Raw genomic sequence first — 72089 nt, forward strand, 5'->3', positions numbered from 1 at the left:
CTTGTTAGATCGCGACCGCTCTCGCTGTCCGTGTAGAGTTCGCATGTTCTCGCTTTGTGACCGCCTGGGGTTTCCCTCACAGCCCAAAGGCGCGCAGGTTGCTGGGTTAATGTTTGGTGGTTGGTCGAATAGGGAATGGGAAATGGGAAAGTGGCGATTAGTATGAATGATGTGTCTCGGCCCGAAACGTCGACTGTTTATTCCTCTCCATAGAGGCTGCCTGACCTGTTGAGTTCCTCCAGCATTGTGCGTGTGTTACGGTTAATGGTCAGGGCAGACTCTGAGCGAGAGAGACAGTTTCTGTGCCGAGCACCGTAACTAATGACAAAGACCGCTGCTAAACTTCGATTCTCTGTTTAATCTTGTTAAACATACAAACATATCAAACTCCTGACGTGACTGAACAGTTAGTACGAAGAGAATAAAACTTGTGGTATTTACATTTATTTACAACACGGGATGGACGGGACGGTGCCTAAAGCTGAGGTAAAGAAGGCTACCTTGGCTTAACTCCCGTATATTTCCGACCCCCTACACTCCCTCAAGGCAGTATGTGAGGACAATGCTCCAAGACACTGGAAGCAGGGACCCTCAGACCCCCGTGAACGGGCATCCCTGTGGGACTGCGTGGTGTTCGATAGCCAGACGCACTGGTTTGGTAGTTCGAAGCAGGGCACTTTCTGTACAATACACTAAGAGATAATTAAGACTCATAAAACAAAACCAGAAGCTGACCCCACCCACCACCCCCGCTTGGATTCTTAATGATACAAAACTCGTTTCCAAAACCCACCCACACCTCCCCTCAAGTTCCATGAATATATACAGCTACATCAAACATCCTGGTAGAGATATTTTTATGGATTTGATCCTTCGCTTCCACCCCCGGTGCCTCTGGATCCTTTCGCGCGTTTAATGCTTCTTCTGCGGGTGTCTCCGGGATGGAGACCCGCTGGCTCCCCACTCCCTCCGCGGCTCCAGAATGGACCGACCCTTTTGAGCAACTTAATGCCAACTTTGAATGTGTACACTGAACACTGTGAGACTCTTGCTCATTTTAAATCGACTCCCTACCGAGAGCTGGGGGCTAGGTGCTCGCTGCCCCTCCGAGATGTCACTTGCCCTCTAAATCTGCCCTGTGTTGACCAGGGAGGCCCCCATCGACCATGGACCCATATGATTAGGGCTGCCCTCAAATGGCTCCGCCCCTTTAACGATTCAAGATGCCCAATTGGACATATGGAAGGCTGATTGATGGGGCGTTGACCAAAGGGAATTTGGGGATCTGTTTTGCGTGATGGATGAACAGGGCATGAGACCAATCGAATCAATCCGAGGCGGTGCTCAAATACTCTCTGTGACCGGCTTTAAGAAATCCAAATTTTAAAATTAAAATTTGAATTAAAATTAAAATTAAAAATTTTTAAACTGGCTTTTAAAATTAAAATCCGCTGACTTATTCAAAGTAGTCGCCCCGCACTTTGATGGGTTACAAGGATTTTTTTTGCCTTCTATGCGGACAGCAGTGGTATGGTGGGCATCAAAGATTACGGGGAGAAGGTAGAGGGAAATATCAGCCAATATGGAATGGCGGAACAGACTCGATGGGCCGAATGGCACAATTCTACTCCTATGTCTTCCAAGTCGTACCTGGTGGGTGCTGATAAATTTCTAGATTTCCGGCATATGCAGAATTTATGGTAACCCTCTAGTCCTGGAGCGATCCGGATTCAGGTCGGGCCAGGATCAGAGAGAGAGGACGTCAGGAGAGGAAGGGGTCAGAGTATGGCGAGCCGCGGCTGATCGGAGCCCCAGTTCCAACACCTGCGCCCCCCACCCCACCGGTCTACCTCTGACAAAGCCCTGGCGAGTGGGGATTCAGACTCTAATGACTGGAAATCGCCAGACTGAGTTAACAACTTCTACTTTTGGTTTGCTGGGGGAGGGGGGGCAGAAGCGTCACAATTTCACCTTCCTTCGCTGAAGAAAGTGCTTCCAAACTTCGCTCATTGCTTCAAGAGTACGCCCAGTTTCTCCCCCCTCGCTGAACTTCCAATCACTATTCCCCCTCCCTCCCCCACCCACTTAAACCCCCTACCCTATACAAATATGAAAAAAAAACAGAAAATGCTGCAAATAGCAGGCGAGGCAGCCTCTGGAGAGAAAGAGCTAACAATTTTAAGTTGATCACTTCTCATTGTATCTCGCATCTCAAGCACCCCAAAAGTTATTTCTATCTACCCCGGGGGGGGGGGGGTGGAGCTTCCCAATTTATTAAACAACCGCCTTTAACCTTCTGAGCAACGTGGCAGAACAAGGTCACTATAGCTTTACTCGGAGCGCTGCCCATGAACGCGGCCCATGAGCCTGGGAAAACAAGATGCCAATAATTTCAACAGCGCTCTCTTAAGACAAACTAACACATCGCAAAAGGGAACAAGGAAGTAAATGCTTTGTTAAAACCGGCGTTCTTGTCTCAATGAAATTTAGACTCTGTTCCAGCTCTCTCCAGGGACTCTAGGGCATGTAGCTGGCTTTACAGTCCACCTTTTTCTGGCCGAGCAACGTGCCGTCGAACTGGTAGGTTAACTTCTTCTTGATCTTGCGAATCTCGCCCGTCTTGCCGTAGTTCCTCAGTGCTCGGGCCATCTTCTGGTAGGTCATCTTCTTGCGATTGCCCTTCTGCATGCCCCAGCGGTGGGCCAGCATCTCCTTGTGCTTGGAGGAGAACTGGAAGGTGCCCTTCTCTCGGTCCACCCACCACACGCAGTCCCGCATGTCTCCGCTCTTCAGTAGCTCCAGCAGGAACTGGTAGAGACGGACTTTCTTCCGGGCACCTGAAAAGGGTAAGGCACAAGACCATAAGGCACAGAAGCGGTATTAGGCCATTCAGCCCATTGTATTCTGGCTGTCTCATCCCCCTCAAACCCCATTCTCACGCCTTCTCCCCACAATCTCTGACGCCCTTTCTAATCAAGAACCCATCAACTTTAAATATACCAAATGACTTGGCCTCCACGTCTGTGGCAATGAATGCCACAGATTCATCACACGCTGGCTAAATAAATTCCCCCTCATCTCTATTCTAAAGGGACATCCTTCTATTCTGAGGCTGGGCCCTCTTTAGACTTTCCCACTATTGGAAACATCGTCTCCACAGCCACTCTGTGGAGGCCTTTCAATAATCGATAGGTTTCAATGAGATCCCTCCTCATTCTAAATTCCAGGGCGTACAAGCCCAGAGCTATCGAGCGCTCTTCATACATTAACCCTTTCATAACTGGGATCGTTCTCGTGAACATCTCCAAGGACAGCACGCCCTTTCTTAGAAAATAGTTCGAGGGAGAGATAGAGGGCAGAGGCTGAGGGTCATTTGGACTCAAAGAGACAAAGAGGTGGAATAGACACAAGAGAAAGCCCTTGGTGGAACCTGGAGCAACATGCAAAATGCTGGCGGACTCAGAGTCCCTCCCCACCGTCAGTAGTATCAACAGGAGACACTGCCCCAAGCAGGCAACGTCCATCATCAAAGATGCCCACCACCCAGGCCATGCCATCTACAGAAGTCTGAATGAAGTCCCACACCTCAATTACCCCTCAACCACCAGACCCTTGAACCAAAGGGCATAACTTCACCCAACTTCACTCACCCCATCACTGAACTGTTCTCACAACCTATGGACTCACTTTCAAGGACCCTTTGTCTCATGTTCTCAATAATTTTTGCTTATTTATTTATTATTATTTCTTTATTTTTGTATTTGCACAGGTTTTTGTCTTGTGCACAATGGTTGAACGCTCAGGTTGGCGCGTTCCTTCATGGATTCTATTATGGTTATTCTCTACTATGAATTTATTGAGTATATAAACAAGGAAATGAATCTCAAGGTTGAATATGCTGACTTAGATGTACTTTGATAATAAATTTACTTTGAACTTTGAATCTCCAGGTTCAGGAACAGCGACTTCCCTTCAACCATTCATTTCTTGAACCAACAGACAAAAGCCTATCCACTACTTCAGAATATCAACATTATGACCAATTTAGCTTTTTTTGTTCTAATTGTGTTTTTTTGTGTAAATTTTGTATATTCTTCTTGTCAAATTTGTACATGATGTGTTGCTACTTATGTGCCTGTAATACTGCTCCAGTAGGCTTCTCGTTGTCCCTGTGCGTGCGTGTACTAAGGGAAATGGAGAGTTGACATTTCGGGCCAAGACCCTTGATACAGACTGAAAGGTAGAGGGGAGACAGTCAGTGTAAAGAGGTGATGGTGATAGGGAAGGGAGGAGCAAGAGTGAGCAGGTGATGGGTAGATCCAGCTGAGGAGGGGTAATGGGCAGACAGAGGAGAGGATGGTGGGAATAGCAACAGAGGCTCAAAGGTGAGAGGAGAGGCGACAAAGGGCTGAAGGTGATGGTACTTGAAAGGGGAGGGAGGTAGGGAGGGCAGATGGTAACTGTGGGGGGGGGCGAAGGAGAAGGTGGGGGGGAAGAAACGGTGATGAGGGCTGGGGTGGGTGCAGGACAGGGGCTCCCAACGTGGGGTCCATGGACAACTTGCGTAATAAAAAATTTTGGGAACCCCTGGTGCAGGGGGAACTGGATAGGTGGGAGATAAGTGCTCTAGTGAGGAACAGCAAACGAGAACTTTACAACAAAGGGATGAGCTGGCAGGAGTCTGGGCCAAGGTCAGCTCTCTACAGGTGAACAGACCCGTGGGAGTGAAACAGCAGTTAGTACTGCTAAGCAATAACCTCTAGCCTGAGTTCAATCCCGACCTCAGTCGCTCTCTGTGGGCAGAGTTTGCACGTTCCTCCTGAGTTTCATAGAACACAAAACTAAACAAGATGCAAGGCCAGAACAAGGTAGATTGTGAGGTCAGGAGTTCACCTTATCATCTGAGGGAGCCAGTCTTATAACAGGAGGGTAGAAGCTGCCCTTAAGTCTGGTGGCTTGTGCTTTTTTGTACCTTCTATCTGATGGAAGAGTGGAGAAGGGAGAATGCCCAGGGCAATTCTATACCTAAGAGGGCTGTGGAGGCCCGATGGCTGCATATAGTCAAGCCAGAGATTGAAAAAACGAAGAACATAGAACACTACTGCCCAGCACAGGCTATTTGGCCCATAATGTTATGCTTACCTTTTAGCCTACTCCAAGATCAATCTAACCTTTCCCTCCCACATAGCCCTCCATTCCTCTTTCATCAATAGTTCCCCTGAGACCAACCAGTTTCCAATCACTTCCCAATGACATGCGGGAGGAGGGGAGGAGAACAAGCTGGCAGGGGATAGGTGAGACCAGGTGAGGAAGGCAGGTGGGGGGATAGGGGAGAGGGTGATGATGGGAGAAACTGGCAGGGGATAGGTGAGACCAGGTGAGGAAGGCAGGTGGGGGGATAGGGGAGAGGGTGATGATGGGAGAAGCTGGCAGGGGATAGGTGAGACCAGGTGAGGAAGGCAGGTGGGGGGATAGGGGAGAGGGTGATAATGGGAGAAGCTGGCATGGGATAGGTGAGACCAGGTGAGGAAGGCAGGTGGGGGGATAGGGGAGAGGGTGATGATGGGAGAAGCTGGCAGGGGATAGGTGGAAGAGGTAAAGACCTGAAGAAAAAGGAATGTGATAGGAGAAGAGAGTGGACCATTGGAAAATGGGAGGGAGGGAGGGCACCAGAGGGAGGTGATAAGCAGATGAGGAGAAGAGAAGGGGTGAGAAGGGAGCCAGAACGGGGAATAGAAAGAGAAGGGGGTGAGGGGAAAAATTATTGTAGGTTGGAGAACTCAAAGTTTATGCCATCAGTTTGGAGGCTACCCAGATGTGATATGACATGTTGCTCCTCCAACCTTGGGGTGGTCTCATTGCAGCAGAAGAGGAGGCCTTGGATTGACATGATGGGATGGGAATGGGAAGTAGAATTAAGATGGTCAGGCACTGGGAAACCATGGTAGAGGGAGCAAAGGTAGTTTGAGATTGCAGAGAAGGTAATTGGTTTTGTTATCATCACATGAGATCCAGCGAAAAGCTTTGCTTGCATGCCATCAAGACAAATTATAAGTAGGATGGGGTAGTCGAAGGGAAAAATAGAGTTGCAATCAAGTAAAGTATAAGGGTCATAACAAGGTAGACTGAGACATCAAGTCATTATCTTTATCATACAAGGAACAGCAGATTGAGCGGTGGAGCAGTAAATCAAGGGAGCAATCTTCAAAAGGGTGAGACCAAATGAATTTAGAAACATAGAAAACATAGAAAATAGGTGCAGGAGTAGGCCATTCGGCCCTTTGAGCCTGCACCGCCATTCAGTATGATCATGGCTGATCATCCAACTCAGAACCCTGTACCAGCCTTCCCTCCATACCCCCTGATCCCCTCAGCCACAAGGGCCATATCTAACTCCCTGTTAAATATAGCCAATGAACTGGCCTCAACTGTTTCCTGTGGCAGAGAATTCCACAGATTCACCACTCTCTGTGTGAAGAAGTTTTTCCTCATCTCAGTCCTAAAAGGCTTCCCCTTTATCCTCAAACTGTGACCCCTCGTTCTGGACTTACCCAACATCGGGAACAATCTTCCTGCATCTAGCCTGTCCAATCCCTTTAGGATTTTATACGTTTCAATCAGATCCCCCCTCAATCTTCTAAATTCCAATGAGTATAAGCCTAGTTCATCCAGTCTTTCATCATATGAAAGTCCTGCCATCCCAGGAATCAATCTGGTGAACCTTCTTTGTACTCCCTCTATGGCAAGGATGTCTTTCCTCATATTAGGGGACCAAAACTGCACACAATACTCCAGGTGTGGTCTCACCAAGGCCTCGTACAACTGCAGTAGTACCTCCCTGCTCCTGTCCTCGAATCCTCTTGCTATAAATGCCAGCATACCATTCGCCTTTTTCACTGCCTGCTGTACCTGCATGCCCACTTTCAATGACTGGTGTATAATGACACCCAGGTCTCGTTGCACCTCCCCTTTTCCTAATCGGCCACCATTCAGATAATAATCTGTTTTCCTGTTTTATTATGAGCCGGGGGTGGGGGGTTCGTGAGACATACTTATTAAGTAAAAGAATATTAAAAATGTGTTGGTAGGGGGGGAATGAGTCAAAAATATGGCGGACGGAACTGTCTGGCTCCGTTGCAGATAAAAAAGAGTGAGTTGCCCAAAATCAGAAAATTTGATATTTTGTTAGATGAAGCAGCCATGTGTGACTAAACTACACACATGTGGTGAACAAGTGCAAGGTTTGGGTTCTTTTAATAACACCCCCCCCCCTCCCCTAGAGTCTGACACACTCACACCCGAAGCCCTAGGGAGCTTCTATGTATGCGGTGGAAACTTGTGCCTGTTTGAGTCACCCGCAAAGGAAAGGAGCAAAAAAAACATCAAATCATGTTTACGATTAGCAACGTTGTGAAGCCAAATAAGGAGACTGATCAGATGTGTGACACCGTCCGGTAGCATGATCTGTAATGGGTCTGACATCAGCCCCACATCTTTAACCAAAGAAAAATTTCTCACCAGTTCCTTTTTCTTGCCTATGTTCTTTGGGAACTAACCCAGCGGGCAGTCAAACACTAGGGTCCAGAATAAACCTTCACACCAAGCTGCAGTCAACAGAACGCACAGCACAGCATCAGCTTAGAACCAGGCCTTCCAGCCCAGCTCGCCCATGCCAACCAAAATTGCCACCTATGCCAGTTCCATTTGCCCACGATTGGACCGCATCCCTCTAAACCAGGGGTTCCCAACCTTTTTTTATACCAATGCCATTAAACAAAGGGTCCATGGGCCCTAAGTTGAGAATACCTACTCTAAACCTTTCCTATCCATGTACCTATCCAAGTGACTTTTAAATGTTGTTATTTGCACCTGTCTCAACCAATTCCCATGGCAGCTCATTCCATATACGGACCACCCCCTAGGAGAAGAGGTTTCTCCTCAGCTCTCTCTTCTCACCTTAATCCTATGCCCTCTAGTTCTTGATTCACTAATCCTGGGGAAAAGACTGAGTGCATTCACCTTACTGATACCCCCTCGTGATTTTATATACTTCTGTATGGCCACCCCTCATTTTCCTATGTTCCAATGGGAAAAAAATCCTAACCTATTCAACCTTTCTCCATACCTCAGTCCCTCGAGTCCCAGCAAGATCCTTGTCAATCTTTTCTGTGTTGATGCTTTTCTTCCTATAGCAGGGTGACCAGAACTAAACAATATTCCAAATGCAGCCTTGCACATCTGCAACATAACATCCCAACTTCTATATTCAGTAATGAAGGCCAACAGGCCAAATGGCTTCTTCGCCACTGTCTACCTGTAACTCCACTTTAAAGGAGGCAAATAAATGGACTCCCAGGTCCCTCCATTCTAACACACTCCCTCTGGCTAACTCCTGGCTCTACCACTCACTATGGAAATTCCTACGCTGATTTATCTTCCCGAAATGCAACCGCTCACGCTTATCCAAGTTAAACTCCATTTGGCATCCCTTGACCCATTTACCCAGCCGATTGAGATCATTCTGTAATTTCTGATAGCCATCTTCACAGCCTACGACACCACTTTTACGTGTGGCGAACACTTCTCTCCACCTCCCTCCCCACAGTAGCACTATCTATCTACCAGTAGCGCAGGAAAGGACATGGTGAGTGTTCCAAGTTAGTGGGTGTTGGCATGTGGTATGGAAGGAACAGTTAGAGACAGAGAGATAATTATAGAGAGATGGCGATAGATAGAGACAGAGGTAAAGAGATAGGGAGACAGATAGGTAGAGATGGAGAAATGGAGATAGATATGGGGGTGAATAATGTCAACGTTCCTCCACAAACATGTTTCCTCTCACGGTTGTCTCATTCAAGGAGAAGCTGCCCAGCTTTTCCACTTTCCCTGCACAACAACTCCCCCATCTCGCACATGATCCGAGGAAATCCCATCCACAGCCACTCTCGGATCTGGTGCCTTCCCCAGATGCAGACCCGAAATGCCAGCCCCATCACCACATGCTCCAGCAGCCACTGGGAGGCTGGAATTGGTGTGGCTTCCACTGGTTGACACTGACCTCCATCGTGTGTTGAGGATTCCCTGGGAGGGATGTTCTCGTCAAATTCGCTGTCGGAAACCTCCAGCACGGGGCTGCCCACGTTGTAGTCATCATCCTCCGATACAGAGGGGCTGGAGGTGTCGGCGGACGTCTGGTATGAAGGGTACAGCATCGGGAACACCTGCAGGATACAGGAAAGGACATGGTGACATGGTGAGGTTGAGATAGAGAAAGACAGGTAGCTAGATAGGGGCAGAGATAAAGAAACAGATAGGTGAAGATATAGATAAAGATACACAGCTCCATTGCCACGTCAAGTTTGCTGATGACATCACTGCCATTGGCCAAATCAAATCAGCATACAGGAGGGCGATTGAAAATCTGACTGAGTGATGCCACAACAACAACCTCTCACTCAATGTCAGCAAGACCAAGGAGCTGATTATTGACTTCAGGAGGAGGAATCCAGAGGTCCAAGAGCCAGTCCTCATCAGATGATCAGAGGCGGAAAGGGTCAGCAACTTCAAATTCCTCGCCGTTACAATTTCAGAGGACCTGTCCTGGGCTCAATATGTAAATGTAATTATGAAGAAAGCACAACAGTGCCTCTGCTTCTTTAGAAGTTGGCAAAGATTCAGCATGACATCTAAAACTTTGACAAACTTCTATAGATGTGTGGTAGAGAGTATATTGACTGGCTGCATCACAGCCTGGTATGGAAACACCAAAGCCCTTGAACAGGAAACCCTACAGAAAGTAGTGGATATAGCCCAGTCCATTATGGGTAAAGCCCTCCCCTCCTTTGAGCATCTCTACACGAAGCATTGTCACAGGAAAGTAGCACCCATCACCAAGGTCATGCTCTCTTCTCGCTGCTGCCATCAGGAAGGTGGTACAGGAGCCTCAGCATTCACACCATCAGGTTCAGGAACATCCCTTCCATCCCAATGAGCCTGTGCAGCCCGATTACACCCATATGACCAGTTAATCTACCAACCCACACACCTTTGCGATGTAGGAGGAAACCAGAGCACCCAGAGAATCAGAATCTGAATCAGGTTTATTATCACTGGCATGTGATGTGAAATTTATTAACTTAGCAGCAGCAGTTCAATGCAATACATAATCTAGCAGAGAAAAATATAAATAAAATAAGACATAATAATAAATAAACAAGTAAATCAATTATGTGTATTGAATGGATTTTTTAAAAAACGTGCATAAACAGAAATACTGTATATTTTAAAAAGTGAAGTAGTGTCCAAAGATTCAATGTCCCTTTAGGAATCAGATGGCAGAGGGGAAGAAGCTGTTCCTGAGTCATTGAGTGTGTGACTTCAGGCTTCTGTATCTCCTACCTGATGGTAACAGTGAGAGAAGGACATGCCCTGGGTGCTGGAGGTCCTTAATAATGGACACTGCTTTTCTGAGACACCACTCCCTGAAGATGCCCTGGGTACTTCGTAGGCAAGTACTCAAGATGGAGCTGACTAGATTTACAACCTTCTGCAGCTTCTTTCGGTCCTGAGCAGTAGCCCCTCCACACCAGACAGTGATGCTCTCCACGGTACAAATATAGAAGTTTTTGAGTGTATTGGTTAACGTACCAAATCTCTTCAAACTTCTAATAAAGTATAGCCGCTGTCTTGCCTTCTTTATAACTACATCGATATGTTGTGACCAGGTTAGATTCTCAGAGATCTTGACACCCAGGAACTTGAAACTGCTCACCCTCATCACTTCTAATCCGTTTATGAGGATTGGCGTGTGTTCCTTTGTCTTACCCTTCCTGAAGTCCACAATCAGCTCTTTTGTCTTACTGACGTTGAGAGCCAGGTTGTTGCTGCGGCACCATTCCACTAGTTGGCATATCTCACTCCTGTACGTCCTCTTGTCACCATCTGAGATTCTACCAACAACGGATGTATTGTCAGCAGATTTATAGATGGTATTTGAGCTATGCCTAGCCACACAGTCATGTGTATATAGAGAGTAGAGCATTGGGCTAAGCACACACCCCTGAGGTGCGCCAGTGTTGATCGTCAGCGAGGAGGAGATGTTATCACCAATCCACACAGACTGTGGTCCTCTGGTTAGGAAGTCGAGGATCCAATTGCAGATGGAGGTACAGAGGCCCAGGTTCTGCAGCTTCTCAATCAGGATTGTGGGAATGATGGTACTAAATGCTGAGATATAGTCGATGAACAGCATCCTGACATAGGTGTTTGTGTTGTCCAGGGGTGGTCTAAAGCCGTGTGGAGAGTCATTGAGATTATGTCCGCTGTTGACCTATTGTGGCAATAGGCAAATTGCAGCGGGTCCAGGTCCTTGCTGTGGCAGGAGTTCAGTCTTGTCATGACCAACCTCTCAAAGCATTTCATCACTGTTGATGTGGGTGCTACTGGGCAATAGTCATTAAAGCAGCCCACATTATTCTTCTTAGGCACTGGTATAATTGTTGCCTTTTTGAAGCAAGTGGGAACTTCCGTCCGTAGCAGTGAGAGGTTGAAAACCCACACAGAGGAAACCCCCACCTTCGTGGGGATATCATACAAACTCCTATCAGACAGCAGCAGGGATTGAACCTAGATTGGCAGTGCTGTATTAATGTATTAGCTAATCTCTACACCACCACACTGCCTTTTCTTTTATAAACTCAAATAACAAATCCCCTTTATTTCTGTTTCAATGTTTCTCTAGAGAGAGAGAGAGAGATCATCACTTGCCCTTTGACCTTTCACTTTTCTGTCCCTACCTGCCAGCTATTGGTCACACAACAATCCAATTCCCAATGGGCATATCCCCATTAGCCCATTAGAGAGCCTTTTTCTCCTCTACTTCCCCCACTATTAATGAACCAAAGTGACACAACTGCCCTGCAATTCCCTTTCTTCACCTCTCAAACTGCAGGAGATTAACACCAACTTGGGGAGACGGGGGAAATCCCAGAGGGTTGTCCACTAAACCCAATGAAAATGGTTGTCATTCCCACCCCATTTATGGATGGCCATCCAGGAAGGACAGATGAGGATGTCCTAGTAAGTTTTCCCCTGGGGTTGGCAAAGATACTGTAGCTATCCATAGGGCAGTGGAGCATCCCATCCAGGCGAACTGCCTGGCCAAGTTCCAGGGGTATGTCCATGCCCAGAGTAACAGCAGAGAGGGAATACATGGTGTCGGAGGTTACCATGGAGGTGTTCCAGGGGATAAATGCCATCCTGACTGAAATGAGAACATGTTAATTTAATTTGGCTTGTGTAGTAATAGTGTTACTCACTGTTAGAGTCCACGTGCTTGTAATATTTTGTAGTATTGTAACGTTAAAAGTAAACTTATCAAACCTGTCACTATATAAACCCTGAGATTAATTTCCTTGTGGGCATTCACAGTAAATACAAAGAACCACAATAGAATCGACGAAGAATTGCACACACAGACAACCAATATACAAAGGACAATGAAGTGTGCAAAAAGACCAGAAGATATAGGAGCCATTTGGCCCCTCGAGTCTGCTCCACCATTTCATCATGGCTGATCCAATTTCCCTCTCAGCCCCAATATCCTGCCTTCTCCCCATATCCCTTCATGCCCTGACCAATCAGGAATCTGTCAACCTCTGCCTTAAACGTACGTAAACAGTTAGCCTCCACAGCTGCCTGTGGCAAAGAATTCCACAGATTCACCACTCTCTGGCTAATGAAATACCTCCTCATCTGCCTTCTAAAAAGACGACCCTCTATTCTGAGGCTGTGTCCTCTGGTCTTAGACACTTCCCATCATTGGAAACATCCTCTCCACATTCCACCCTATCAAGGCCTTCCACCATTCTATAGGTTTCAATGAGGTCACCCCTCACCCTATCAGTTAAAAAAATGAATCGCTGATGTCCAATACCCAAAATAATAATAGTGGTGGCATGGTAGTGTAGAGGTTAGCACAACGCTTTACAGTACCAGCGACCTGGGTTCAATTCCCACCACGGCCTGTAAAGAGTTTGTACATTCTCCCTGTGACCGCGTGGGTTTCCTCCGGGTGCTCCAGTTTCCTCCCACAGTCCAAAGACGTACAGGTTAGTAGCTTAACTGGTCATTGTAAATTGTTCAGTGATTAGGCTAGGATCAAATCAGGGGATTGCTGAATGGCACAGCTTGTAAGGACCTATTCCACGCCGTATCTCAATAAATAAATAAAAATAAGTATTGGGAGTGTTGGCGCGTGGCCAAGTGGTTAAGGCATTCATCCAGTGATCTGAAAGTCGCTAGTTCAAGCCTTGGCTGAGGCAGCGTGTTGTGTCCTCGAGCAAGGCACTTAACCACACATTGCTCTGTGACAACACCTGTGCCAAGCTGTATGGGTCCTAATTCCCTTCCCTTGGACAACATAGGTGTTGTGGAGAGGGGAGACTTGCAGCATGGGCAACTGCTGGTCTTCCATACAACCTTGCCCAGGCCTGCGCCCTGGAAACCTTCCAAGGCGCAAATCCATGGTCTCATGAGACTAACAGATATATATACATAAAGTATTGGGAACATGAGGTGTAGAATCCTTGAAAGTGAGCCCATAGTTTGTGGAATGTGCTCAGGGCTGAGGTGAGTGAAGCTATCCCCTCTGGCTCAGGAGCCTGATGTAATAACTGGTGGGGTGGGACCCACGGCTCCTGTACCTTCTTCCTGATGGCAGCAGTGAGAAGAGAGCCTGGGCTGGACGGTAGTGGTCCATGATGATTTGCAATAAAGGTATTTTCCTGTAAAAAGAGAGACGTACCTGGTTGTACTCCTCGTCCAAGGGGCAGGCGTTGTGGTTCGGCAGTGGAGGGTCCGGGTTGCTCACCACCTCCAGAGGGAACTGCGGGTACAGGCTCTGAAGGTGGGAGACGGCCACGTTCTGAAGCTGTGTGAACTGCCCGCCATCAAAGTGGTCGTAGCCAATGGCGTGGTGCTCCGTCCCAGTCCAGTAATGATCTGCGTGCAGACAGAGGCAGCCCGTTAGATGGTGGTGGGCGGCCCGGACAGTAGAGTGGTGTGACGCTTTACAGCGCCAGCGATCGTGACTCAATTCCCGCTGCTGTCCGTGGGAAGAGTGCACGTTCCCCTCCACGACCGCGCGGCCTCCCTCCGGGGTGTTCCAGTTTCCTCCCACGCTCCCAGAACGTTACGGGAGAGCGAGGGGCAGATGAGGGAACGAGCACAAGCCTCCGCCAGTGCGGGAGAGAGGCAGGGACGCCGTGGTCAAGCGCAACAGCTCCCGCTGCGTTTCAACAGCGGCACTGTTCTTTTGGGAGGGGCGGGGAAAGAGTGGACGTTGACTGGATCAGGGACTTAAACCCGTGGGGAGACGCGGGCAGGGTTGCAAACGCTTCACCCCGAGGGGTTTGACACCCACCTGTAGGCTGTTCGGGATCGGCCACATAATACGAGTAGAGTGTGGCTGGGTGCTTGCAGTATGCGTCCGTTTCGTATGACACCGTGTCAGGGTACTGTAGAGAAGAAACACAATTCCTAGCTTTACTCAATCACTCTTCATTGCCCGATGAACACAGAGCATAACCCCGTAACCCATAGGAGTGGCTATTCGGCCCATCAGGTCTGCTGTTCCACTCCATCACAGCTGATGTATCATCCCCCTCAACCCGATTCTCCTGCCTTCGTCCTGTAACCTTTGATGCCCTGATCTATCAATCTTTGCTTGAAATAACTTGCCATCTGTGGCAATGATTTCAGAGATTACCTGCCCCCTGATTAGGGTAATTCCTCCCCATCTCTGTTCTTATGGGACGTCCCTCCTTTCCAGGTCTTCCCAACCTTCTTGATGCCATGGACCAATACCATTAAGCTAGGGTTCTGTGGTCCCCAGGGTGGGCACCCCTGCTGTATTCTGAGGCTGTACCCTCTGCTCCGAGGCTCCCCCACTGCTGGAAACATCCTCTCCACGTCCACTCTAGCTTGGCTTTCCAGTATTCGGTGCGTTTAAGTTGAGATTCCCCTCCCCAGCCATTCTTCCAAACTCCGGAAAGTACAGACCCAGGGCCATTTAAATGCTCCTCACACTTTAACCCTTTCATTCCCAGGCTCATATTCATAAACCTCCTCTGGATCCTCCCCAGTGCCAGCGCCTACTTTCTCAGATACAGGGCCTAAAGCTGCTTATTTTGTCCCAGATGTGATCTGCCCAATGCCTAATTAAGCCTCAGCATTACATCCTTGCTTTGACAGTACAGCTCACATCCAGGCCCTTCAGCCCACAATGTCTGTACTGAGCATGACGCTAAATTGAACTAAATATCTTCTGATCCGTATCTCTATTCCCTGTGTCTGTCTAAACTCCTCTTAATGCCACTTTACAGTATCCCCTTCCACCCGTACCTCGGACGAAAACTTGCCCGCAACAGCATCACAGGCCCATCGGTACATACGGCACAGAGAAGGAACATAAATTATATGAGCTCAACGTAGATTGGGAGACCGCTTTGCCGAGCATCTGTGCTCTGTCCGTCAGAAGAAGCAGGATCTCCCAGTGGCCACCCATTTTAATACCACTTCCCATTCCCATTCCGATATGTCCATCCATGGCCTCCTCCACTGTCGTGATGAGGCCACACTCAGGTTGGAGGAACAGCACCTTATATTCCATTTGGGTAGCCTCCAACCTGATGGCATGAACATCGATTTCTCAAACTCCCAGTAATGCCTCCCCAAACTTTCCCCTTTCTCCATTTCCCGTCCCCCTTTCCCTCTCTCACCTTATCTCCTTGCCCACCCATTGCTTCACTGTAGTGCTCCTTCCCTCTTTTTCTTTCTTCCATGGCCTTCTGTCTCTTTCCCTATCAACATCCCAGCTCTTTACTTCATCCCTCCCCCTCCCGGTTTCACCTGTCACCTTGTGCTTCTCTCTCCTCCCCCTCACCTTTTCAAATCTACTCCTCAGCTTTTTTTCTCCAGTCCTGCTGAAGGGTTTCGGCCCAAAATGGCGATTGTACTTTTTTTCCATAGATGCTGCCTGGCCTGCTGAGATCCTCCAGCATTTTGTGTGTGTTACTTAGTGGAGAATCTGATATTTACTGTGGTTTAGCAACTGGCTTGGCACAGACAGGAACCCTTCTTGTGGATTTAATTTTTGTGCCAACGGAAGGTGGGGGGGAAGTGTTTCTATTTAATCCCTACCTTCAGAACTGGAGTATTCTGTCCACACTGCACGCGAGTGTTGGCCAAGCAGCAAGGCAAGAACACCACGAGGAATTAAAGCATTCTCCGATAAAACCACCACTCAGTTCAAGCTCCTGTACGCAAGGCTGGCAGCCGGCCATTGGATTTGAATGTTTCCCCAACAGACGTTGGTGTGCTGTTTCGCTCTGAGCTCGAGCACACCAGACATCTTGGCTGCCAATTTCTGCATCAGGTTCAGGTGGACAGTAAACCCACGCTCCCATCTGTTTCCTCTTCGCATCTCTGTGACACTCTTATCTATGTTGCCAGTGCTCTCAGTGGGGACAGGAGCTGGGTGAGATTGCCTAATGGAGTGTGCAAGTAATTTGAATGGGCGGATGCCCCTGCCCTCGCTGACCGCGATCTGCCTCCCTCAGTCTCTGTGGTGCCGAGTGTTAGCTCGTAACCAAGTGGTCTGGCTCCTGCCTACCTAGGCCTCAACTGTTTGGCCCTTCTGCCAATGGCTGGAGGGACCGCATTCAATGTCAGCGTGTCAACGATGGGTTTGGGGAATGGAGTTCTGTACGGGCAGGAGGCACGAGGGCCAGTGAACCCCCACCACCCCCGTGCCCCCCGCCAGCAAGGTACACAGATCAGTGAGACTGGAGTTTGAGGCCTAATGTTCAGGGTCCCGTCACTGGAGTTCACGGTCTGGAGTTTGGGTTCTCATCCAGGCCCCGAATCCATCGTCATCGGCAGATTCAGGGGTCCATACCGAAGGTTGATCAGAAGTCTGGAAGTCGAGGCCTCGATGGCCACGTTCCCGAGTCTGTCAATCTCAGCGAGTCCTCAGGGGAGGTCCAAGGCCCAATGCCCGCCAATGCCCAATCTGCTGGAGGCCGGAGGCTGGAGGCTGAAGACGGCGGGTCCTAGGGTTGGATTTCTGTGTCTGTGAGCACGTGGAGGGAAGAAGGCGGCTTGTTTTGCTGTTGTTGTTTTGTCTCTGTTGTGGACACGCTACGTTGCTGACGTAATGTGAGGTGACACTTGCAGACTGCCCCGGCACACACTGGGTGTGGTGGTTGTTAATGCAAACGATGCATTTCACTTTTTGTTTCAACATACATGCGATAAGTAAATCTGATACAATCGTGGAGAGGCAGGTCATAAAAATGGCAGGGTTTGGGCTCTCCAATAAATCTCAAGCATGCCCTGTCCCTGGATATTTTAACGCAGGTCTGTGCTGGCAGCATCTCCCTTGGAGGCAGAGGATTGAGCAATGGGCTTCAGCCTATTACATACCTCCTGACGGAAAGTCACATGCTCCGCTGCCCACCGGAAAACTGATCGACAAGATCATTGAGAAAGAGTCAGAAGGGGAAATGAGAGGCTTTTTCTTTCAGTTTTGTTACGGACACATTCCTTGAAACAGGGCGCGGTAAAGCTAAGCAGTTCACTGAAAAACACAGGATATTGGATAAGCAGATGGATGGGAAGAGTTTAGAGCTGGGGGGGGTCCCCAATCTTCTTTTATGCCTTGGACCCCACCATTAACCGAAGCCACTGTGTGAGAGAAGCCCGCTGTCAGTGCTGATGTGACCCCTGCCCTCTCCCCCGCCCCGCCCGAATATCAGCTGTGGCTTGGCTCTGCTCTGCACTGGAGTTGTGCTGGGGCTGGACTGGTTGTGCTGGGAGTGCTGGTGATATGTTGGATGTGCTGGGGCTGGGCTGGGCTCTGTGCTGGAGCCGTGCTGGGGCTGGGTTGTGTGCTGGGGCTGGACTGGTTGTGCTGGGAGTGCTGGTGATATGTTGGATGTGCTGGAGCCATGCTGGGGCTGGGTTGTGTGCTGGGGCTGGACTGGTTGTGCTGGGAGTGCTGGTGATATGTTGGATGTGCTGGAGCCGTGCTGGGGCTGGGCTGTATGTGCTGGAACAGCGCTGGCCCTTGCTTCTGCTCTGTGCTGACGCTGTGCTGGAGCTGGACTGGTTGTGCTGGAGCTGTGCTTGGAGTTCTGGAATCTGATGGGTCTGCTGGACATAGGCTGGGCTCTGTGCTGGGTGCATTGGGGCTGTGCTGGAGTACACCACATGACCCAAGAATAGGCAGGCTTTGGCCTCCAGGACACAAGTTCAATATTAACTTCCCCAATTTTAACTCTCTAAGGAAATCAGACAAATACTCAGAAAGCAAAAACTTTGAAAGACAAGATTGTAAGATGAATGTACCAATGAGATGTTCCTGGTTTCCTTTAATAATCTTCAGTACAGTTTCTGGAACCTTTGAAATATAGTGGGCTCCTGTCTGCACCTGACAGTACAAACCACAGCACTGAAGCACCAATATACAGGGAACAAGACTGACTGCAGTAAACTCCTGCAGACATCTGCAACACCCGCCTGCTCTTGGGTCCATCGGTCTATCAGTAGCCCAAGCTGACAGTCATGACAGAGGGATGCCCACCGCAAGCAATCTCCATTCGGGTCTGATACCACCTCTGACTCTCTCATGGGCTTTAGGGTGTCCAGTGCAAAAGCTACCAGGTTTGCCCGCTCCTGTGGAGTGGGTATGGGTACTGAAGGCACAGTAACGCAGCAGTTCATTGAACGTTTTACAGTGCCAGCGATCGAAGTTCGGTTCTCAGCTCTGTCTGTGAGGACCTGGTACGTTCTCCACACCCGCTTCGGTTTCCTTCTCCAACCCAAAGACATACAGGTTAGGGGTTTTGTGAGTTGTGGGCACGCTACGTTGGAGCCAGAAAGGTGGCAACACTTGCGGGCTGCCCCCAGGACGTCCTCAGACTGTGTCGATTGTTAACGCAAAGCGACGCATTTCACTGTACGTTTCGAGGTGCATCTGACAAATCAGGCTAATGAAGAAAAGCTGCCCTGGGTCCCTCCTGATTCTTTTACTCATCGAGTACGTTGTTAGTTTCATACGCAATCTTTCAGCCAATATCTTCAAGGCAATGATACTGGGACAACACTCTAAAGGGCCTGGAGATGCAAGTACATAAATTCTGTAGTGGTTGTGAACCGTGGTTCATGGTGTAGGACTGGGCCCGGTCTTTTAACCACATAAGATACAGGAGCAGAATTAGGCCATTTGGCCAATTTGTTCAGCCTTCTCCCTATAACCCCTCACTAATCAAGAACATATCAACCTCCGCTTTCTATATACAATGATTTGACCCCCACAGCCGTCTGTGACAATGAATTCCACTGATCCACCACACTCTAGCTAAAGAAATTTCTCCTCATTTCTGTTCTAAAGGGACATCCCTCTTTTCTGAGGCTGTGCCCTCTGATCCTAGACTCTCCCACCAGTGGAAACATCCTCTCCGCGTCCACCCTATCTAGGCCTTTCGATCTTCTGTAGCATTCAATGAGATCCCCCTCATTCTTCTAAACTCCAGTGAGTACAGGCCCAGAGCCTACAAATGCTCAAACCATCGCCGTGACAGTCAAAAAAATCAGGTAATGTGGGGAAAAGAAGGAATGAAGTAACAGAATGCTGGAGGAACTCGGCAGGTCAGGCAGCATCCATGGAGAGGAATAAACAATCATTGTTTTGGGCCGAGACCCTTTATCAGGACTGGAAAGAAGGCAGAATGAGGAGGTGAGGGGTTTAGAGAGCAAAGGACTCCATGTGGATGCCATTCAGATGTGTACCAGAGTCACAGATTCTGGGTTCCAGAACACAGAACATCACAACACAGACAAGAGAAAACCTGCAGATTCTTAGAATATTACAGTTCAGTACAGGCTCTTTGGCCCACAACATTGTGCTGACCCTTTAACCCACTCTCAATCAATCTACCCTTCCCTCCTGTAGAACACACAGCATCGTATTATGAAGCAAATCTTACTGCAGCATTAGAATGAGACAGAAGGACATTCAGCCCATCGAGGCCATGCCAGTGTCTGGCAGAGCAATCCCAGCAGTCTTGCTCCCGTGACCCTCAGGTGACTCCCACTAGTTCCTTAAGAGGAGTATGGATAGGTTCATGGATGAGAGGGGTATGGAAGGCTATGGTCCAGTCGCAGGTGGATGGAGCTAGCAGGAAAATGTACAGTACAGACCCTTCAGCCCCACAATGTTGTGCTGACCTTTTAACCTACTCCAAGATCAATCTAACCCTTCCCTCCCGCATAGCCCTCCATTTCCCATCATCCGCGTGCCTATCTCTTAAACGCCCCTAATGTATCTGCCTCTACCACCACTCCAGCATGACGTTCCACACACCCACCTCTCTGTGTTTAAAAAACAAGATCAAACCCATCATAAGGCAAAACTGTACACTCATTTGCAAACTGTATTTAGTAAGTTTGATAAAGTGTTTCATACTTACTATAGAAATCTGTGACGGTTCAATCCTAGAAAAAAAGCAAAAATAAAAGAATATTAGGAATGTTAACACATCACCAAGCATCACCATATGTACATTCAGCCAGTCTGTGTATATAACAGTTACTTTTACATTCTGTTTTATATGACTGCTTTTATATTTTTAATTATTGTGTTTTTTTTTGTAATCTTTATGCTTATTGTGTTTTTTTTTTGCTGCATCAGATCGGAGTAACAGTAATTCCCGTTCTCCTTTACACTTCTGTACTGAAGAACAACAGTAAACAATCTTGAATCTTGAACTAGCCACCAGCAGAAAAGTACGAGACCCCTCCCACTCCCCACTGTTCCAGTGCTGACATAATCCTCAGGGGTACAGATGCCAACAAGTGTGGAACGGTTCCGTTCTGGGAGTACCCTGTTCCAAAACCAGATCAACTCCCCCGATGGGGCAGTGGGAGGTGTCAGTGAGAGGAGTCTCCACAGTGGCGGGTGCGTTCTCCTTAGTTAAAGCTTTAAACTGCATTGCAGCCACAAAACAAACAAATTTCATGCCACATATCAGTGCTAGTAAATCTGACAAAAGTCAAAGTAAATTTATTACCCAAGCTACCGTATCCTAACGTGATTCATTTTCTTGCAGATACTTACAGAGAAATAAAAAATACAATAGAATTTATGAAACTACGCATAAACAAAGACTGACAAACAACCAATGGTCGAAAGAAGACAGATCGTGCAGATAAGAAATAAATAAATAAGACTGAGAATTTAAGTTGTAGATCATGAGTTGTAGAGTCCTTGAAAGTGAGTCTGTAGGTTGTGGAACTAGCTCAGAGTTGTGGTGAGTAAAGTTATCCACGCCAGTTCAGGAGCCTGAAGGTTGTAGGGTAATAACGGTACCTGAACCTGGTGGTGTGAGACCAAAGGCTCTCGACACTACCAGCCTGTTGGTTATAGCCTGAAGAGAGCTTGGCCTGGATGGTGGGGGTCCTTGATGGGATGCTGCTTTCTTGTGACAGCACTCCTAGTAGATGTGCTTATTGGTGGGGAGGGCTTTGCCTGTGATGGACTGAGTCTTATCCACCTCTTTCTATAGACTTTTCCATTTCTAGGCATTGGTGTTTCCACACCAGGCCATGATGTAACCAGTCAGGATACTCTCCACCAAAGTTCCCTCCAAGGTGTGCACGCACACATCTTTTGCTACCAGCACGCAGAGGAATTTAAACTGCGCACAAAAGGTTGTCACCTTCTACCCCATTGGCACGTTAAGTATATTTCACGATCATACACAATCACATTTTCCGGTTTCTGATGAAGACTGTGTTGACAACATGTGTTTGCGATGATTTGTTTGCAGATTTTAGAACTGGGCTTATTTATACTGTTTTCATTCAGAAATTACTGATTCACTATGTCGAATTCCAAAGAAACAAAGGGTATGAAGTGCTAAAGAACTGCTAGTTCAATTAAAGTGGAATGGCTTAATGAAACAGTAGAAACTGCTACACCGACAGCTCATGAGATCAAGAACGTGCAGCTAAGAGAAATATTTATGTACAGTACAGAAACTGGTGTTACCAATACAGAAAGTGGAGTGATACTTGGAAACTTGACTTTTTAAAGTGTCATTTGGCAAGCAAATCACATATGGACTAAGCAGTATTGCATCCGTATTGTACTGTCTCAGTACTTTTATATTTGTGTGCTGTAGCACTTTTTTTATTCGCAGTTATTTTGTAAATAACACTATTCTTTGCATTTCTGGTCGGATGCTAAATGTATTTCATTGGCTTTGTATCTGTACTCGGCACAATGACAATAAAGTTGAATCTAATCTAATCTAATATGGACGGTGTGCAAAAGCTGTGGCGAGAAAATCCTTCATTACCTGCTACAGGCCTGCTAGGTATGTTTTATGAGAGTGCAGATGAACGAGAGCAAAAACAATAAACCCAGAGGAGATCAAAGATCTTATTGACAGTTTTTTGCTGGCTGGTAAGATGAATACCTCTATATATAAAATTCACTGAGCAAAAAATTTGCACAGCACAAGATTTTTGTGCACTCTGGCCGTTACAAATTACAGGGAACACTGCTCTCCACTGTGCATCTATAGAAGTTCGCTAAAGTTTTAGGTGACATGCCAACTCTTTGCAAACTTCTAAGGAAGTAGTGGAAAATTCTGATTCCTTCTTTAACTGGGCACATTCAGGCACTGCCTTACACTTTTGACCAGACTACCAAGATCTCAGGTTTCTAGTCACTCCAGCCTCAATTCCAAATAAGCAAATACAACATGGAACAGCACAGGAACAGGCCCTTCAGCCCACAATCTCTGTGCTGTCCACGATGCCAAACTAAACTGCACACCTCCCTGCACATGGACTACACCCCTCTATTCCCTGCCTGAATAAGGGTCTGTCCAAACGCCTTTAAACAGCTTCTACATTTAAATAGAAAATAAAAACAAGCAGACTCTAGAACTGAAACAAAAACAGTTTCTCTTTTCACAGATGCTGAACCATAGAGAGTTTCCAGCACTTTCTGCATTTAAGCAGTATCTCCCACTGCAGGTCATCTCAAAATACACTCACTGGCCTCTTTATTAGGTACAACTGTACACCTGCTCGTTAATGCAAATAGTTAATCAGCCAATCACGTGGCAGCAACTCAATGTACAAACGCATGCAGACTTGGTCAAGTTGTTGTCTAGACCAAACATCAGAATGTGACCTAAGTGACTTTGACCATGGAATTATTGTTGGCGCCAGGCAAGGTGGGTGGTTTGAGTATCTCACAAACTGCTGATCTCCTGGGATTTTCGAGAATTTACAGAGAATGGTGCGATAGACAAAAAAAAAACATCCGGTGAGTGGCAGTTCTGTGGGTGAAAACACTTTGTTTATGAAAGAGGTCAGAGGAGAATGGCCAGAAAGTTTCATGCTGACAGGAAGGCAACAGTAACTCACACAACCATAGGTTCTACACTAGGTCATGACGAAACCAGTCAAGATACTCTATATCTACAGAAGTTTTTAGAAACTATAGAAGTTTGTCAGTTTTAGATGAGATTTCGAATCTATGCAAACTTCTAAGAAAGTAAAGTTGCTGCCATGCCATATTTGTGAAATGACTACAGTCACTACAACATATGACAAGGTGCTCTGTTCAGTTCCCCTCTGATTCTACAAGCACTGACCGCCAGCCAGAGGAATCCCATTCACCCTGCAGCCTCAATCCAAATGCTTCCCGTACTTAAACGCTGCTACTCAAGCTGGCTGACCGCTCTGATGTCTTCAAGGGATCTGGTGTGTTACACACTCACCGTGCAAGATCATCACTAAATGCCATCCCCAGGTTACAAGTTTACAGACGTCCAGAAGTCAGTTTTACATTGAACATGGAAACTATAGCACAGTACAAGCACTATGTTCTGTCAAACCTTTAATAGACTCCAAGATTCATGTAACCCGCCCCCCCCCCTGTATCGTCCTCCATTTTTCTATCATCCATGTGCCTTTCTAAGAGTCTCTTAAAGGCTCCTAATGTATTTGCCTCTAGCGCCACCCCTGACCAGGTGTTTCCTGCCCCCACCACTCTCCGTGTAAAAAAAAATCACACAATCATAAAGCAAAAATATGCAGTATATATATTTGCAAAATTTATCTAGTAAGTTTGATAAAGTGTTTCATACTTACTATAGAAATCTGTGATTGTTCTGACCTCACCCCTGTGCTTTCCCCCAAACACTCTAAAATTATCCCAAAACGTCTCAGCCCAAAACGTCGACTGTTTATTCATTTCCATAGATGCTGCCTGGCCTGCTGAGTTCCTCCAGCATTTTGTGTGCGTTGCTTTGGATTTCCAGCGTCTGCAGACTTCCTCACGTCCACCTTAAAATTATGCCCCCTCATATTAGCCAATTCCACCTTGGGAAAAAGTCTCTGGCTGTCCACTCGATCTATGCTTCTTATCATCTTGTAAACCTCTAACAAGTCGCCTCTCAACCTCCTTCGCTCCAAGGAGAAAAGCCCGAGCTCGCTCAACCTATCCTCATTAGACATGCTAAAAAAAAAAGGGATGCTGCCTGTGTGATCTTCCAGCATGGTAGCACAGCAGTTGACGTAATGCTTTACAACGGCAGCTGAAAGATCGTGATTTGATTCCAGCCACAGTCTATAAGGAGTTTGACCGTTCTCACCAAGACCGTGTGGGTTTCCTCCGGGTGCTTCAGTTTCCTCCCAAACTCCAAAGACGTACAGGTTAGGATGAGTAAGTTGGGGGCATGCTGTAGTGCAGGAAACTTTGCGGGCTGTCCCCAGCACATACTCTGACTGTGAATGACGTATCTCACCGTATGTTTCAATGTTTTGATGTACATGTGACAAATAAAGCTAATCTTTAATCATTAATATTTCCCTGACAAGTGTACATGGTCATTGCAAACTGAGTGGGTAGTTGGAGATACCAGGCACAGCGCCTTTGACGGTTGCTGTGGGAACTAGCCTGAAGGACTGAATGGTCTCCATGTTCCTACAATCAGTACAGGCTGTCCTGAAATGAGTCGGGAGTCATTCTAGGTGGTGCAGCCTAGTCCTGTTCATTTTCTTGCTTGTTCTCATAGAGCTGTAGCACAGAAACAGGCCCTTCAGCCCATCTAGTCCCTGCCAAACTGTTGTTCTGCCTAGTCCCATCTGGACTGTAGCCCTCCATGCCACTCCCATCCAAGTATTCATCCAAATTTCTCTTAAATGTTGAAATCAAACCCACATCCACCACTTCTCCTGGCAAAATCTAAATATTCTCCTATTTTAAAAGTAGTTATAAAGAAGCCACTCGTTCCATCAAGTCTAGGCCATCTCTCAGAGCAATGCCATTCCGTCTCCATTTCCCTGTAACCTGCTCTCTCAATGATCATCGACTCCCCTGACTTTCCTGCCAACTGCTTAAACCAGCAGTGATTTAACTAGTAACCTGTCTCTACTTGGGATGGGGGAGGAAACCAGAGAGCCAGGGGGAGACGCACAGGGAGAACAAATAATCTCCCCACAGTCCCGGAGGTCAGGATTAAACCTGGGTCTCTGGAGCCAAGAGGCAGCAGCACTATCCATTGCGTCCCCCAGTACAAAGTGTCCTTCATTGGACTCTGGGTGAGGTAGGACGCAGGCTCAAAACAGGTACGACAAGCAAGAGGAGGATTTATTGAAATATTTTGTGTATGCAAATATGCTCCCTCCAGAATATCCTGTTTCCACATTCCTTCATTCAAGAGGATGGTATTAGGAGTCTTTCAGATTCTTCCTCTGAAGCTTTTAACAGCAGCCCAAACTTGCGAGGTAATCGAAGTTGAAAGTTGAAAGTTCAAAGTAACTTTATTATCAAAGTACATATATGTATTGCTGGTGTACTCAATAAATCCAAAATAGAATAATAACCATAATAGTGAAAGACCGCACCTCTGGGGTATTCAACCAGTGTGCAAAAACAACAAACTGTGCAAACACAAAAAGGAAGATATAATAATAAACAGCTAAGCAATAAATATCGAGAACATGAGACGAAGAGTCCTTGAAAGTGAGTTAATAGGTTGTGGGAACATTTCAGTGATGGGGCAAGTGATGTTATCCCCTCTGGTTCAAGAGCCTGATGGTTGAGGGGTAATAACTGTCCCTGAACCTGGTGGTGTGAGTCCTGAGGCTCCTGTACCACCTTCCTGATGGCAGGAGTAAGAAGAGAGCACGACCTGGGTGGTGGGGATGCCTGATGTTGGATGCTGCTTTCCTACGACACTGTTTCATGTAGATGTGCTCTGTGGTGGGGAGGGCTTTACCCGTGATGGGCTGGGCTGCATCAGCTACTTTTTGCAGGATTTTCTGTTCAAGGGCATTGGTGTTTCCATACCAGACCATGAGGCACTTCGTCAATATACTCTCCACCACACACCTGAAGAAGATTGTCAAAGTTTTAGATGTCTTTTGTCTTGCTCACTAATGCATTGGCGAGAGAGTGAGAGAGTGAGAGAGAGAGAGAAGAAGGATGTGGAGAGACCAGATCATCTGTGACTGTTCTCCTCAGCGCAAGGAGATCAGATTGAGCTCTACGAAATCTTGAAGGGTATTAGTTGGATAATTAATGAGAATCTGCTCCCATTGTTAAGGACGTTGAGTAGCACAAATAAACAGACTTCCAAAAAACTGGCAAAAGAAGTTGACTGGAGATGAACCTTCTCGTTCACCCTGCTTCTATTGACAAGTCTATCGGCCAGTGGGTTGGATAGGAGGGGTGGGAAATATGAGTGGGTTTGTTTGTCAAATGTACGTCAAAACAAACAGTGAAATGCTTTGCTTTGCGTCAATGATTATGGTCCAAAGATTATGCTGGACAGGCCACAAGTGTCGCCACGCTTCGGGTACCGACACCGCACGCCCACATTTACCGACACCGACCTGTATGTCTTTGGAACGGGTGAGGACACTGGGGAGCCCGGAGGAAACCCGCGCGGCCATGGGAAGGATGTAGGAACTCCTTACAGATAGTGGCGGGAACTGAACCCCCGATCGCTCATCACTGGCCTGTAAAGCGTTGCGTTAACCACTATGCCACCATGCAGTATCACATTGCAAGTAACCAAATACACAGAGACAGGAGGATCTTGGCCTATTTCCTTCCGGATGCTGCCTGACCCCACTGAGTTCCTCCAGCATTTTGTGTACACTATTCAAATATACAATGGCAGCCATCAATTAATCAGGAACCAGTGCAATAAGCAGAGGAAATTAACCACAATGGAAAGTGCACCAACTTCTCCCAGACGAAGCTGGTTACTTCTGTCAGAAGTGCGGAGAGTGGAGGATGGGTACACTGATACATGGAGGGACCATTCAGCCCGTCAGCAGCAGCAACTCAGCTGACAGGAATGATTGACAGCAAGGTCAACCAATCACGGCCGCTCTCCAGTGAGGGAGGGTTTTTCCACAGCTGGCTTACACACCAAGAGCCCATTGTGAAGGGGAGCAGCCTTCGAAAGGAAGCTCCAAGCTTGAAAAGGAGAATGCGGAAGCAGCGAGACTAAGTGGGATCATGGGAAACTTGGCTGCATGGATTCAGAATTGGCTTGCCCACACAACCTGAAGGCAGAATACAGGGTTAATGGCAGGACTCTTAACAGTGTGGAGGAACAGGGCATCCTTGAGTTTCATTTCTACCGATCCCCCAAGGCTTCTGCGCAGTAGATAGCATGCTTAAGAAAGTGTGTGGCATGCTGGCTTTCGTCAGTTGGGCATTGAGTTCAAGAGCTGCGAGGTAATATCACAGCTCTATAAAACTTTGGTCAGACCACACTTGGAATGACGTGTTCATTTCTAGTCACCTCACTATAGGAAGGATAGGAAAGCTTCACAGAGACAATGGAGGGCTACGTGAGAAGGGAAGGTTGGATTGATCTTTGGGTAGGTTAAATGGTCAGCACAACATCGTGGGCTGAAGGGCCTGTACTGTGCTGTAATGTTCTATGTTCGAAGTGTAGTAGATCTATCAAATAAATGCAGTGTGGATGAGAGAGGCCTACATTAGGGGGCAACAAATGCAGAAATTCCAGCGGAGAACTCTAGATGTGAAAACTGCAAATGAAACTCGTTGAGGTTAACAACAAGGGGAAGTCAGAGATGCAGAAGGAAAAGCGGTATTTGAAAGGGTTAAGTGATTAGCGATGGGTCACATGCTATCATGGACAGAATGGGCTGAATAGCCTCTCTCTTTGTTCTAAGTACCGCAGAACGCCATTTTGGAAATGTTAATTCACAACAGAAAGTTAAGTTAAATGTCTTTACCCGGAGCGTAGCAGAAGGTGTATCTTGCCATACTGCTTTATATTTTCTGTCCTTCATCACCTTCCTTGTGTTTCCCCTCCTCCTCCCTTTCTCCCCTCCCCTTCTTTACTTTACATTTCCTATTCTTGTTGCCCTCTCACCCCTTCTCCTCCTCACTTGCCCATCACCTCCCTCTGATTCCCTTCATCCTTCCCCTTTTCCCATCGTCTACTCTCTTCTCCTATTAGATTCCTTCTTCTTCCTGCCTTTACATCTTCCACCTATCCCCTCCCAGCTTTTTACTTAATCATCCCTTCCCCATCCATCCACCTTCCCCCTGACTTGGTCCCACCGATCACCTGCTGACTTTTACTTCATCCCTTCCCCACCTACTTATTCTGGCCTCTTCCCCTTTCCTTTCCTATTCCAATGAAGGGTCTCGGCCCAAAATGTCGACTGTTTATCCCTCTCCACAGACGCTGACTTCCTCCGGCATTGTGTGTGTGTTGCTCTGCTTTATATTCGTTAGACAGTTCACTCGTTACAGGACTTGCGAAGCAAGATAACAAGATGGAGACAGAGGTCAAGGGGTTGGCCATCCCCGCTGACCACAGAGCATCCTTTCCATGGCCCTAAGGGGTCTTGACCAATGGTCGCAAGGCGTTTAGTTGACTCAAGATCATGTTACAGAAGTCTCCACTTCTGCAAGTCAGGCTGTCAGCAAACCACAAAAACAAGCACGATCATCAGAACAGAGTTTGTCTTGATAAGTCAGCTTCTGGCTGCCAGGAAGGCACGAACAAGTTAGTACGTAGAACCCCAAACTGTACAGCGGAGTACAGGCCTTTCGGCCCACAGTGTTGTGCCAACCATTTAACCAACTCCAAGATCAATCTAACCCTTCCCTCCCACATACCCCTCCATTATTCTATCTAAGTCTCTCTTTAATGGCCCTAATGTATCTGCCTCCATCACAACCCCTGGCAGTGGGTTCCACACACCCACTGCTCTCTGTGTAAAAAAACTTACATCTGACGTGCCCCCTATACTTTCCTCCAATCACCTCCAAGTATTGCTCCCCTTGTACGAGCTATTTCCATCCTGAGAAAAAGCCCCTGGCTGTCCGTTCAACCTATGCCTCTGATTATCTTGTACACCTCTATCAAATCACCCCTCAGCCTCCTTCGCTCCAAAGAGAAAAGCCCCAGCTCGCTCAGCCTATCTTTGTTAGACACGCTCTCCAATCCAGGCAGCATCCTGGTAAATCTCTTCTGAAGCTTCCACATCAGAAGGACTTTGGCTGGTCTCCACATTCTTTCTAGTTGGTGGGGTTGAGGTGCTGGTTAGTGCTGCACCCTATCCAGACGAAACCAGCACCCCTCTCTCAAAATGGTTGCAGGATTCCAGGGTGGGACAAGAAGCAAGTTTCACACAGAATTTCATAGACGTTCACATAGCACCAACCTCAAAGAGAGAGATGGTATTCTAGATGTGAGAAACATGGTCTGATTGTCACTAAGATTACCAACATGGAGAATATAACACCATAGGGTGAGAAAGGGGAAGGAGCGTTTAACCCTGCGTATGGCCCCAAGGGTTGAAAAATAGAAACGTTTTGAAGAAAAATCGTAAACACAGGGGATCCTGTAAATGCTGGAAATCCAGAGCAACCTACTCAAAATGCTGGAGGAACTCAGCAGGTCAGGCAGCATCCATGGAGAGGAATAAACAGTCAACGCTTAGGGCCAATACGCATTATCAAGACCCATCCTGATGAAGGATCCCCGCAAAGAAAAAAGGTCTGTTGCTCTGCCCACCACAGGAGGGATAAGGAGGCTTTGGAGAGGGCGAAGAAGAGGTCCTCCAAGATGCTGTAAGGAGGAATTGGACGAACATGGGTTGTATTCTCTGGTGATATTCTGGTTACAGTAAAGGTGTTTAAACAGAGGCCGTCACTGCAAAAGCCAATGGCAACATCTGTGCTCCTACCAAACCCTGCACCAGCTTGGTGGTTAGGTTACTGAAGTGACACCTGGAACCCTAGCGCTCAGTCCAAAGGTCATAGGGGCATAAGAGAGTCCGTAAGTCATAGAATCAGTTCAGAGTCGAGGTGAGTGAAGTTAGCCACACTGGTTCAGAAGCCTGGTGGTTGAAGAGTGAAAACAATTCCTGAACTTTTGTTTTTTAAGTACTACAACACAGTAACAGGCCCTTTGGTCCCTCAAGTCGGAGTCGAACTATGATTCTGCCTGGTCCCATCGACCTGCTCCTGGAACTGAAATTAAACATGACCATAATGATTGTCAAGGTGTGGGTTCGAGTCCAGTCACAGTACCTTGGGTGCTTAAAATTAAATGAAATAATAGAACATAGAACAGTACAGCACACAGACAGGCCCTTCAGCCCACAGTGTCATGCCAAGCCAATTAAAGTAGTAATCAGATGGCTAATTAAACTAGTCTCTTCTACCAACATAAGGTCCATATCCCTCCACTTCCCTCACATTCGTGTGCCTATCTAACCTCAGAAGTCCCTGATGTATCTACCTCTACCACCAGCCCAGGCAGCGCATTCCACGCACCCACCACTCCCCGTGTGAAAAACGTACCCCCCACATCTCCTTTGAAATTACCCCCTCTCACCGTAAACACATGCACTCTGGTGTTAGACATTTCAGCCCCGTCTGTCTACTCCATCTGTGCCTCTCACAGTTTTATGAACCTCGATCAGATCTCCCCTCAGCCTCTGGCACTCCAGAGAAAACGACCCAAGTTTGTCCAGCCTCCCTTTGTAGCTCACGCTCTCTAATCCAGGCAGCATCCTGGTGAACCTCTCCTGCACCCTCTCCAAAGCCTTGACATCCTTCCTGTAGTGGTACGACCAGAACTGCACGCAATACTCCAGATGTGGCCTGACCAGAGTTTCATAAAGTTGCAACATAACTTCCTGACTTTTGAACTCCAAGCCTCAACTAATAAAAACAAGCATGCATAAGCCTTCTTAACCGTCTTACCAACCTGTGTAGCCATTTTCAGGGAGTTATGAACTTGGCCCATGAGTCTTCTACACTATCCACGACACCATCTACAGATTACTAATACACCCATTACATTTTCATCCAGGTCATTCATATACATCGCCAACAGCAGAGGTCCCAGTACAGATTCTAGTCACAGACCGCCAGCCAAAATAAGTCCCTTCGATTTCTTCTCTGTCCTCTTGAGACAAACCCGTTCTGAATTCAGACGGCCAATTTGCCGTGGTTCCTATGCATCTTAATCTTCTGGATGAGCCTCCCATGAGGTACCTTGTCAAATGCTTTACTAAAGTCCACGTAGACAACATCCACAGCTCTACTTCCATCAACTACCTTTGTCACCTCATTAAAAAATGCAAGTTAGTAAGACACAACTTGCCCCACACAAAGATATGATGGCTTTCTCTAATTAGATTCTCCCTAAGAATTCACTCCAGTAACTTTCCTACCATTGACGTGAGACTCACTGGTCTATAGTTTCCAGGATTATTCCCGGATTCCTTCTTGAATAATGGAACATCATAAGCTACTTGCCAGTCCTCTGGGACCTTGTCTGTGGCTTCAGAGGACAACACAAAGATATTGATTAGGGCTCTAGCAATCTCTTTTCTTGTCTTTCTCAATAACCTGGGGTATATCCCACTAGACTCTAGTTACTTATCCACCTTAAAGCTCCTTAAAAGACCTAACACCACCACCTCCTTTACCTCAAAATGCCCTAGCAGATCAATACACTCAACACTGATCTCCCTATCCTCCACGTCCTTCTCCTAGGTAATACTGCTGTAAAGTAGTCATTAAGGCCCTCACCCAAATTCTTCACATCTGAGCAAATGTTTCCCTCTTTATCCCTGAGTGGTCCTACCCTCTCCCTAGTTATCCTCTTGCTCTTGATGTATAAAATTCCTCGGGATTCTCTTTAATCCTACTTACCAAGTACTTTCATGGCCCCTCCTCACGTTCCTAATTCCCTTCTTGAGTTCTTTTTCCAGCTTCTTTATAATCCTCAAGGGCTCTGTTTGATTTCTAGCTTCCTAAAAGGAAGATACTTCTCCTTTTCCTTCTTGACTAAGTTCATCATCCCTCTCAACATCCTCACTTCTCCTACATTGGCATCCTCATTCTTCCTTCTGACTGGAACATACCCATCCTGTACTCTGCACAGTTAATCTTTAAGCACCCTCCACAAGTCAGATGTGAACTTGCCCAAAAGCAGCTGGTCCCAATTAACTCTCCCAAGTTTCTACCTCATGCTCTCGTAATTTGCCCACCTACAATTTAAGACTGTCCCGCAAGGTTCGTGATCCTTAGAACGTCCTGATCTATAGCTAACTTAAAACTTAAGGAGTTGTGGTTAATGTTCCCTAACTGTTCACCCACTGAAAGGTCTGTCACCTAGCCAGGCGCATTACCAAACACCAGGTCCAGTACAGCTCCTCCTCTTGCTGGTGATCGTAAAGCCACCGGATAGTTGTAAGTAACCTCTGCCTCACTGGTATCCCTCCTGGGAAGGGAATCCGGCTACCAGACCTCAATCAGTCAGTCAACCACTGCCACAAGAAAGCAGCATCCATCATCAAGGACCCCCACCAGCCAGCCCATGCTCTCTTCTCACTGCTACCATCAGGAAGGAGGTACAGGAGCCTCAGACCCTACACCACCAGGTTCAAAAACAGTTATTGCCTCTCAGCCATCAGACTCCTGAACCAGTGTGCATAATTTCACACATCTCAACTCTAGAGTGGTTCCAACCTATGGACTTTCATTCAGGAACCCTACAACGTACGTTCTCAGTATTATTTATTTCTTGATTTTTATATTCGCATAGTTTGTTGCTTATTGGTTATTTGTCAGTCTCTGTGCATAGTTTTTCATGAATTATATTGCATTTCTTTGTTCTACTGTGAATGCCTGCAAGAATATGAATCTCAAGATAGAATATGGTGACGTACACATACTTGATAATAAATTTACTTTGAAACTTCTGAAACTCTGGCCAACACATGAATCTGGTATGATCAATGCCAGCCCAGGTCCCGGTTAATTAATAATCAGATATTTCATTCCCAAGAGCATCTCAATTGTTGAGATGTGTCAACATATCATCTGACCATTACTGAGACAGAATGCTGGAAACATCAGCTGGTCAGTCAGCATCTTTGGAAAGAGAAACTACTTCAGATTTCAAGCAGAAATTTTCATTTGCTGACGAATGCAGAACCTTCTCACACCACAGGGCTGTATATCACTGTCTCAGGCGCCTTTCTCAGGACTCCACATCAGAATGTTTGGTGTTTAACTACACAATGTGAGGTGAGAACCCAGGGTAACGCTGATGGTGTTAGCCTCTGATAAACACGGTTGATACGCTGCTGATCGGAAACGTTTAGCTGGTTCCCATAGATCCAAAGATAACAGTGAACATTAACGAGATACGCCAACCAACATTCCTCTTTAGGGTTGCACTTCTTGGCGTCACCTGCATTCCCCGAGACATTTCCTCAACCTCAATTTCACTCGTGGAAAAGCGTGATTACCACCCCTACCTGATACCATTTTTGTTCAAAAACACAAGAGATCCTGCAGATGCTGGAAATCCAGAGCAACACGGCACAAAATCCTGGAGGAACTCAGCAGGTCTGGTAGCATCCATGGAGGGGAATAAACAGTCACCAGTTTCAACCTAAAATATCAACCGTTTATTCCTCTCCATAGATGCTGCCCAGCCTGCTGAGTTCATCCAGCATTCAGATTCATTTATTTGTCACACGTACATCGAAACATACAGTGAAATACGTCGTTTGCATCAACAACCAACACAGCCTGAGGATGTGCCGGGGGCAGCCCGCGAGTGTCGCCACATCTTCCAGTACCAACATGGCCTACCCACGATGCTTAGCAGAACAAATCAAGCAACAACAACAGGAAAACACACACACACACACACACACACACACACAGGTTGCCTCTCGGCCTCCAACCGCCAGTACCCCCCTCACCCCCCCAGACTTGCAGACACCAGGCCTTCAACCTCCAGTTCCTGGCCCCATCTCACAGATCTGCAGACTCTCCTTCTGCCTCACTCTCTTCACCAGGTTGACTCCAGTGGTTGCTCTGATTTCACCTCCCCGTTACCCAGAGCCCTCTGCTCCACACACTCATCCGTCACACTACCAACTGCCATGTGCTAGGATGTGTTGGTATTTAAAAACATAAAGTCAATGTTCCACTCACTTGATCGGCCCCGGTTCTTTGCTACTGCTTGTCCTAAAGGAGTTGTCAGGGTCTACTATCCAAACCTGGTTCGCCCAAGGAGGTTGCTGGTCATCGGCCTCTCGCCTGGGTTTGATGGCAGGTCCCACAGTTACGCTGCTCATTGTGAGCGACCGTAATTTATGATGGAACAGTGCTATAAACTACCACTGTAGATCGGAGAAATGGTTCGTGCTTTTTTTTTCTGAAGTCAGTTTCACATTGTTTGCAATGTTGACTAATTCCAGACTTCCTGGCTTTTTTAGAGAAGTGACCTTGCACTGGAACACATCGAATCCTCTAACTTCTGGTAATTTATACCCATCCCCCTTCTCTCTTTTTCCAGTCCCCATTCTGGTTACCCCCTTACCCCTTCTCTTCTCCTTGCCTGCCCATCACCTCTCTCTGGCGCCCTTCCTCCATCCCTCTATCCCACGGTCCACTCTCCTCTCCTACCAGATTCATTCTTCAGACATCCACCACTTCCACCTATCAGCTCCCAGCTTCTTACTTCATATCCTCCCGCCACCCCTGTCACCCACTCACCTGGTTTCGCCGATCATCTGCCAGCTTGTCCTCCTTCCCCTCCTCCCCCCCACCTCCTTATCTGAACTCTGCTCTCTTCCTTTCCGTTCCTGATGAAGTCTCGGCCTTTGCGTGGCCCAGCACTTGTGACCTTACATTGGAATGGCCACACCCACGGAGCGCACGGCAGAAGCCAAAAGCAGGCTTTTGTCGTTTACTGGCACTTTCCATTTGATGACCGCCCGCCCTCTCGCCCTCTGCTGCTCAAGCATGGCAGACGTTGGTTAATGTCAACACACAACGGGTTGCATCAAATCGGTAGAACTTTCTACGGATGTTCCGCAGAGAGAATTCTGACTGCTAGCGTCACCGTCCGGTTTGGAAGCACCGATGCACACGATCGGAAAAAGCTGCAGAAAGTTGTAAACTCAGCCAGCTCCATCATGGGCACCATCCTCCCCCTTACTGAGGACATTTTTGAAAGCCGACGCCTCGTGGCTGGCATCCATCGCGATTGACCCTCGCCATCCAGCACAGGCCCTCTTCTCATTACTACCACCAGGGAGGAGGTACAGGAGCCTGAAGACACACACTCAACACTTCAGGGATGGCTTCTTCCCGTCCAACATTAGACTTCTGAACAGTCCATGAATTGATGAATGCTACCTCATTATTTTGTACTCTTTTTCCTCTATCTATCTGTCTTATCTATCTATCTATCTATTCATTTATCCATCTATCCATCTATTTATCCATCTATCCATCTATCTAACCATCTATCGATCTACCTAACCATCTATCTATCCTTCTTTCTATATATCCATCTGTATGTATATTCTTATTGTCATTTATAGTCATTTGTATGTATTACACTGCACTGCTGCTAAGAAAGAACAAATTTCATGACTTACAATATGGGTGGTGGAGTGGAGATACATCTCCACCAAAGGCTCTCCTTCTCTCCACCAGCCTGCAGGTCACCCTTGGGGAAGGTGTAGCACCTGCAGGCTAGAGGGGGGAAGGAACACCTTACACTTGCAGGGTCATGTGAAGCCATGGGAGTGGATGGTGGATGGTCGTATGAGCAGCTGGTGCACATCACAAGTCCTGGTTATGGGACCACTGACACCAGGCAGACAATCTCTGAAGAGCATTGATAATGGCTGGGGTCATCCGTCTTGTAAAGACACTGCCCAGAAGAAGGCAATGGCAATCCATTTCTGTAGAAAAATTTGCCAGAGACAATCATGGACATGGAAAGACCATGTTTGCCCACGTCATACGACACAACACATAACAAACAAATGAACAATATGTCAGTGATGATAAACCGATGTCATCCATACCCCTGAGAGGTGATCTTCAAAGGAAGGCTCCAGCTGGAAACTTGGAACTCTTACATACATTGCTATGGATTTATGGGGTGAGAAAGATGACGCTCCATCTTTGTCATTGACCCAAACTGCTCCAAGACATTTAGGAAGGCCAAGGAACTTCCTCAAAGGAGCTACCCCACTGATGATGGCCCCTTGTGGCCGGTTGGGTTTATTAATATTGGAGGTTTGGGAGGAAGTTGTTGGTTAGAGTACATTTTGAGGCTAGGTGAAGAGGAGAAATTAAACTAAAGGGGGGGGGTAATTCTGTGCATACAAAATGCTGAAGGAACTCAGCAAGTCATGCAGCGTCTATGGAGGGGAATAAAGGGTTGACATTTTGGGCCGTGTTGCTTCATCAAGGACTGGAAAGGAAGGGGGCAGAACCCAGAATAAGAAAGTGGGGGGAGGAGAAAGAGTTCAAGCTGATGGGTGATAGGTGAGACCAGGTGAGGGGGAAGGTGGGTGGGTAGAGGAGGGAGGAGGGAAGAAGTAGGAAGCTAGGAAGTGATGGGCAGAAGAATAAAGGGCTGAAGAAGAAGGAAGCTGAGAGGACAGGAAAAGAGAAGGAGTGAGAGGGGAGCCAGAATGGGGTACGGGAAAAGGGAGAAGGGGAAGGGGGAGAACTTGCAGGAAATTGGAGAAACTGATATTCATGCCATCAGGTTGGAGGCTCCCAGATGGAATATGAAGCCTTGGTGCTTGTCTCACATTCACCCTGGAAGTCATCTGAAACAACGCTGAGTGCACTCTGCTGTTAAGGTTTTAAAACAGCCGATCCCCAACTGCATTCAGAAACATCTGTCATTCTGTTTTCTTCAAGGACTGCGAACAAATGTATTGTTGGTACTGCTGAAAGTCAACAGGACATACTACAACAACAACAGCCTGCATTTATGTACCACTTTTACCATCATCAATGTCCCAAGGGTTTCATTTGGAGGGGTATGGAAGGCTATGATCCAGTTGCGTGTTGATGGGACTAGGCAGGGTAGTTCAACACACACTAGATGGGCTGAAGGGCCTGTTTTGTGCGGTAGTGCCCTATGGGGGGGGCACACTAGCGTAACACTTTACAGTGTCAGTGATTTGGGGTTCGATACCCATCACTGTCTGTGAGGAGTTGGTACGATCTCCCAGTGGGTTTCCCCCAGCTGCTCCAGTACCCTCCCACACTCCAAAGACGTACGAGTTTGGGTTAATAAATTGCAGGCATGCTATGTTGGCGCAGGAAGCATGGTGACCCCCCCAACACATCCTTGGACTGTGTCAGCCATTGGTGAAGACGATGTATTTCACTGCACGTTTCGATGTTTTGATGTACACGTGACAAATAAAGCTAATCTTAATCTGACTGTGAAAGGATTATTGGAGAAGGGGCTCTATAGTTGAAGGCACTGCTATCAATGGTGGGGTGAAGGAAGGTGAGTGAACATTGGAAACCAGCACTGGGTGAACCAAAGGAGGCCTATGCAATCAGTAGCCACTTTATTAGGTACACTTGTACAGTCAGTCAGTGGGTGCCGTCCCGAATCCAGGGTTGGTGGCTATGCACCTCCATCTTCTTCGATCTTGCGACAGCACCGAGTACAGCCTCTCCTCCAGTTTGTTCTCGCTGGCTGCCTTGGCACTGCCCACCGCCGCCGAACTCGAGCCCGAGGCCGTGTTGGCCTCCAGCCGCGGCCACTTCTTCGAGCTCTGCCCTTCCTTAGGCGGAGGCCTCGGGAGGTCCAGGCACAAGGAGCAGCGCCCGAGTTCATCATGTCTCTTCTAACTAGGTGCATAGCATACGATTCGTAGATACGTGTTGAGGCTTTAATCTCTTCCACGGAAGATGGCCGTTGGCTCACAAGGAGCTCATCCACTCCTTGTGTCAGGTCTTGATTTTTTTAGTCCTACTGGGTGTCCTCACACCCTCCTCAACAGACTAAGTCCGGTGGGGGAGCCGGCCCAAGTCACCGACCACTCGACCATGGCCCCCGGCCGAGTGCCGGGCGCCCGCCCCCCACCAAATCTCTTCGAGCGTCCGGCGCCTGACCGAAAACCATGGTCAAACACCTGTACACCTGCTCATTAATGTTAGTATCGAATCAGCCAATCAGCTTAATACATAAGAGTATGCAGACATGGTCAAGAGGTTCAGTTGTTGTTCAGACCAAACATCAGATTGGGAAAGAAACGTGACTTGATCGTTGGTGCCAGATGGGGTGACTTGAGCATCTCAGAAACTGCTGATCTCCTGGGACATTCACGCACAACAGCCTCTGGAGATTACTGAGAATGGTGCAAGAAACAAAAAAACAAAACATCCAATGGGCAGCAGTTGTGTGGGCAAAAACGCCTTGCTCAAGCAAGAGGTCGGGGGAGAACGGCCAGAGTGGTTCAAGCTGGCAGGAAGGCAACGGTAACTCAAAAACACACAGCTCGTCAAACCTTGAAGTGGACGGGCTACAGCAGCAAAGGACGGTGAACAAGCTCAGAGTGGCCATTTTATTAGGTACAGGAGGTATTCGGTTACAAAGTCACGGAGTGGCCAGAGATTTGTTGAAGATAAAGAAAATAAAATTTGAATAACCTCAATGCACAGAGGATAAAATAAGTACAACATATACAATTGCAAGCACTGTTTCTGTTAGCGAAATATTCCAGCTTTTGTTGGGGGATTTAGCAGCCTGGTATTGACATACTGCTGGGAGAGAAACAAGTCACATCTGTACAAGCCCAACTACACTGCATCGATAGTTCAAAACAGATGCTGTGACTGTACAGCTGGTTGTATGAGACTGGTGGGCACATGTAGACGGGCAGGTTTCTTACACGGACGCAAAACTTCAAGAGAATACTTGTAGCTGTAAAGCGCACGAGGATATTTTGAGATTCTAAAGGGGCATGCTGTAAAAGGAAGCAGTTTCTTTGTACGCAACTTTTGGGTTATATGTCGCCAATCCATTTTGGAAACATATTTAATCTCTGGAATGGGCAGTCTAAAAATTAAACCTGGGCTGCCTCATTAACCAAAGAACATATAACAGAGCATACAGCACGGTTCAGACCCTTCACCCCGTGTCACTGTGCGGACCTTTTAACCTACTCTAAGATCAATCTGACCCTTCCCTTCCACATAGTCCTCCATTTTCTATCACCATTTCAGAGTCTCTTAAGTGCCCTTAACGCAGGGGTTCCCCACCTTTTTAAGCCATGGACTCCTATGTTAACTGAGAGATCCATGGACCCCAGTTTTGGGACCTCTGCCCTAATGTATCCGCCTGTACCAAAATTTGTGGCAGTGCATTCCATACACCGACCACTCTCTGTGTAAAAGCCCTACTCCCTTAAATTCAACCCCCCTACAATTATACCAATTCCCCTAAGACTCTCCAATTGATGTTTCAGGTCAACGGCCCCTCTGATTCAGAGCCCGAGACCTGAAGTGATATCTCTCCACAGATGCTGCCTGACCTGTTGGGTCTTTGCTGACTTTTTTTTTTAGCTCAGCTTTCCAGCTTTGGCAGTGTTTAGGTTCTCCACCCCACAAGATCTCGAACCCCCGACCCCACCACCACCCCGTCTGTAGACACCCCCTTACGTTGCCTCCAAGCAGTCATGCTCTGGAGGTGAGTCTTAATAGGCTGTGACGCATTCCTTCCATCAATCCATAAACATTTTCCATTGCTCAGCATAGCGAACATCAGCTTAAGTCCCGGCTGCACGGAGCCAAAGGGAGCAACTTTAAGAATGGCTCTCTGAGGCTGAGGCTCAGAGCCACAGTGGGTGATAGGCACCTCTGTTTCCTTATCAAATGAAGAATATTCATGGAACAGAGACAAGTACGGCAAAGTACAGGCCCTTCAGTCCACCATGTTAAGCCATTTCTTTAACCTACTCCAAGTTTAATCTAACCCTTCCCTCCCACATAACCCTCCGTTTTTCTATCACCCATATGCCTATCAAAGAGTTTCTTAAATGTCCATAATATATAGAGGATAACTGTGCTCTACATAAGACAACTGTGCTGCTCCAAAGAGCGTTATATGAGGTCATTCTTACCCTCGGCCATTGGGCTCTATAATGAGTCAACCTATAGCTGGGGAAGTGATGACCCTCTCCTGTCAGACTGGTTGACATAACTTACTTTTATTCTTCCTACTTCTAATATGTGCTCTTGTAATGCTACTGTGACACTCTAATTTGCTTTGGGATCAATAAAGTATCTATCTATCTATCTGCCTGTACCACCACCCCTGGCAGGGTATTCCACACACTCACCATTCTCTTACTTCTGATATCCCCCTATACTTCCCTCCAATCACCTTAAAACTATGCCCTCTTGTAGTAGCCTCCTCGGCCCTGGGGGAAAAAGTCTCTGGCTGTCCACATTTTCTGTGCCTCTTATCATCTGGTGCCCCTCTATCAAATCAACTCTTTCTCTCCAAGAAGAAAACTCCTAGTCCACTCAACCTTTCCTGTAAGGCACGCTCTCTAATCCAAATGAAAAGTCCCGATAAAGGGTCTCGGCTCTGCATTCCTTTCCATAGATGCTAATACCTGACCTGCTGAGTTCCTCAAGTATTTTGTCTGTGTACTGTACTCTCTAATCCAGGTAGCATCCTGGTCAATCTCCTCCGCGCCTTCTCTCTAAGTGCAAACATTAAACAAATTTTTCTTTGAAACATTGGGACGGGCCAACAAGTGGCCAAGCTGCAAATGAGAAACACGAGGAATTCTGCAGTCGCTGCAAGTGCTGAGGAACACACACACACACACACGAAATGCTGGAGGAAATCTGCAGGTCGGGCAGCATCTGCACAAAACGCCGAGATCCTCCAGCAGATTTCTGTGCGTGTTAAATTATCGACCTTCCTTCTGCCAGACAGACAGAAGGACGGCACAATCTTCGTTTGTGAACAGAAGTTGCCGCAAAAGACAAAAGAATATGCAAATAAGCTGTCTATTTATGTTAGCAAGCACCAATAATAAATAACGTTTTCAGAGAGCAGAGATGTGCCCAGCCAACATTCCCAGCCCCCAACAACATGGGCCAGAAGTGGAATAACTAACCCATCTTTACAGTGGAAAGTTGCCGGTATTAAATACCAACCACTTTTCCCTTTCCTGAAGCTCCTCACTCAGTTCTTGGAATTTCTGCCCCCTCGTATGAGCCATTTCCACCCTGGGAAAAAGACTCTGTCTGTCCATTCAGTCTACACATGTGCTACCAGCATCATCATGCACATAAATAAAGGCAGCTTTCCCCCCCAGAAAGTTATAGCCAATCTTTGCTGCAACACCAATCTTTGACAACTTTAGAAATGCGGCTACTCGCTGGAGTTTAGAAGAATGGGGGGGGGGGGGAATATCATTGAAATCTATCAAATATTGAAAAGCCGAGATAGAGTAGATGGAGAGAGGATGTTTCCTCTAGTGGGGGAGTCTAGGACCAGAGGGCACAGCCTCAGAATAGAGGGACGTCCATTTAGATGAGGAGGAATTTCTTTAGCCAGAGGGTGGTGAATCTGTGGAATTCATTGCCACAGAGGGCTGTGAAGGGCAAGTTACTGGGTATATTTAAAGCAGAGGTTGATAGGTTATTGATTAGTCACGACGTCGAAGGATGGGGGTGAAGGCAGGAGATGGGGTTGAGAGGAAAAATAAATCAGCCGTGATCAAATGGCGGAACAAACGATGGGCAGAATGGCTTGATTGTGCTCCTATGCCTTATGATCTTATGGTCTCAATTATTTTTACATATTTGTGTTTTAAATAAGTTTCAGATTAACTACCGTGAGTTTTTTTTAAATTAGCTTGTCAAAACACTTCCAAACGTCACAATACTCAGCCAATGGCACTGACACATTGTACATATTATAATCATAATTCGGGGTGATTTTTAACTCCAAACCTTACAGCCAAAAAGGCAATATCACAGACATGCACACTAAAAAAAACAAGGTCGCTGTCAAAAAGTATAACCGAAACATAACGTCAATTGCTTTAAAACAATTCACTGTCAAAGCTAAATTCGATTCATTTTCTTTACAGCCATTCCTATTGACGCCGTTAAAATTGTCAGCCCGATCGAATACCAAAGTAGAAGTGCTTGTCCCAAAAAGTTTTCAAACTATTAAGCGACTCCAGTGAAAGGAGGAAACCGCGATTGGAGGTGCCCGAAGGGGAGGCTTTATTGTCACATTGCATAATCAGACAACTCTTTTAAAAAGTTCTGAGTTTTGTTGCTGGCTTGTTTGTATGGGACGAGGCGTACGGCGGCGTTGGCAGTGAGGGTCCCTCTGGTAGCTCAATGGCTGCAGTGGGTCATACTTACTGCGGCGTCTCCAGAGTGTGCATGGCGAACACAGAAGAGGCGTGAAGTCAAGTCTTCAGTCTTGTTTCTTTTGAGAGCAAGCTCGTGTCCCTGCAAGCTTTTAAAAAATCTGAATTTTAGGGTGGGAGGAGCCTAATGTTCTGACTGCAAAAAAATCCCCTCAAGTTGCACAATCGATATCGCAGGGAGCTGTTTAGATCCTGTGTGCGAATGTTTTTTTGGCCGCGCGTGTGTGGCGGTGCAGCGCAGGGCAAAAAGCATCTTATTTCAGTGAAAATGACTCAGTGAACCCATTCTCTCACACAACCGTGGGATAAGTGAAAGAGCGAGGAACGCATCTGAAGTAGAACAGCTCTTGGAGGAGACACACTCGTAACTGAACCTGAGCGTCCGGTCCGGGAACAGTCGGGGAATCGGCGGAGAGGTTTTGCCTCGGATCCCGGCGGTGACAAAGCTGCATGTCTCCAGATCGCGGGGTGGTGGTGGGGGGGGGGGTCCTCTGTAACTGCTGGGAACCCCACTCTAACCACCCTTCTCAACCAGCAGAGATTACGCACACCGCGTACTTGTAGATCCCTCTGAATAAACTGGAGGGGGACCCTCCATTTTAGCTCCCCGTCGTCATTCAAGACAGTTCCTACTGCCTCTCCAGTACAATAATATATCCAGGGGCCAACAAGCACACACCCATCACACTCGGTGCCAAACCATTGCCAAGGAAGGATTCTTGGCTCAAGCTGAGCGCAGTCATTGAGCGATATTGTATCTGTTGTCGGATCCACCGTGTTCTCCGGAGGATAGATAAAGGCGCCGACCAGAAATGATCAGATTCAGATTCATGTATTTTATCACAGGTACGTCGAGACATAGTGGTGGCAGGATGAAGACAGGTCTCTGCCAAAGGAGGCGTGAAGCGCTCCCTTCCTCTTCTAGCCTGCAAATCTCCCTTAGGCAAGGCATAGCACCTACTTAGCCCGGATCAGGGCCAGGGTCAGGTAAAGCCATGGGAGCAAGAGGTTGATGGTTGTATGAGCAGCCAGTGCACATCACAATTCCTGGTTATGTGATCACTGACACCAGGTAGACAATCACTGAAGAGTATTGATAATGGCCCGGGTCACCGGTCTTGTAAAGACACTGCCCAGAAGAACCCAATGGCAGATCACTTCTGTGGAAAAATTTGCCAAGAACAATCATGGTCACCATGTCATACAGCACAGCACTCGATGAATGAACAAACATCAAAACATACAGTGAAATGTGTGTGCCATTTGCATTAACAGCCAACACAGCCCAAGAGTGTGCTGGGGGCAGCCGGCGAGAGTTGCCACACCTTCCAGCACCAACATCACGTGCCCACCATGTCTAACAGACAACACACAAACAAAACAACAGCAAAACAAGCTTCTTTCCCACTCCCTCACTCACACTCCAACCCCAGGGCAGATCCCCTCCAGGCCTCCAGTCCTTGGCCCCGGCCTCTTGGACTCGCAGACATCAGGCCTCTGGCTAACCCAGGACTTGCCGGTCACAGGACTTTGACTTTTGGACCTTGACCCCGATCATCATTTAATCATCTTCACCCTCCCCTCCCCCAACTCAAAGCCACCAATCTGATGATTACTCAAATGCAATGGGAATTATTTTCAAATTTGAATTCACTTATTTATCACATTTAGATTGAAACAAACAGTGACTTGCGTCAACAACCAACACAACCTAAAGATTTGTCGGGGACAGCCAGCAAGTGTCGCCCCACATTCCAGTGCCAGCAGAGCATACCCCCACAGTGCTCGGCAGAACAACACAGAAAACAACAAACAACAAAGCAACAACAGCAAAACAAACCACTTCCCTCCCTCTCACCCACCCACCCACACAGACAGTCCTCCAGTTCTAACAAAAGGCCTCCAGGCCTCCGGTCTCCAACTGCCTAATGAGCCTTTTCTTCTATCAGCCAATGTTGCAATGATCCAATAATTCAACAAACATTTAATCCAAGCCATTCACATCTGAATTTCACCCACAAGCCCAATCTCAATCCAATGGGACATATTCCAACAATCCACTAAGACCTTCCTTTACCCAATTTCCTATAGAAACAATTTCAAGCAAGTCTGACACCTTCTCCAGTCCAACCACTCCTCCAACCTAAGCCCCTTGTCCATTGGCCATCATTCCAATGACTCATGGATCAAAGATTCCAGAATCCAAAGCCTCACTAATCCAGAAGTCACCATTCCACTGACCAGCCAATCCCGATGTGCTCCTAAACCATTGATGTCTGACGCCCAAATCCATTGAAATCTGACCGTTGGTAGCAAAAAGAGGTCAGATCACTTGAGGTCCGGAAGTCGAAGCCGTGATTTTGCGAGTCCTGGAATCCGTACCCAGAGGTTGATGAAGCCAGGGGTTGAAGACTCAAGTAAGCAAGTCCATTGGTAAAGACCGAGGGTGAAGACTGCAAGTCGGGGCCAGAGACTGGAGGTTGGAGATTCGATATTTGTGAGGAAGATCCAATAGAATTAATAATAAACCCTTTTCTTCAGCCCTTTACCTCTTCAACCTATCCCCTCCCGGCTTCTCACTTCATCTGCCCTCCCCCACTCATCCACTATCCCCCATCAGCTAGTCTCACCTCTCACCTGTCTCTTCCCCTCTCCCTACCTTTTTATTCTGACTTCTGTCCTCCTTCCTTTCCAGTCCTGATGAAGGTTCTCTGTCCAAAATGTCTACTGTTTACTTTACTCTACTTTATTGTCACTAGACAATTGATACTACAGCATACAATCATCACAGCAATACTTGATTCTGCTCTCCTGGAGTACAAATTGATAGTAAATAGTAAAAATTTAAATTATGAATCATAAATAAAAAGTAGGAAAGGGAAAGTATGGTAGTGCAAAAAAACCAAGAGGCATGTCCAGATATTTGGAGGGTACGGCCCAGATCCTGGTCAGGATCCATTCAGCAGTCTTATCATAATTGGAAAGAAGCTGTTCCCAAATCTGGCCGTATGAGTCTTCAAGCTCCTGAGCCTTCTCCCGGAGGGAAGAGGGACGAAAAGTGTGTTGGCTGGGTGGGTCGTGTCCTTGATTATCCTGGCAGCACTGCTCTGACAGCGTGCGGTGTAAAGTGAGTCCAAGGACAGAAGATTAGTTTATGTGATGTGCTGCGCCGTGTTCACGATCTTCTGCAGCTTCTTCCAGTCCGGACAGGACAACTTCCATACCAGGTTGTGATGCACCCTAGAAGAATGCTTTCTACGGTACATCTATAAAAATTAGTGAAGGTTTTAGGGGACTGGCCAAATTTCTTTTGTTTTCTCAGGAAGTAAAGGCGCTGGTGGGCGTTCCTGACAATGGACTCTGCTTGGTTGGACCAAGTCAGGTCATTTGTGATATTGACCTCGAGGAACTTAAAGCTTTTGACCTGTTCCACTTGCACACCACCGATGTAAATAGGGTCGTGCGGTCCGCTACTCCTCCTTATTCTCCTCCAGAGATGCTGCCTGACTTATTGAGATCCTCCAGCAATTTGTGTGTGTTGCTCTGGATTTCCAGCATCTGAAGAATCTCTTGTGTTTGTAATCACTATAGTTAGCTCCTTCTGTTTACAGGGGCAACACACAAAATGCTGGAGGAACTCAGCAGATCGGGCAGCGTCTAAGGAGGGGAATAATCGGACAATGTTTCAGGCCGAGACCCCTCAGCGGGACGGGAAAGGAAGTGGGGAGAAAGCCAGAATAAGAAGGTAGTGGGGGGGGAGGTAGTACAAGCCGGCAGGTGATGGGTGAGACCAGGTGAGGGGAAGGCGGGTGAAGTAGTAAGCTGAGAGATGATAGGTCAAAGAGATAAAGGGCTGAAGAAGGAACCTGATAGGAGAGGGGAGAAGACCGTGGGAGAAAGGACACCAAAGAGTGGTGATGGGAAAGTGAGGAGAAGAGGAATGAGAGGGGAACCAGAATGGAGAATGGAAAAGAGAGATGAAGGAGGGGAAAGAAATGACCAGAAGTCAGTGATTGTATTTATTTTTTAAGTTTTTATTTAGAGATACAGCATGGTAACGGGCTTCTGGTCCAATGAGCCTGCGCCACCTAATTACTCCCTTGTGAGTAACTAACCTACCAGCTCGTACGTCGTTGGAATGTGGGGCACCTGAAGGAAACAGGGGGCCTGTTAAAGTAGATTATTGAAATGTATTAGCAATCAGATTCTGGTCTTGGTATCCCTTTTCTACGTGCTGCAGGCACGCACAGTATTCCGAGAAGAGCAAAAGACCAGTGAAGAAATCAGAGGAAAACCTATAACCGGACAGTGGTCGGAACGTGGAACTCACTACCACGTGGAGTGGCTGAGGCCGACAGAGGAAGCTCGGTAAAGAACGTAACGCTGAGGCTTTGTAAGGCATCGGTCAGACCGTACTTGGAGTGTTGTGAGCAGTTTTGGGCCCCTTGATGTGCTGGCATTGGAGAGGTTCCAGAGGAGGTTCGTGGAAACAATCCCAGGAATACAAGGCTTAATGTACAAGGAGAATTTGATGGCTCTTGGCCTGGACTCATTGAGATTTAGAAGAAAGAGGGGGCATCTCATTGAAACCTATCGAATATTGAAAGATCGCTAGAGTGGACATGGAGAAGATGTTCGTTACAGTGGGGGAGTCAGGGACCACAGTACAAGGATGTTGCTTTACAGCAATGATGAGGAGGAATTTCTTCAGCTAAAGGGTGGTGAATCTGTGGAATTCATTGCCATGGACGGCAGTGGAGGCCAAGTCACTGGGTATACTTAAAGCAGTGGTTGATAGCTCTTGATTAGTCAGGGTGTCAAAGGTTACAGGGAGAAGACAGGAGAATGGAGTTGAGAAGGATCATAAATCAGCCATGATGGAATGGCGATGCAAACTCAGCAGACCAAATCATGCTCCAATGTCTTACGGTTTTATTGAGAAGAGATTATTGAGAAGAAGAAGTATCATGTCTCGGTGAAGTAGATGGACCGAGTAGAAGGCGGCCTGCGTGGAGAGCAAAGTCTAACATGACTCTTCACTGAGTGGGCACTCTGGACTCGCTGGCCTGGTGATGGTCAGATTCAGCTCATTTTTCACACGTATGTGGAAACAGACAGTGAAATGTGTCGTTTGCATTAACAACCAACACACTTAAGGATGTGCTAAGGACATTGGTGCCAACAGAGCATGCTCGTAATGCTCGGCAGAGCAGGACAGAGCACAGCAAGCGACAAAACAATAACAGGAAAATAAGCCCCTTTTCTCCCTCCCACCCTTGCACACACGCGAACAGTCACTGATCTCCAGGCCAGGCCTCCAGCTCCAGACCAGGACAGCCCTCTGGGACCCCAACCTCCAGTCTCCAGGACAGGCTCCGGGCCTCCAGCTCCAGTCTCCAGGGCAGGCCGCTGAGCCTCCAACCTCCAGAAGGCCTCCTGGCCTCCAGCTCCAGTCTCCAGGCCTCCGATCGAGCTTGGGACTTCCATCTTCAGAATCGACCCCCAGACTAGCTGAAGGAGGGCCCTCGAACTCCAGGCTTGAACTCTGGGCTCGCTGACTGATTGGGCCTCGAGCCTTCCGCCCACACGGACATCTGATCTGGAGACCCACCAACTTGGGACCGCCCGACATCCATGGATGTCTTGAGTCACCCGATCCGTCGCTAGCCTTCAAGCACAGAGCGGAGGTCCGGTTCCCCAATGTCCTTCGTGCTCATGTCCACATCCCTGGACTTCAAGCACAGAGCTTAGGAACCAATAGCAGTCTCTATGTTATTAACTGTATGTAATGAAATGCCATTGGTTGCAAAGTTTTGATGCATGTTTCTCCTAAAACCTTCCTATTTTGTAATGTTCCATTTATAATATCTGATTAAACTTCCTGTATCTCTTTTCTTCCACGAATTGACCAAAACCACCGGCTTGTTCTATTGTCTCATGGGGAAGGTTGGTATCTAGGTCAGTGTAAGTGATTGGAGACTCTCATGTCAGGGCAACAGGTAGGAGATACTGTGGCTGCAGGTGAGCCTTGAGGTGTCCCGGAGCAGGCCCAGGAGGGTGAGCAGCCAGAGGGCATGGTCCATATTGGTACCAATGACACAGGCAGGAAGAGGGATGAGATATTACAGCACAGAACAGGCCCCTCAGCCCACAATATTGTGCTGATCTTTTAACCTGCTCTAAGATCAATCTAACCCTTCTCTCCTACTAGCCCTCCACTTTTCTATCATCTATGTGCCTACGTAAGAGTTTCTTAAATGTCCCTAATGTATCTGCCTCTACCACCACCCCTGGCAGGGCGTTCCAGTCTCTCACCAGTTTCTGTGTAAAACCCTCACCTCTGGCACGTCCTTAAACTTTCCTCCATTCACCTTAAAATTATGCCCCCTCATGCAGGCTCCGGTAAAGCCGGTCTTTTCCTGGCTGCTCAGGCAAGAGGAGTGTTTATCGACTCGGAACCCTACAGAAATCAGGAGAAAGAGAAAGGGAGCAGATTCCAGCAAGGTCGGTCTTTTAGGGTTGCGCAGGGTGTGAAAAGTGTTGGTGCCACCTCAGCTGCAAGTAAAAGGAGGGTAGGCTCGGGTGGAGCGGCCATTGTGGGAGTGTGCCAGTGATAGAGTGTGAAGGCTTTGGCTCAACAGGCTTCAGCGTGCACAGGCGGAGGCGCAGTTAAGAAAGGGCAAGGCTTTTTGATTTTTGGGATAGGGCAGTCAGGATGGAAAGTTCCTCCTGTTGGATTTAGGATACCTAACTGTTTCCCGGATGACTACATCTGCAGGAAGAGCAGCCAACTTCAGCGCCTGACTGACCGGGTCAAGGAGTTGGAGCTGGAGCTGGATGTACTCAGGATCATTTGTCGGGGGGGGGGAGGTGGCAGAGATATTATAGATGAGACTTTTGAAGAGGTGGTCACACCCAGAATACAGGCTCCAGACAGTAGATGGCAGATTACCAGGACAGATAAAGGGATTAAAAAGTCAGTGCACAGTTCCCCCTCAGCAACAAGTAAACCCCTTTGGATACTGCTGGGGAGGATGACCGGTCAGATCATGGCAGCAGCTGCTGGTGGTGCTCTGACAGGCTCTGAAGCTCAACAGGGAAGCGTAAAGTCAGACAATGCAGTAGTTATTGGGGATTCAGTAGTCAGTATGGAGATTCTGTGGCCATGAAAGAGACACCAGGATGGTGTGTTGCCTCCCAGGTGCTAGGGTCTAGGATGTGCCCGCAGAATATTCTCAAGGGGGAAGGGGAGCAGCCAGAGGTTGTGGTGCATTTCAACAGCAGTGACATAGGCAGAAAAGGGAAAGAGGTCTTACGCAGTGTATACAGATTCAGGAAAGAGGCTGATGAAAAGGACCTTCAAGGTAGTAATCTCTGGATTATCCTCAGTGCCACAGGTGAGTGCAGATAGGAACGGGATGATCACATGGGGGGACGTGTGGCTGCGGAGATGGTGTGGGGGACAGGGTTTCAAGTTCTTGGATCATTGGAACCTTTTCTGGGGAAGGGATAATCTGTACAGGAGGGACAGGCTGCAACAGAACTGGAGGGAAACCAATATCCTGGCCTGGAGGATTGCTGATGCTACTCGGGAGGGTGTAAACTAGTTTTGCAGGAGGCTGGGAACTGGAGTACCAGGTCAATAAGGGCAGGATTGGACTGGAAGGTAGATGTCAGGGAAAGTATTGAAAGGCAAAATTGAAATAACAGATATGATGGATCAGATAGTTTGAAGTGTGTATATTTTAATGCCAGGAGTATTCTGGGTACGGGAGGCAAAAGAGGGGATGAAGTTGCACTACTGTTCAGGGACAATATCAGAAGAGACATAATGGACACGAAGTCCATGTGGGTGGAACTTAGGAATAGGAAGGGTGCAGTCACACAGATGCGATTGTACTACAGATCCTCCATGAGCCACCAGAACATTGAGGAACAGATATGTAATCAGATTAAGGAAATGTGTAACAATAATAGGGTTGATGTCATGGGGGATTTCGACTTCCCTTATTTCAACTGGGACCTTCCTAGAGTAAGGGGTTCAGATGGGGCAGGATTTGTGAAGTGTATCCAGGAAGGTTTCTTAAATCACTATGTGGACAGTCCAATGAGAGGTAGGGCTGTACTGGACCTGGTGTTGAGCAGTGAGCCTGGCCAGGTGACTGACCTGTCAGTGGGTGAGCAATTAGAGAACAGTGACCACAACTCCTTATCTTTCAGGATAGTATAGATAAGGATAGGGCTGGTCCTACCAGGAGAGTTTTAAGTTGGAGTAGGGCAAATTGTGAGGGCATTAGGCAGGAACTAAGAAGCGTGAATTGGGAACACCTTTTCTCTGGCAAGCCCACACCAGGTATGTGGAGGGTGTTTAAAGATCAATCGCACAGAGTGTATGTTCCTGTTAGAAGGAAAGACAGGGATGGAAAAATAAGAGGACCTTGGATGTCCAGAGAGGTGATGAATTTAGTCAAGGAAAAAAAAAGGAAAAGTATGTAAAGCTTCTGAAGTTAGGATCAAACGAAACACACGAGGAGTATAAATAAACCAGAAAAGAACTAAAGAAGGGAATTAGGAAAACCAGGAGGAGCCATGAAAAGTCCTTGGCATGTAGGATTAAGGTGAATCCCAAGGCATTCTATACATACATCAAGAGTAAAAGGATAACTAGGATAAAGGGGGTAGCATTTGCTTGGATGCAGAGAATGTGAGTGAGGTACTTAATGAGTACTTTGCTTCAGTATTTACCAAGGAAAAGGACCAGGGGGTCGGTGCTGAGCGTATAAATACATTAGGGCATTTAGAGATCAAAGAGGAGGAAGTGTGGGCCTTCTAAGGAGCATTAAGGTGGATAAGACCCAAGGCCTGATGGGATTTGCCCCAGGTTATTGAAGGAGGCAAGAGATGAGATAGCTGGGGTCTTGACCAGTATTTTCCTGTCCTCTCCAGGCACAGGTGAGGTCCCAAAGGACTGGTGAGTAGCTAATGTTGTACCTCAATTTAAGAAGGGACCAAGGAAAAATCCTGGAAACTATTGGCCAGTGAGTCTCACATCAGTTGTATGAACATTGCTGGAGAAAATTCTTAGGGATATGATATATGAGCATTTGGAAACCCATGGCCTAACTACAGAGAGCCAGCACGGTTTTGCACGTGGCAGGTGGTGTCTTACCAACTTGACTGAGTTTTTTGACACGGTGATGAGAGAGATTGATGAGGATAGGGCAGTGGATGTTGTCTGCATGGATTTTAGTAAGGCATTTGACAAAGTCCCTCATGGGAGGCTAATCCAGAAGATTTAATGCATGGGATCTGTGGCGAATTTACTGTTTGGATTCAGAACTAGCTTGCACACAGAAGACAGAGGGACTAATTGAAGCTGGAAGTCTGTAATTAGTGGTGTTCCACAGGGATCTGTGCTGGGACCTCTGCTGTTTGTGATGTATATAAATATCCTGGATGAACATGTAGTTGCGTGGGTTAGTAAATTTGTAAGATGATACCAAGATTGGTGAAGTTGTGAATAGTTTAGAAAACTGACAAAGAATACAGCACGATATAGATCAGTTGCAGATATGGGCCAGGAAATGGCAGATGGAGTTTAACCCAGATAAGTGTGAGGTATTGCACCTTGGCAGGACAAATGTAAGGAGACAGTACACTGTTAAGGGCAAGATCCTGAACTGTGTTGCTGAGCAGAGAGATCTTGGGATCCAGGTTCACAGCTCCTTGAAAGTGGCCACACAGGTCGATAAGGTGGTTATGAAGGCTTATGGAATGCTTGCTTTTATTAGTTGAGGCATTGAGTTCAAAAGTCAGGAGGTTATGTTGCAACTTTATAAAGCTCTGGTTAGGCCACATCTGGAGTATTGTGTACAGTTCTGGTCGCCCTGTGTGATTCTCTGTGCAATTGATCTTTAAACATCCTCCACATATCTGATGTGGACTTGCCAGAGAAAAAGTGTTCCCAATTAACACTTCTTAGTTCCTGCCTAATGCCCTCACAATTTGCCCTACTCCAACTTAAAACTCTCCTGGTAGGACCAGCCCTATCCTTATCTATACTATCCTGAAAGTTAAGGAGTTGTGGTCACTGTTCTCTAATTGCTCACCCACTGACAGGTCAGTCACCTGGCCAGGCTCACTGCTCAACACCAGGTCCAGTACAGCCCCACCTCTCATTGGGCCATCCACATATTGATTTAAGAAACCTTCCTGGATACACTTAACAAATAGAAGGATGTTGAGGCTTTGGAGAGGGCGCAGAAGAGGTTTACCAGGATGCTGCCTGGTTTAGAGGGCATGAGCTATCACGAGAGACTAGATGAACTTGGGTTGTTTTCTCTGGAGCGTCAGACGCTGAGGGGAGATCTGATAGCAGTTTACATGATTATGAGAGGCATAGATAGAGTGCACAGAGAGTATCGTTTCCCAGGGTTGAAATGTCTAATACCGGAGGGCATGCATTGAAGGCGAGAGGGGATAGGTTCAAGGAGGATATCAGGGGTAAGTTTTTACTCGGAGAGTGGTGGATGCCTGGAATGTGTTGCCTGGTATGGTGGTAAAGGCAAATACAATAGAGGATTTTAAGAAATGTTTGGATAGACGTATGGATATAAAGAGGATGGAGGGGTATGGACATGATGTAGGTAGGAGGGATTAGTGTTTGGGTGTTTTGGATTTGCCTTTTAATTGGATCAGCACAACATGGCCTGTTCCTGTGTTGTACTTTTGGATGTTCTACACTCATTTTAACCAATTCTGACCTGGGCAAAGTCTCTGGCTGTCCACTCGATCCACGCCTCTGGGAATGTACATGGCAAGGTTAGTAGGTTTGTAGATGACACCAAAATCGGTGATATGGTGAATGGTGAATATGTTGTCTAAGGTTCCGACAGGACCTACTGGGAAAATGGCCAGAGGAATGACAGATGGAATTTCAACTGAAACAAGCATGAAGTGGTGCATTTTGGTAAGTTAAACCATGGCAGGACTTACTCAGTAAATAGCAGGTGTTGGTTTAGCAGGTAGAATTGTTATTTTTCATGTTTAAATTTCTTATGCTTGCTTGTATTTTTATGTATTTATTTACTGAGATACTGCATGGAATAGGCCCTTCCAGTCCTTTGTCCACACCCCCAGCAATCCCCCGATTTAACCCTCGCCTAATCACAGGACAATTTACACAGTCTTTGGACTGTGGGAGGAACTTGGGGCACCCGGAGAGAACCCACGTGGTCATGCAGAGAGAACACAAACTCCTTTATTCACCTATACACCTGTAATACTTCAGTGAATTTTTCGGTAATTACGGTGCAGTTGCTTCCGTACTTTTCTAGAAACTTCTTACTTTTCATTCGCAGGTGCGACACGTCTTGATTCAGGATATTTTGTAGGTTAATTGCTATCAGTGGAATTTTGTTATTTCTAACCTGAATGTGATACGACCACAACTACTTTTCAGTCTGGTCTTTTTTCTTTGTTCTCTTGACGCTTCTTCTTTTTGCTCTTGTAACTTTTAACTAAACAGACATAGGCAACAAATTTGGAGCGGCACAGTAGCATGGAGGCTGGCACAGTGCTTCACTGTACCAGCGACGCGGGTTCAATTTCCACTGCAGCCTGCAAGGAGTTTGTACGTTCTCCCCGTGACCGCATGGGTTTTCTCCTGGTGCTCCAGTTTCCTGCCACAGTCCAAAGATGTACCACTTGGTAGGTTAATTGGTCGTTGTAAATTCTCCTGTGATTTGGCTAGGATTAAATCGGGGGGTTGCTAGGTGATGTGATCGAAGGGCCGGAATGGCCTACTCTATACTGCATCTCAATAAAATTTTACACCTCATTCTTGACTTCTGAAGCATCAGGATCCAACATGGGGCCCTGGAGAGTGTTGTTGGATGCAGACCAAGGGATACAAGGTGGTAAGACAAGTAAATGAGGGTGTTGAAGAAAGCATGTGGCACGCTGGGCTTCATCAGTCAGCACTGAGTACAAGAGTCGGCATATCATGTTAAAACAGAACAGAATAGAACTTTATTGTCATTGCTCAAGACAACGAGAATGAGGTTTTAATCCAGTCTGTGCAAAAACAGGTATTTACAATGCACTTAGTATGGTTAAATTTATTTTAAAATCCCATATTTATATGCAACACGTGACTTTGAAAATCCATAACACTCAAAGGCCATTGGCAAACTGGGGTGTAGCATTATTCAGCTGCACAACAGCTCTTGGGACGAAGCTGTTTTTCGGTCTTACTGTCTTGGTTCCCTCTCAAAGTCCATTCCTCCATCCCCATCGAGAGAGGTGGAAGTAGGTAAGGCCGGCCAACAGGGCTCTGGTGGAGCTGTGTAGGCCAATCCCCTGTGCAGTGCACACGATGGATTGCAGAAACATTGATGAACTCCAACCAGACCATCGACTTTGGACGGATGGAGACGGGAGGTCATCAATGGGAGCCAAGGACCCAAGAAGAAGAAGGGGACTGTCTTGGCTAAGATATTTCTGTACAGTTGTAAAAGCAGAAGGTATATAGAAATGGGAGAGTTTTCAAGGGGATCTGAGGGGTAAATTGAGCTGCCAGAAGAGGTGGTGGAGACAGGCGCAGAGCCCAAAATCCACTCCCCCTGCTGAAAATAAAGTAGAGACACTAGCATCAAAACCCCCTCCTCGTCACTATTTTTTTCTGCAGAGGTGGGAGGAGTTTGATGCTATTGTCACTGTTTTTTTTCAGTGGGGGCGGGGAGTTTTGGGGACTGTGAGTTTTGTCTCTTTACTTTTTCATGCCGGTCTTTCCTGGCCATCTGGAGAAGACAGATATCAGAATTGTATTGTACATCATACTTTGACAATAGAATGAACCTTTGAACGTTGAACAGGAAGGATATAAAAGAGGCTTTGGGACAGGTTCGTGAATAAACAGGGCATAGAAGGATACGGAATTGATGCAGACAAGTGGGCTAGCATAGATGTGGTGAGGCAAATGGCCCGTTTCTAAGCTAAAAAAAAAACTCTATGGGTCTAATACAGACAAACATTTTAATTCTGATTTCCATTCCTGTTCTGACATGTCAGCCCATGACCTCCTCTTCTACCGAAATGAGGCTATCCTCAGGGTGGATGAGCAACACCTTACAATGGTGCTAGAAAGTTTGCGAACCCTGCAGAATTTTCTCTATTTCTACATATATATGATCTAAAATGTGATCAAATCTTCACTGAAGTCCTAAAACTAGATAAAGAGAACACAATTAAATAAATAACACAAAAAAACATTGTACTTGCTCATTTATTTATTGAGAAAAATGATCCAATATTGCATGTATTTTATTGGGAAAAGTATGTGAACCCTTGCTTTCAGTACCTGGTGTGACTCCCTTGTACAGCAATAACTTCAACCAAACATTTCCAGTGACTGTTGATCAGACCTGCACATCAGCTTGGAGGAATTTTAGGCCATTCCTCCTTACAAAACTGCTTCAACTCTGGGATGTTGGTGGGTTTCCTTGCATGAACTGCTTGCTTCAGGTCCTTCCACAACATTTTTATAGGATTAAGGTCAGGACTTTGACTCAGCCATTCCAAAACATGAATCTTCTTCTTTTTAAACTATTCTGTTGTTGATTTACCCTTGCCTTTCATTGTCTTGTGGCATTATCCAACTTCTATTAAGCTTCAGGTGACAGATTGCTACCATGACATTCTTCTGTAAAATGGCTTGATACAATTTTGAATTCACTGTCCCCTCAACGATTACAAGCTGCCCAGGCCCTGGGGCAGCAAAGCAGCCCCAAACCATAATGCTCCTTCCACCAAGCTTCACAGTTGGAATGATGTTTTGATGTTGGTGTGAAGTGCCCTTTTACCTCCAAACATAGCAATGTGCATTTCTGCCAAAAATACTCAATTTCTGTCTCATCTGTGAACAGAACATTGCCCCAGAAGTGTTGTGGAACATCCAGGTGGCCTTTTGCAAACTTGAGACGTGCAGCAACGTTTTTTTTTTGGAGAGCAGTGGTTTCCTCCGTGGTTACTTCCATGAACACTATTCTTGTTCAGTGTTTTTCTTATAGTGGACACATGAAGAGAGACTTCAGCAAGTTCTCGAGATTTCTGCAGGGGTTTTGCTGTTACCCTTGGGTTCTTTTTCACCTCATTCAGCTTTACACATTGTGCTCTTGGTGTGATCTTTGAAGGATGCCCACTCTTAGGGAGAGTAGCAACAGTACTAAATTTCCTCCATTTGTAGACAATTTCCCTTACTGTGGACTGATGATCACTCAGGTCTTTAGAAATGATTTTGTAGCTTTTCCAACTTCATGCAGTCTTCTAAAGTCCTCTGAAAGTTGTTTTGACTGAGGCACGGTGCACATAAACAGATCTTTCTTGAGAAGAGCCAGCTGTGTCAGTAACCTGACTTCGTGCAGCTTTTTTATAGGGCAGGGCACCTCTACAACCCACACCAACAATCTCATCTCATTGATTGGAATACCTGACTCCAAATAGCTTTTGTAGAAGGCATTACCCCAGAGGTTCGCATACTTTTTCCAACAAATACATGTAATATTGGATCATTTTTCTCAATAAATCAATGAACAAGTATCATGTTTGTTTGTGTTATGTATTTAATTGGGTTCTCTTTATCGAGTTTTAGAACTTACATGAAGATCTAATTACATTTTAGGCCATTTTTATGCAGAAACAGAGAAAATTCTACAGGGTTCACAAACTTTCTAGCACCACCGTATATTTCATTTGGGTAGCCTCCAACCAGATGGCGTGAATATCGGTTTCTCCTTTCAGTAAAAAAAAATTACCTTTACCTCCCTTCTTCTTCTCTTCCCCACTCTGGCCTCTTTCTTCTTATCACCTGCCTATCACCTCCTCCTAGGTCCTCTCCTCCTTCCCTTTCCCCTACGGTCCACTCTCCTCTCCTATCAGATTCCTTCCTCTCCAGCCCTTTACCTTTCCCACCCGCCTGGCTTCACCTATTACCGTCTAGCCATCCTCCTTCCCCTTCCCCCCAGCTTTTTATTCTAGCATCTTCTCCCTTCCTTTCCAGTCCTGAAGAAGAGTCTCGGCCCGAAACGTCAGCTGTTTGTTTATTTCCAAAGATGCTGCCTGACCTGCTGAGTTCCTCCAACGTTTTGTGTGTGTGTTGCTTTGGATTTCCAGCATCTGCAGAATCCCTTAGTCTAATATTTTCCTTTTGAGTTTTCTTTAACACACTCGGGAGGCAATTTGAACCAGGCTGTAGTTTTGGGTGTTCAGCAGTTTGCTCATAGCCAGTGCTTTACATATTTACAAATACATACACCACATTGCTTCCCCTCTGCCGTAGCAGGTCTTACATGTGTACAACAATCGTAGGCTCAGTCTGTTAACAGGCTCACAAGTTAACAGACACTCCAGACTTAACTGCACTTGTCCCGCTGGCATTTTAGTTACTTCTCAGTCATAAGCACTGTATGTTTTGGTGTACTGGTGATGTGTTAGGCTGACAGAGGTACCGTATCCTGTGCTCTTCAGTTTCCCAGTGGCCACCCATTTTAATTCTGCTTCCCATTTCCATTCCGACGTGTCGGTCCATGACCTCCACTGCTCCCACAATGAGGCCACTCTCAGGGTGGAGGGGCAACACCTCATGTTGCAACCTGATGGCATGAACGTCAATTTCTCTAACTTCTGGTAATTTCTCCCTCCCCCGCCATCTCTTTTTCCATTTTCCATTCTGGTTCCTCTCTCACCCCTTCTCTTCTCAACGGTCCAACACCTCCCTCTGGTGCCCCTCCTCCTTCCCTTTCTCCAGTGGTCCTGACCTATCAGATTCCTTCTTCTTCAGCCCTTTATCTCTTCCACCTATCATCTCCCTCATCCAGTCTCACCTATCAGCTGCCAGCTTCCACTCCTTCCCCTCCCCCATCCCCTTATTCTGTCTTCTGCCTCCTTCGGTTCCAGTCCCGATGAAGGGTCTCAACCCAGAAAAGTCGTTTGTTTATTCCTCTCCGTAGATGCTGCCTGACCCGCTGAACTCTTCTGACAGTTCTTTCGTGCGCGTTACACTTTGATGATTAGTTCTCAGACTTTCTTGCAGCACACATCACCATTTGTCCCGTCTAAGTTCCGAGCAGTCCCATTCCATAAGACCATAAGACAAAGGAGCAGAAGGCTGCCATTCGGCCCATCGAGTCTGCTCCACCATTTTATCACGAGCTGATCCATTCTCCCATTTAGTCCCACTCCCCCACCTTCTCACCATAACCTTTGATGCCCTGGCTACTCAGATACCTATCAATCTCTGCCTTAAATACACCCAATGACTTAGCCTCCACTGCCGCCCGTGGCAACAAATTCCACAGATTCCTCCACTTATTTCCCTGGAACATTTTAGAACATAAGACTTGCTCCTCACATTCCCTCTAAAATCAGGTGCTTGACATTTCTCTCCAGGGGGAAAGATTCCAACACTCTACTCTATCCCTGCCTCTCATAATTTTATAAACTTCTATCAGATCTGCCTTCAACCTCCGACGCTCCAGAGAAAACACCCCGGCTTGGCAGGCATGTTTACGAGGCATGTGCACATTGATGTGGATGATAATAATCTTGATCACGGATTCCCAAACTAGAGTCCATCATGGCTTTGGTCCGTGACATAAAAAAAGTCGTGACCCCCTGCTCTAGAGGGCTATAGGACAAGTGCTGGGAAATGAGATTATCCTGAATACAAATCTAGGGCAACATGGATACAGATGGGCCGAAGAGCCTTTTCCCATGCCGTGCAAGTCTGTGACTCAATGAGCAGTTCTGATGAAGTGTCTCAGCCCAAAAGGGAAGGGGTAGAGGAAGGGGAGAAGGGGGAGTGGAGAAGGGGAGGGGAAGGGAGGGGAAGGGGGGGAAGGGGAGGGGAAGGGGAGAGGGGAAGGGGAGAGGGGAAGGGGAGAGGGGAAGGGGAGGGGGTAGAGGAAGGGGAGTGGAGAAGGGGAGGGGAAGGGAGGTGGAAGAGGAGGGGAAGGGGAGAGAGGAAGGGGAAAGGGGAAGGGGAGAGGGGAAGGGGAGAGGGGAAGGGGAAAGGGGAAGGGGAGGGGGTAGAGGAAGGGGAGTGGAGAAGGGGAGGGGAAGGGGAGAGGGGAAGGGGAGAGGGGAAGGGGAGAGGGGAAGGGGAAAGGGGAAGGGGAGAGGGGAAGGGGAGAGGGGAAGGGGAGAGGGGAAGGGGAGAGGGGAAGGGGAAAGGGGAAGGGGAGGGGGTAGAGGAAGGGGAGTGGAGAAGGGGAGGGGAAGGGGAAAGGGGAGAGGGGAAGGGGAGAGGGGAAGGGGAGAGGGGAAGGGGAAAGGGGAAGCGGAGGGGGTAGAGGAAGGGGAGTGGAGAAGGGGAGGGGAAGGGAGGTGGAAGAGGAGGGGAAGGGGAGAGAGGAAGGGGAGAGGGGAAGGGGAGAAGGGGGAGTGGAGAAGGGGAGGGGAAGGGAGGGGAAGGGGAGGGGAAGGGGAGAGGGGAAGGGGAGAGGGGAAGGGGAGAGGGGAAGGGGAAAGGGGAAAGGGAGGGGGTAGAGGAAGGGGAGTGGAGAAGGGGAGGGGAAGGGAGGTGGAAGAGGAGGGGAAGGGGAGAGAGGAAGGGGAGAGGGGAAGGGGAGAAGGGGGAGTGGAGAAGGGGAGGGGAAGGGGAGAGGGGAAGAGGAGGGGGTAGAGGAAGGGGAGAAGGGGGAGTGGAGAAGGGGAGGGGAAGAGGGAGGGGGAACAGGAGGAGGAAGGGGAGGGGGAGAGAGGGAGGTGGAAAAACAGAGTTTCATGACCCGATTCTCATTGGGGGATCCGAAGCAGAGAGGGTCAACAACTTTAATTTCTTTGGTGTTAGTATTTCAGAGGATCTGTCCTGGGCCCAGTACGTAAGTGCAATTATCAAGAAAGCACAGCAGAGCTCATATCTCCTTTGGAGTTTGCGAAGGTGTGGCATGAAGTTTTAGATTTTGACATTTTAGATGTGTGATGGAGAGTATATTAACTCGGTTGCATCACGGTCTGGTATGGAATCAACATTGCCCTTGAATGAATACTCCTATGGATACGGTTCAGTCCATCACAGATAAAACCCTCCCAACAACTGAGCACACCTACACAGAGCCCTGCTGCAGGAGAGCAGCATCCATCACTGGGGACCCTCACTTCCCAGGCCCTGCTCGCTTCTCGCTGCCACCGTCAGGAAGAAGGTGCAGGAGCCGCAGGATTCACACCACCAGGCTCAGGGACAGTTACTACCCCTCAACCATCAGGCTCTCGAACCAGGGGGGATAACTTCACTTGCCTCATCACTGAACTGTTTCCACAACCTATGGACCCACTTTCAAGGACTCTTCAAAACAAGTTCTCGATATTTATTGTCTATTTATTGATTACTATTTTTTTTTCTCAACTCAATCTGGTAAAACCTAAGGTATGGGCAAAGCCAAGCATTTGTCAATTGCTAGGAACTTTCAGACTATTATTTTTTTTTCTTTTTGAATCAGTAGTTTATTGTCTTCTGCACACTGATTGAATGCCAAAGTTGGTGCAGTCTTTCACTGATTCTATTATGGTTATTGGACTTGCTGAGCTCAGGATTGTATATGGTGACATATATATATTTTGATAATAAATTTACTCTGGTTGCTAGCACTGTAAAGCGTCGTGCTAACAGCCACACTACCGTGGGCCCATCCCAAGGACTGCCTCCTTCGACAGGGTCCCAGAGAAGTTGTACACCAGGGTAGGTCACAGCTGGGAGTGTGAGGGAGAGAATAACTACATCGGACTCTGGACCCAAATAAGGAACTGAAGGCTTTGTCAGTAAGCCTGGACACCGCTCTGTAGCCGGGTGTGTGGTAGATTTGACGTCACCCAACTTCCACCCGCCAAGGGGAAGATTGCTCAGTTCCTCTTTCTTCCCTGTGGTCACTGAGAACTCAGGAAGTCAGGGACAGTAGGAGAATGTAATCACTGGATGCTGGAGCTTGTCAGAGCTGCGGAATGCTTTCACGTAGAATTGGACTAAAGGACCTTAAATGGTTAGAGAGTCTGACCTCACTGCTCCTTAACATGTTTAATTGCTCTGGGCCTATACTCACTTGAGTTTAGAAGAATAAGTGTGGGGGGGGGGGTCTCATTGAAATCTATTAAATATTGAAAGGCCTAGACAGAGTGGATGTGGAGAGGATGTTTCCTGTAGTCGGGGAGCCGAGGACCAGAGGGCACAGCCTCAGAATAGGAAGAACAGAGATGAGGAGGAATTTCTTTAGCCAGAAGGTGGTGAATCTGTGGAATTCATTGCCACAGGCGGCTGTTGAGGCCAAGTCATTGGGTACATTTAAAGCGGAGGTGGATAGACTCTTCATTAGGAAGGTGTCAAAGGTAATGGGAAGAAGGCTGGGGAATGGGATTGAGAGGGAGAGTAAACTAAGAGATGATTGTGGGCTTCGAGGAGGCACAGGCCAACCCCTCTCCACTGCACATCAATGGCTCCGTTGTGGAGAGAGGGAAAAGCATAGAGTTCCTTGGCGTGCACGTAACAGATGATCTACACATCCTCATTGGTCAAGAAGGCACTGCCAGCATTTACACTTTTTGAGGAGATCGAGGTGTGCAAGGCTTCCTGCCACCATTCCAATGGGTTTCAACAGGAGCATCATCGAGATTCTGTCCGGTTGCGTCACTGTGTGATACAGAAACTGCAAGGCATCGGACAGCAGGAGGACAGAGGACAGTAAAAACTGCCGAGAGACTACAGCTGCCACCCCGTTTCCCATTGGTGACATTTGCTGGGAGCGTTGTATACGAAGGGCCCAAAACATTGTTGAGGATCCCTGCCATCCTTCCCCAATCCCTGACTCACTACCATCAGGAAGAGGTACAGGAGCATCAGGACTAGGACGGCCAGACTGGGTAACAGCTTCTTCCCCCAGTCTGTGAGACTAATGAGTACCCTGCCACTACCGAGGCCCCATCCTTCCAGCGCCCAGGACAGTAACGGTTACTGGCCTAAACAATTACTGCCGGTGGCACTGACTTCCACAATCATGAAGGGCTTTGAGTGGCTGGTAACCGATCACATAAAATCCCACCTTCCAACTATATTGGACCCTCTCCAGTTCGCCTACCGCTCAAACTGATGATACCATAGCCTCAACCCTCCACTTTGTCCTGTCCCACCTAGAAAACAATGTTGTTCACCGACTTCAGCTTGGCGTTGAACACCATCATCCCTCAGAAGCTGCTGGGTAAACTGTCCTCACTGGGACTCAACGCCCCCCTCTGTAACAGGATCTAGGACGTCTTAATGGAAAGACTGGGAAGACCCCAGTCAGTCCGAGTTAACAGCAAAGTCTGTAGCTCCAACATGCTGAGTACTGGTGACCCCAGGGTCGTGTGCTCAGGCTACTGCTGCTGCTGTTCACGTCGCTGACTGGCGACTGCGCCGCCGGATTCATTATCGAGTGTGCTGACGATACAACAGTGGCCGGCCCCATCAGCCGGCATACAGCGAGGAGGTAGAGAGGCTTGTCGAATGGTGGGAGAACAACCTGAGTCTCAAACAGGGGCAAGACAAAAGAGGTGATTGTGGACCTCAGGAGGGCACAGGGCAACCACTCTCCATTGCGGGAGAGGGATGAGGCAACAGCAGCCACAATGAGTGGCTTAGTAGGGTGACAAAGACTTTGTCTCGTATGCTATTGGCTATGGCTGCCATGAGCCTGCAGGGTGTGGTGGGCTGAGGCAGGAAGTCATGAGCTGAACATATAGGGGAACACCCAGCGACAGCTGGTAACCTTGTGGAGTCTGAACAACATAGGACTGGCTGTGTTAGTAAGAAATTACAGAGCTGCGTAGTTCGCAGCTCTGTTAAACCAATTCACACTCGGTGCCCACTTTATTTGGCACAGGAGTGGAACTCGGTGAGGTCTTCTACTGCTGTAGACCATCCTCTTCAAGGTGTGATGTGTTGTGCGTTCAGAGATGCTCTTCTGCACACCGCTGTTGTAACACATGGGTATTTGAGTTACGCACAGCATAATCAGTCTGGCCATTACCCACTGACCTCTCTCGTTTTACAGAGCTGCCGCTCACTGGATGATTTTTTTTTTGTTTTTCACACCATAAACTCTAGAGACTGCTGTGTGTGAAAATCCCAGGAGATCAGCAGTTTTTGAGATACTCAAACCTCTCCATCTGGCAATAGAGACCCACATCAGAATCGGGTTTATCATCACTCACATATGTCATGAAATGTGTTTCTTTTTGCAGAAACAGTACAATACATAAAGTTACTACAGTACAATGCAAAAGTCTTAGGCACCCTAGACTTTTTTTAACATAAATTTCGTTTTAGATGCTTTTTTTAAAATCTTCTGCATTCGTGTGTCAGTTGAAAGGAGCTAATTTTAGATCTCCAAATGTTGATTTTCCAAAAAAAGGCAATGTTAAAGGGAAACACACCGCCAAAGTCATAAAGAACTATCTTCAGCGAAAAGAACAAGGAGTCCTACATCAGATGGTATGGCCTCTACAGAGCCCTGATCTCAACAAATCCAGGCTGTCTGGGGTTACCTGGAGAGACAGAAGCAAGTGAGACTACCAAAGTCTTCAGAAGAACTGTGACAAGTTCTTCAAGATGCTTGGATCAACCTACCAGCTGATTTTCTTATAAAACTGCACAACAGTGTACCTAAAAGCAGTTTTAAGGCAAAGGGTGTTCATACCAAATACTGATTTGATTTAGATTTTACTGTTTACTGATTTAAAAATTTTTTTTATTTTTAGAAACGTTTCATTTCATTATTTATGAAATCATCTTGGCTTCATTGAATCTTTTTATACATATACATAAGACTTTTACACAGTACTATACATGACAGACTCAATGTTGGCATCCAAGCACCTTCCCATATTCTGACTTAACAAGTTCTCCAATCTGTGCGACTCCTTATCAATGCAATCAGTCCTTGATGCTCATACAGGTCCTTCCAGAGTTGACCAGCCTGAATTTGGCGTATCCTCTGCTGGGCTTCTGCAGTGTGGTCAACTTGATAATTCAAGAAAGAAAGCAGGGCGGTTGTCCATGCAACAACACCCTTGCACTCAACGTCAGTAAGACCAAGGAATTGACTGCGAATTCAAGATGGGGAAGTGGGGAGACCACACAGCAATTCTCATCGAGGGGTCACAATGAAAACGGTGAGCAGCCTCAGATTCCTGGGCCTCTCACCTCAGAGGATCTATGTTGGGCCCGACAGGTTGACACAAGTACTAAGAAGGCATGCCAGCAGTTCCACTTCATTAGGAGTTTGAGGAGATTTGATATTCCACCAGTTGCTGCAGAGGTACCGTAGAGAGCGTTCCGACTGGCTGCATCAGCACCTAGCATGTGGGCTTCAAAGCACAGGGTCGCTAGAGGCTGCAGCCAACTTCATCACGGACACAACCCTCTCCACCACCGAGGACCACCTTCAAGGGCCCTTGCCTCCAGAGGCAGCATCCACCAGTAAGGACCCTCGCCATCCAGGACATGTCCTCTTCTCATTACAATCAGGGAGGTGGTACATGAGGCTGAAGACCCACACTCAGCATTTTAAGAAGACCTTCATCCCCTCTACCATCGGATTTCTTAACAGTCCATGAACCCATTCACATCACCTCATTATTCTGCTCTCATTTTTGCATTATATATATTTTTTTAATATGCTGGCTGGTGGCGCAGTGACATCAGCGCCGGACTCCGGAGCGAAGGTTCCCGAGTTCGAATCCAGTCGGGCCGCTCCCGGGCGCGCTTTCCATCCGTGCCAGGTCGAGTGTCGAGCTCGCAACTTGGCCTCGTAAAACAAACTGCACTGTGAGAAGGACGTGGGGGACCACTCACAGAATCTTTCCTCCAAGACAACCACTTGAAAAGTGGTCGCTGAGGCTCTGGCAGAGTATGGCACACAAAAAAAATTAATATATTCTTGAAGTAATTTATAGTACATTTTATGTCTTGCAATGTACTGTTGCTCCATTTCACGGCTGATCTGTACTGATCTAAACTGAACACTCCGAGACTATTTCAAGGACTCTGTGGTTTGATGTTCAATATTCTGTGTGTTATTCACTCTTTTTTTTGCTGCTTGGGTGATTGGTTCTTTTCTTTTTATGCATTGGGTGTTTGGTGTTTTCTTTCGATGGGTTCCATGGTGTTTCTTCGTTTCATGTCTGTCTGAGGGAAGATGAAGGTCAGGTTTACATACTGCAAATGTCCTTTGATAATAGAACTTCGAATATCTCAGTGATAATAAACCTGATTCCCATTCAATCTGTTTGACTGGATTCCCACTTTTGGGTCTATATTTCTTGAGCCAAAAACCTGTCAATAAACATGTCTGACAGGTCAATAGTTCCACTGCAAACAGTGAAGAAGTTTGCATAAGCACATGGACAGGAGGGGTGCAAAGGGCTAAGGTCTGGGTGTGGGTTGATGGGATCAGGCAGAATAACAACTTAGCATGGACTAAATGGGCTGAAGGGTCTGCTTGTGCTCTATGACTCTATATATTAATGCAGGTCAGTTTCTCCAGCTCTGTCAACAGAACATCACTGCAGGGTGGCGTAGTTGTGGTCAACTGAAGATTTCAATGGACCTCAGGGTCTGGGTTATATATGTATATATTTTGCATGGTTGTATTAGCCTGGTGGTTGTTGGGGACAGTGCATTCCACCGGGGGTGGAGTGGCGTAGGATCTGGGCTGGAGCCAATGCTGACCCCACCCTCCCCACCCCTGTGTTCGCTCAGCAGGAGACATGCTCTACTGTAATCAACTGATGATTTCAAAAGGGGGGGGAAGGGTTCTGAGCTATATACATGCATATTTTGTATTCTACTGATATTCTGTACGTTCCTCCACCATCAACTCTGCTCTCAAACACATCTCTCCTGTTTCACGCACATCTGCTCTCACCCCATCCTGTCGCCACCCCACTAGGAATAGGGATCCCCTTGTACTCACCTACCACCCCACCAGCCTCTGGGTCCAAAATATAATTCTCCGTAACTTCCGCCACCTCCAACAGGATCCCACCACCTCTGCTTTCCGCAGGGATCACTCCCTACGCGACTCTCTTGTCCATTCGTCCCCCCCATCCCTCCCCACTGATCTCCCTCCCAGCACTTATCCTTGTAAGCGGAACAAATGCTACACATGCCCTTACATTTCCTCCCTCACCACCATTCAGAGTCCCAGACAGTCCTTCCAGGTGAGGTGACACTTCACCTGTGAGTCAGCTGGGGTGATATACTGCATCCGGTGCTCCCGATGTGACCTTCTATACATTGGCGAGACCCGACGCAGACTGGGAGACCGTTTCACTGAACACCTACACTCTGTCCGCCAGGGAAAGCAGGATCTCCCGGTGGCCACACATTTTAATTCCACGTCCCATTCCCATTCTGACATGTCTATCCACGGCCTCCTCTACTGTAAAGATGAAGCCACACTCAGGTTGGAGGAACAACACCTTATATTCCGTCTGGGTAGCCTCCAACCTGATGTCATGAACATTGACTTCTCTAACTTCCGCTAATGCCCCACCTCCCCTTTGTACCCCATCTGTTATTTATTTATTTGTTATTATTATTAATTTTTTTCTCTCTCTCCTTTTTCTCCCTCTGTCCCCCTCACTATACCCCTTGCCCATCCTCTAGGCTTCCCCCCTCCCCCTTTCTTTCTCCCTGGGCCTCCTGTCCCATGATCCTCTCATATCCCTTTTGCCAAAAAAACTTTCCAGCTCTCGGCTCCATCCCTCCCCCTCCTGTCTTCTCCTATCATTTCGGATCTCCCCCTCCTCTCCCACTTTCAAATCTCTTACTATCTCTTCCTTCAGTTAGTCCTGATGAAGGGTCTCGGCCCAAAACGTCGACTGTACCTCTTCCTAGAGATGCTGCCTGGCCTGCTGCGTTCACCAGCATTTTTTATGTGTGTTGCTTGAAATTCCAGCATCTGCAGATCTCCTCATGTTTGCGTTCTGTACGTTCTTGCTGTCTTGTATGCACGAGGACTGGGCCTCACGTCGTGGTGGCGCCTGGCACGTGGGGTGGTGGGTGGATGTCATCGGGGCCGATGCACTCCACTGGGGTTGATGCGGTACGGCATCTGGGCTGGAGCCGGACCCCCTCCCTTCCAGTGTTCACTTGGCGGGTGACAGGCTCTATTGTAGTCAACTGGTGCGAGTTTTGGGACTCTTATTGCCTGATTGCGATACCATTTTGTGCTTTGTTCTGTGTATGACTGTGGGTACATTTTGCACCTTGATCCCAGAATAATGCTGTCTCATTTGGCTGTACTCATAAGCAAAGCTGAATGATAATTAAATTTAAATTGAATAACGCACGTGGTTACAAATCTATATTCACTGTGATATGCTTTGTGCACTTACAAACCTACTTGTCACAATGTGTTTTACGCTGGCGACTCACATGCACTCTTTAGTCCTTAGCAAACTGTGAGATTGCCCCTAACGATAGGAATTGAAACGAGTGCTGCTTTTTAAAAAGTTGTTTAGAAATTCAGCACAATAGCAAGCCCTTCCACCCAACAAGCCCCCACCATCCAATTTCAGCCTTGCGACCAATTAACCAACTAACCTTCACATCTTTGAAATGTGGGAGGAAACTGGAGCATCCGGAGGAAACCCACGCAGTCATGGAGAGAACATTAGAGGGAACGGTGGAATTGAAATCAGGTCATTGGTGCTTTAATAGCGTCACACTTACGGCTAGGCTACCATGTCATAAGGAGGCACAGGAGCCTGAAGACCTGCACTCATCGTTTAAGGGACAGCTTCTTCCCCTCCACCATCAGATTCCTGATGGTCCATGAACCCATGAACAGTGTCTCGCTATTCCACTTTTGCAATGCTTACCTATCCATTCATCTATTTATTTATTTGCCTATTTAATTATTCACTCATTCATTTACAACTTGTAGTAGTTTTTTTAAGTGTTGTACAAAACAACAAATTTCACAGCACAGAGTATGCCAGTGATAATAAACCTGATTCTGAAACAGAATGGAATTAGTATAAAAAAAGTGATAGTTTATATAGATGATGGGCAGAAGGGCCTGTTGATAGTCATGGACACATAAAATGGCTCCTGCACGGAGCTGGCCCCTCATGACCGCTCTGCCTCCCCACCAGGCCAACCCTAGTTCAACCTCCCAGCCCTTTCTCCACAAATTTATCTTGGCCATGTATTTCCTCTATTCCTCCTTAAACACACAGAGGAACTTGCGTCCACATCTGCAGGTAGTGTGCAGCAGATTCCAACCGCACACTGTATGAAAGGTTTCCACCGCAGGTCACTCCACACTCTCTTCCCCTTTACCCTGTGTTCTCTGCACCTGACCAAAAGCCGCAGTCGCTACCCGGACTCCTCAGCCTTCCCTTTGCCAAACAAAATAGTCCCATCCTCTCCCATGGAACATAGAACACCACAGCACAACACAGGCCTTTTGGCCCGTGATGTCGTGCAAACCTTTTAGCTTGCTCTAAAATCAATCTAACCCTTCCCTCCTACATAGCCCTCCATTTTTTTGATTTTCTATGTGCCTATCTACGAGTTTCTTAAAAATTCCCAATGTATTTGCCTCTACCATCCCTGGCAGGGTGTTTCACCCACCCAACACTCTCTGTGTAAAAATCCTACCTCTGACATTCCCCCTATACCTTAAAATTATGCCCACACATATTAGCCATTTCCACCTTGGGAAACGTCTCTGGCTATTAACTCGATCTAGAACTCTTGCGTGTGGGCACAATATAAAAGCCTGAAAACACCTAGCACTAGGCCCAAGGACAGCTTCTACCCTGCTATTACAAGACTATTAAACAGCCATATGGACTCCAAACCTCACCATCTACTTTGTTGTGGTACTTGCACCTTATTGTCTGTCTGCACCGCTCTTCCTCTGTAACTGCAACCCTTTATTCTAGTGCACAAAGTTCAAAGTAAATGTTATTATCCCAGTACATACATGTCACCACATACAGGGTCAATGAAAGATCAGGTAGAACATAGAAGACAGCAAACTGTGCAAATGCAAATATTTTTAAAAAAGCAATAAATAATAGGAACATGAAATAACAAGATAGAGTCCTTAAAGTGAGATCATTGGTCGTGGGAACATCTCCATAGATGGGCAGATGAGTGTAGTTATCCCCTTTTGTTCAAGAGCCTGATGGTTGAGGGGCAGTAACTGTTCTTGAATCTGGTGGTGCGAGTCCTGAGGCTCTTGTACCTTCTACCTGATGACAGCAGTGAGAAAAGAGCATGGCCTGGGGGTGGGGGTGAGGATCTTTAATGATGGACGCTGCTTTCCTACAACAGCATTATACACTACCTCAATGCACTGATGTGATGAAAAGATCTGCGTGCAAATCAGGAACTTTGCACTGCACCTCGGTACCTGTGACAATAATAAACCAAGTCCCAATCCAGGAACTATTCCAGTAAATCTTTACTGGACCCTCTTTAATGCCCCCTGTTGTTCTGATCACCCATCCACCCACCTCGCTCTACTACCCACTGCACTGCACTCTAACCACTTTTTATAGTGCTCATAAATACAGGAGACTCTGCAGGTGCTGGAAATCTAGAGTAACACACACAAAATCCCAGAGGAACTCAGCAGGTCAACATCTATGGAGAGGATAGTCAAGTCAAGTCTATTATCAGTTAACTTATACATGTACACTGTCAAATGAGACATTTCTCTGAACACAATAACTTATGAAAGCTAAGATAAAATCTACAAATGAATTACACAGATGAAGTCAATGGCCCATGAACAGTCAACGTATCTGGCTGAGATCCTTCATCACTTCTTAGATTGCTGTAAATACAAGTGGGTAATTATTGATTTCTGGACATTTTATTCCATATCCATCCTTTAAACTCTTACAGTACTGTGCAAAAGTCTTAGGCACATATACTGTATATGTGTACAGTGCCTTAGACTTTTGCACAATACTGTATGTTATTTCTTTCCCAGTTACCAAATAGGACTTAATACTACTGAGCTAATGCTAAACTCAGTATTTTTATTTGTTTCCCAACCACCTTCCTATTTTAACCAAAATACAGTGCTGTCCAAAAATCTTAGGCACCATTTTTATATCTATATACCCAAGACTTTTGCGGAGCCCTGCTGAAGGGTCTTGGCCCGAAACGTCAACTATAATCTTTTCCATAGATGCTGCCTGGCCTGCTGAGTTCCTCCGGCATTTTGCGTGCGTCCTTTGGATTTCCAGTATCTGCAGATTTTCTCTTGTTTGCAGAGTACTGTAGATTTTTTTTTTAACCATATAATTTTCTATTCTTAATAATTGTTGGATGCTGCTTTTGTTTGCATGTCACACCCAGAACTAAATACATCAGCAAGTTTCTAATACATGCAAGCGTATTTGGTGAATAAGGTTGATCCCTAATTTGTGATCCTACAATGTATCAATGAGAGATGGACACAATAGTCCAGTTGATCTTAGACCCATGTTTAGAACACAGAAAACTACAGCAGAGGAACGGGCTCTTTGGTCTATGATGTCTGTGCCAAACACAACTTCATATTAAACTAATCCCATCTACCCGCACACGATCCATAACCCGTTCTTCCCTATATATTCGTGCGTCTGTCTACAAATTCCTTAAACGTCTCCAGCACCACATCTGGCAGCTCATTCAGGGCACGCTCAACACTCCATGTAAAAATGCATGCCTTTGAAGTTACTCTCTCTCACCCCAAATACAAAGCCTTTCTGCATTAGACATTTCAGCCCTGGGAAAAAGCAACAGGCTGTCTTCTCCGTCCCTGCCTCACACGGGTGGCACCGTAGGGCAACAGTTAGCATTACAATGTCAGAGATCCGGGTTCAATTCAGCCGCTGTCTGTAAGGGGGGTTTTGTATGTTCTCCCTGTGACCATGAGCGGTTTTGGGCCCCTTATCTTAGAAAGGATGGCGAGGACTTAAAGAAAGTTCACAAAGATGATTCCAGGATTGAAAGGCTTGTCATAAAAAGAGTGTTTGATGGCTCTGGGCCTGTATCTACTAGAATTCAGAAGAATGAAGGGTGACCTCACTGAAACCTATCGAATAGTGAAAGGCCTTGATAGGGTGGATGTGAAGAATATTTCCAATGATGGGAGAGTCTAAAACCAGAGGACACAACCTCAGAATGGAGGAAT

General features: G+C 47.1%; 1 protein-coding gene across 1 annotated transcript; it reads right to left on the minus strand.

The window, feature by feature from the left end:
- Window positions 1-338: 338 nt before the first annotated feature.
- On the minus strand, window positions 339-43226 carry LOC134354354 (transcription factor Spi-B-like). The gene is made up of 6 exons (XM_063063295.1): window positions 42851-43226; window positions 20532-20556; window positions 14423-14516; window positions 13805-14001; window positions 9059-9221; window positions 339-2837 (listed from the first exon to the last, which is right to left on the minus strand). The coding sequence occupies exons 1-6, from the start codon at window positions 42871-42873 to the stop codon at window positions 2518-2520; spliced, it is 822 nt and encodes a 273-aa protein (XP_062919365.1). The 5' UTR covers window positions 42874-43226; the 3' UTR covers window positions 339-2517.
- Window positions 43227-72089: the final 28863 nt, after the last annotated feature.

The sequence above is a fragment of the Mobula hypostoma genome, chromosome 11 (genome assembly GCF_963921235.1).
Source record: "Mobula hypostoma chromosome 11, sMobHyp1.1, whole genome shotgun sequence".
NCBI classification, from domain to species: Eukaryota; Metazoa; Chordata; class Chondrichthyes; order Myliobatiformes; family Myliobatidae; genus Mobula; species Mobula hypostoma.

Bases quoted from the DNA above. Each gene is read 5' to 3' on its own strand.
- LOC134354354 (XM_063063295.1), bottom strand. From the start codon at position 42,873: ATGCACACTCTGGAGACGCCGCA. The intron at 14,517-20,531 runs GTAAGTATGAAA...TCTTCTCTACAG, and splicing joins AACCGTCACAGATTTCTATA to TACCCTGACACGGTGTCATA. The intron at 14,002-14,422 runs GTGGGTGTCAAA...GTCTGCACGCAG, and splicing joins CGATCCCGAACAGCCTACAG to ATCATTACTGGACTGGGACG.